This window comes from Enhydra lutris, unplaced genomic scaffold (genome assembly GCF_002288905.1).
Source record: "Enhydra lutris kenyoni isolate GAN:26980312 unplaced genomic scaffold, ASM228890v2 scaffoldscaffold28, whole genome shotgun sequence".
Lineage (NCBI taxonomy): Eukaryota > Metazoa > Chordata > Mammalia > Carnivora > Mustelidae > Enhydra > Enhydra lutris.
The window spans coordinates 17,520,144-17,592,232 of record NW_019154112.1 but is presented as its reverse complement, the minus strand read 5'-3'; the positions used below and the strand labels follow the sequence as shown (position 1 = coordinate 17,592,232).

Sequence of the window (72,089 nt, the reverse complement as noted above, 5' to 3'; positions counted from 1 at the left end):
GTATTTTTTTCTCCTTTACCAGTGAGGCATGGTTCAACTTTTGGTAAAAAACAAAAACAAAAACAAAACAAACAAACAAACAAAAGAAACAATGAGCATAATGGCCAACATCTAATTGCTCTCACTCTGGACTTGGCAGTAAACATACTAATGTACTGAATCCTAACAGACCTCGAGTGTGGGAACTAGATGAGGAAACTAGCCACATAGGGTAAATAACTGACCCAATTCACACATGACAGTTTAGGACCTAAGTTATCAGCCTCTTCCTTTTCTTTTTCTTTTTTTTGACTCATATTTATGTTTTATTAAAAATATATTTTAAAATGATAGGAAACTAGAATTACAATTAGTTCATTTTTTGAGGTATGAATATGAACCCAACCAACAGGGATATAAGTGCTATTGGGAAAGAGCCCTTTGAGGGATTCTGCTAATTATATTTCATATTATGGGACTCACAGTCATCATTACTAATCACTAGGACCCAAATGCCACAGATATAATATGGAATGCTACATTTAGCTCTTCTTTACCAATATTTTTTAAAGACAATAAAATACTTCTCCAAGTAATAATATTTGCATATTTATACTTTAATAATTTAGTCTCTACATATCTCTTTCTTTGGTAGAATTTTATTTATTCAGGGAAAAAAAAAAAAAGTTTTCCAACCACACACAGGAAGGGCTTGGGTAGGTGGGAGGTGTCTGTCTACCTAGGCCCAGCCCCTGGCGCATATGGTTTTGGCACTAATAAGTTGTGTGGGATAATGGCTCCCAAAATAAACATAGTGTGTGTGGAGGGGGAAGAGGAGAGGGGTCCAAAGCAGTGGGGAGTGTTGCGGGGAAGAGACAGATGAAGTCAATACTGGGAACATCACAGGTGGGAGGTTATTTCTATAATATTTCTTATTGATCAAGCCACCATGGTCACCTTCTTTGCCCATTAGCAGGACTAGGTCTTGACAGTCATGGTGCAATGATGTGGAAGGTAAAGTGTCCACCTGTGCTTTTGGTACAAAGACCCACGGTAAAGTTTCTGTTCTGCAACAGTGAGTCCCAGATCACAGAACATTTCAGTTCCCAAGTGTTAGTCCAGTCATGGGAAAACTTGACTGGTTTTTGCCACCTCCAGCTCGCACAATGTTGGTGAAAGTTTTGCCAAAAAGGGCCACCCAGCTGGGAGGGCAAGTCCTTGTGGCCCACAAAGGCTGCATCCGGACAACTCCCATAATACTGCCCTGTAGATTGTGATTTAAAAGTGCAACATCTTCTCCTAAGAAAACTGAATTTTCTGTTCAGATTCAACGTGGATCTTCCTTTCCTAGTCCTTACCAATTGTCACATTCTGTTTAGTGTGTAATAGCAATCATATTCTAATATTGTGCCCCTCTGGTCCAGGCATTTCTTGGAGTTCTGTACTTCAAACCTCTAAAACTCAATGCTCAGTGAAAGAACGACTTTCATTTAGTGGAGACCTGTTGAGGACGTACTACATGACTCATGTGTTCCACTCCGCACTCTCCTGTCAACCTGGAAAGACTGTAGGATTCCCTTTGCTAAGTCTGGGTCTTAAGTATTGCACCAGGCACCTCTAATACCAAAAGCTCATTTTGAAAGTCACCCAATACAGACAGAAGCTCAGGAGGCCAGTGGTACCACTTTCAAAACCATCTTTTTTTCACAGTGGTGACTTGGAGTATTTAGGCCATCCCTGGAATATTCCAGGAATGCAGAAACATTTAGGAGCACTTTAGGCTCTAGAAAGATGGCAATCTCAAATACTTGTTTCATTATTTGTGAGGTTAGGTATTTTATATGTTTTATGCACTTAATTCTCCTGATCTATGAGAATTTTTATTTATCTCTCTTTTAAACAATAGAACAGAACATTAGGAAGTTTAAATAAGTGGCCACATGCTCAGTGAACCCCATAGCATAGCAGTCAAACCCCTAGACTCACGCCCCATCACCTCTGGGAAATTGCTTTAGAGATACAAGTTACCGTTGCATTTACTTGCAGTTTGCTTTCAGAGGGCTTGGGGGCTCAGAACGAGCTGTGACTTTTTAAGAATTTATACTTGATGTCTGTAACATATTGTGAATCCATATTCAGACATTTTCTTTAAAAAATTAAAGAGGCCTTTCCTTCTCCAATTAAAACAGGTGTGGAATTTGAAAATAGACTATTTCCTCTATCTGTCACATCTTGTTTTAGTCACATCTGACATTTTATTGGCATTATAACAAAGTAGCATCATTTAATGAGAGGAGCACAACTTAAAGATAATACACCTGGAGGCGCCTGGGTGGCTCAGCGGGTTAAAGCCTCTGCCTTGGGCTCAGGTTGTGATCTCAGGGTCCTGGGATGGAGCCACATCAGACTCTCTGCTCTGCGGGGAACCTGCTTCCTCCTCTCTCTCTGCCTGCCTCTCTGCCTACTTGTGAACTCTGTCTGTCAAATAAATAAATAAACTCTTTAAAAAAAAAAATACACATGGATTGTGCTTATTTATCTAAACAACAGGTGTGTGCTCTAAGATCGTATCTTCACAGACAGACTCCTTTCATTAAGTTTTGTTTAAAAAAAAATAAAAAATCATTGAATTCTAATTACCACACATATATACATGCACACACACACACACATACACACACATATGCAGAACCTGACAGCTCTCTCTTCTCTAACACTATAAATGTGTTCTTAGGAAATCTCAACTTAATAAAAATCCTATTGAATAATCCTATAATATAAAAAGCTGAGTCACTGTAGAGGAAAGAAGGCAGAGGCTGGGAATGTCAGACACTCATAACAAAATTATTTTTTATAAGAATTTAATAATATTGGGGGTTTTCTAGCAGAAGAAATATATTAACATATTATCTTTAAAAGTCCAAACAATGTAGACAAAAACAAAGAGTAGATATGGTGAAAGTCCCCTTCTTTCCTTCTCCCATTCTTCCCTCTAACTCCTAACCATCTAGTGTGTATTCTTCTACTTATTTTTTTGTACATCTATATGCATATATACCTTTATCATACGATCCAACCAGTCCTCTCTTGAGTATTTATCCAAGAGAAATTAAAAGTGCATGTCCATACAAAGAACATACACAAATATTCATAGCTGCCTCGTAAGTAATAGTTAAAAGCTTTAAACAAACTTAATGTCCATTAACAAGTGAGTGGATAAACAAATTGTGGGATATCCATACTATGGAACACTACACAACAATAATAAGAAATGAACTAATAGTTTATGAAATAAGCTTTTGGATCTCAAAATGATTATGATGAGTAAAAGAAGCCAAACAAGAAGAACACATCACTATATAAATGATTCCATTTACATAAAATTCTAAAAAAAGGCAAACTAGAAAAACAAAGTCAATTAATGGTTGCCTGGGGAGGAGTATAAGAAGGAGAAAAAAGAAGAGAAAGAATATCTTGGTAATGGGGCTCCTGGGTGGCTCAGTTGTTAAGCGTCTGCCTTTAGCTCAGGTCATGAACCCAGGGTCCTGGGAGGTGGAGGCCCACATCCGGCTCCCTGCTCAGCCAGAAGCCTGCTTCTCCCTCTCCTACTCCCCCTGTTGGTGTTCCTGCTCTCGCTGTTTCTCATTCTCTCTCTCTCTCTCTCTGTCAAATAAATAAATAAAAATCTTAAAAAAAAAAAAATCTTGGTAAAAAACAAACCTTAGTTAAGATTAAATTATTCATTATTATGATTATGGTAATGGTATGGTTTAGTAGGCGTATGCATATATAGAAACAGTATTTTTTAAATGTACAGTTTATCGCATGTCATTGTTATCTACACACCACACACACACACACACACCACACTCACAGAAATTACAGGAAAGACAGGTCAAGAGGTCCCCTATCAGTTGGAATTCCAGCTATTTTGTGCTATCTTATCAACAAGACTACAAAAACAGTAAGATAATTATATCTAGGAATCGACACTGAGAAAGGGAAGACTTTATTTTCAGGGCAGTAGCTTCTGCTTTAGCTGATTTGGGGGGGCATATGGAGGTATTTGTCTCATTCCAAAAATCATTTCTGGAAATATTTTTAGATGCTTAGAAAATTTACGGAAAAAAGTCAACAAAAATACTTACAGTAAATATCACTGTATGAGGAATCATGGGTAACTTGTTTCATTTTTCTGTATTTTTAAATTTTCTCCCAAACTTTAATAATTTTTAAAATCATTTTTAAAAATACTGATTCTCAAGATGCTAAGATTAGTGGTGACCCTCTGTTCAAATAAAACTTTTCAAGATTCCTAGTCTATAAAACAGATAAAAGTTACCTTGTTCAAGCCCTTGTCACTTTTGTTCTTGTCTCAGGTCTCTGTTTCTTGCTTGTAATCCACCCTTGGTCCTGATGCCAGAGGATATTTCTCTAAACTTATCCTCCTACACACAGTCTTATCTACAGTAGTCCCCAATTTTATCAGACTCAACATCCTATTTTTTTTTAATACTTTTTTTTTTTTTAAAGATTTTATTTATTTGACAGAGAGAGATCACAAGTAGGCAGAGAGGCAGGCAGAGAAAGAGAGAAGCAGGCTCCCTGCTGAGCAGAGAGCCCGATGCGGGGCTCGATCCCAGGACCCTGGGATCATGACCTGAACCGAAGGCAGAGGCTTTAACCCACTGAGCCACCCAGGTGCCCCTCAACATCCTATTTTTATAAGTATCCTGAAACTCCCTTTTACCTTCTGAGATGAAATTAATATATTACCTATGTATGTGAATGTGTATATGTGTACATGTATGGTATGTGTGTACATTGGGATACAAACATATAAATATAGGATATATATGTTTGATATATATGTCTAAAATATACATATTTCTAAGTAAATTTCACAATGATCTCATCTAATTGTTTGGTGGGGCTACTAAAATACTGGCACCAAAAACAATGAGGAATTTAAAATGGGAAAAATATTTTGTCTTTATGTGCTCAGAGCAGGGGAATAGTCAGTCAACCATGGCTTCAGACACATAACTTCATTATGTCTCTTAATTTCTCAAGCTTTTTTTCTTTCATCCATTTACTGATCAAAGCACAATCTTTGGACTAAAAAATTGGAAGTCTTGACTGTAGTGCAATGAAGAGATTGCTATATCCTGGAGGCACCTTCCATTACCTAGACAGAATTTTAATAGGACCTCGAGGAAGGAAGAGGATTTGGATAGGATATCAACAGAGAAGGCATATGGTTAAGTCAACTTTTATTTCCCTTCTTGAATCACAAGTTTTAAAGATTTATTTATTTATTTGAGAGACAGAGAGAGCACGCTAGTGAGGAGAGAGGCAGAGGGAAAGGGAGAGAAGCAGACTCCCTGCTGAGCACCAAGCTCTATGTGGGCCTCTATACAGGGCTCCATCTCACATCCCTGAGATCATAACCTGAACCAAAACCAAGAGCTGGCCGCTTAACTGACTGAGCTACCCAGGTGCCCTTCTTCCATATGTTTTTGAATGAAAATTATAACATAGATTACATATTGGCTCAATATAAACATGGTTCTCATCTGCATTAAATAATGCAGAGTTTAAAACAACATAAAACCTGATTGCTTTTTCAACTTTGACCTTATACTGCAGGTAAGATTTCAGAAGGGGTGCATCAGAGTACATTGACACAACAGAAATACAGAACCATAGATAGAAATGACAAGGACAAGGGCTTTTTGATGTCCAGCAGCAATACACTGTTGGTCCAATCAGTGGTTATACAGATTCTAGTTAGTAAGAGTTTTATATCTTTATTCCATGCATCATGAACACTTTTCTGCATTAATATTATTTACTCACAATTATTTGTTCTCCTCCCAATTTAACGATGCAGAGTTTACTTTCCTTGCCTACGTATTTGGGGCTTGTCACATGATGGGTTTTGGGCACTGAGATATGAGTGAGATACAATATTTGTCATGTCTGAGAAGCTGCAAATATAATTGCGTTCTTTCACTTGGTCTTTCTTGCTCCTGTGCCCACAAATAGGAAAAAGATCCATCTCAGAAGCTGTTCCTTCCAGCAGCCTTTTTTTTTTGGTAATTCGGTAATATTTATTTTAAATAAAATAAATTTCAAAGAATACATTTAAATATCATCGAGCATTACAAAGAATGTAAAGGCACAATTGAAGTATTCAAATGAATTGTGAGGCGTGGGAGTGAGAGTCTAAGATGGGGGCCATCTTAGGTTCAAAATGAATAGGATTTTGGAGAATACCTGAACCTGACCTATAGCCTTGCACTTACTCTAGCTCAGTACAACCCTAGAGCCAAACCCTAAGCCTTCATGCAATGTGAACGAGAGAAAAAATTATTGGCCTTGTAAACCATGGAAATATTGGGATTCTAGTATTGCAGCAGAAGCTGACAGTTAAAATTACATTTCGTATTATTTTATATTATCTTTTACTGAAAAAAAAACTGAGAATGATCAGTTTCTAAACATAATAACAAAATAGATATGTCATCTTTTTTAATATTGAAAAGTATTTAACCATCGCTTGTTTACATTGAACATTAAAATGATCTGCTGAGATTTTCAGTTCCTTTCAGTTATTTTGATATCATAGCATCATAATTTCTGCCAGCTGTCAGTTATTATCTTTTGATGTATATATATGTCAAAATGATGTGCATATGTGTGTATAATGCATGTATATACACATACATACTAATGCAGAAAATTTTGACTTGCCATATTAATTTGTAGAATTCTAAATGTTTATTAGTTTTTTCTTCATCTGCAAATACCTCGTCCATGATGTCCTAAATGAATTTTTTATGCTTTGGTTCATTATCCAAAAATACATGAGGTTAGCTGCCCTGATTAAATATGACCTATTGCTTAACCAAGCAGTTTTAAGTGGGAATATGTCTCAAAATTATTGAACACATATTTTTATTAATAAATTCTTTATAAATGCAATCAACTGGATCTCAAAATACTAATTCAATCTAAAAACCTGGATAAAAGAAAATAGTTCTTAATTTTTTTTAATTGAACATTCACAGTATCAAAAAAAAAGAACATTCACACTGTTAAAGGCTTAAAACTGCAAACCATGTCATAGATATTTTAAAGTATGTTTAGAAAATATAATAAAATAGGGGCCCCTGGGTGGCTCAGTGGGTTAAAGCCTCTGCTTTCATCTCAGGTCATGATCCCAGGGTCCTGGGATCGAGCCCCGCATCGGGCTCTCTGCTCAGCAAGGAGCCTGCTTTCCTTCCTCTCTCTCTGCCTGCCTCTCTGCCTACCTGTGATCTCTGTCAAATAAATTTAAAAAAATATATATATATAATAAAATAATATAGACCTACTTAATGACCAAGTATTTCATCAGCCATTATTTAAAATTCGAGTATATTTATTAAGAATAATAAAGTATATAAATTATTCCCTATTTGCAAACCAACAAATAAGCTTGCCGCAGTTTCATGAATGCCATCCGTGTTAGAGAAAAAGGACTTTCTCACTCCCACCTCAGCAAGCCTTCTGAGCTGAAGCATACTTGCATTGGTTTTCCTTGCCCCCAGGTCCCACAGAGGGAACACAAGTGGGCCCAGACTGATGCTTGCATACACGGCGGTTTTCAATAGAAGAGAGAAACTCTGAATTTAGGGAACCTTAATATTTTATAATGTTCAGTAAGTATGCCTGCCCTTTGCTCTGGAGGGAGACACGAAGTCTTTCTTCTAAGCTGTTTGCTATACAAACATCCTTTAAAAGAGTGTGAAACAAAGAACATTTAGTGCCTTTCATGCAACATGTGCAGAATCATAAAAGATTCACAGAAGATTGTCTCCTAACACACTCCCAAATAAATTCTAAGTGGACTTCATGTAAAATAAATCAATAAAATCAATAATTTAAGATCTAAATTTTCAAGCTATAAGAAAATATAAATGAATATTTATCTAATATTTTGAGAGGGGTGATCTGTCTCTCTCTGTCAAATAAATAAATAAAATCTTTAAAAATGGTATGTAATATTTTGAGGAAATGGTATCTAATATTTTGAGGAAGGAACTCTCTGAGATTAAAAATAATAAAAGAAATTATAACAGAAAAGATGGATGCACTGAACTACATAAAATTTGAATTTCAACACAGGAAAACCGCACAAATAAATAGACATAAAAGACAAAGGAGAGATTGGGAAAATACGATAGCTCAGTGCTTAATAACCTTACTATATAAAGAGATCAAAAATAAAAAATAATAATCTCCCTTATTCCTAATAATGAACAGATAAATCACAAAAGAAGTTCAAATAAACCACTAAACTAATTAATTCTCACCAATAACCAAAGAAACAATGTTGTTAATCAACAATGGGCCACCATTCTTTGCCTTTCAAATTTAATGAATAGGCAACTAATTGCCTATTCAATTTCTACAATGGTACAATAAAATAAAAACATTTATAACTTGCTGATGAGAGATTCAAATGTTACAACTTTTCTACAAAGCAAATAAACATTATGTATCATTTTAAAATGTTAATAACCTATGATTTAGAAATCCCTCCTAAAGAAAAAATTACAAATATATGTTTTTAAGATTTTATTTGTTTATTTGATAGAGAGAGAGATAGCAAGAGAAGGAACACAAGCAGGGGGAGAGGTAGAGAGAGAAACAGGCTTCCTGCTGAGCAGTCAGCCCAATGTGGGGCTCTATCCCAGGACCCTGGGATCAGGACCTGAGCCAAAAGCAGATGCTTAATGACTAAGCCACCCAGGCACCCCGAAAAAACTACAAATATAAATGAAATTTCATTCATGAAGGAGCTACTGCAGCATTATCTGTAGGAGTGAAAAACAGGAATCAATTTAAATGTCTAAACTAGAGAAAGAGCAAAATAAATTATGGCAACTCTATTGAGAAAAATGGATATATACTATTTATAAGCACCCAAAGTCTTTAATTCAAAAAGACTCACTTCACTTCTGCTCTTACCACATTACTTTCTGTCACTTTGATCCTCTTGCTTCCCCCTTATAAGGATCCTTGTAATTGCATTTTCTCCACACAGATAATCCAGAATAATCTTACTATCTCCAGATCCATGACTTAATCACAAATTAAAGTGTATTCTTTTTACAGAAAGCATGAAAGAATGAAAAATTGCTGACATGAGGACTTTTGAGACTATAAAACAAAATATACATTAGTATTAGGAAAAGAAGAAAGAAAATATACACCTCACAAATACAACAAAATCTAAAATAAACTCTTTTTATTGTCTCTTTCCTCTAAATCTGTTTATTTAAAAAGTTCAAAGCATCATATTCTAATACTGAATATTTTTTATGTTTTCATCAACTCTTGGCATTTTCTGACACTAGGAATGCTCACAAAGATTCTACATGTTAAAATTTTTGTCAGAGAAAATGATGTTTGTTTGCTTAAAGTTGTAAACTTTAAAGTTGATTTTATTTACTGACTTAGTGATAATTAACATGATCACTTTAATCTAGTGACGCTTAGCCTAACCAGTACCGGAAGGATCTGCAGATCTTAGAAATAAGAATATAGCAAGATTTTCCTCTTTATAAAACAACAAATTAGGGGCGCCTGGGTGGCTCAGTGGGTTAAGCCGCTGCCTTCGGCTCAGGTCATGATCTCAGAGACCTGGGATCGAGCCCCGCATCGGGCTCTCTGCTCTCTAGGGGAGCCTGCTTCCTCCTCTCTCTCTGCCTGCCTCTCTGCCTGCTTGTGATCTCTCTGTCAAATAAATAAATAAAATCTTTAAAAAAGAAAAAAAAAATTAAATGTGACTCTGAGTTTTTAAAAAATGAAGAGTTTTACTTTTTTATAAACAGAGTACTTTTGAGTTCTCAATGACGTGCAGAAATATTCATGATACAATGTTAAGTGAAAAAAGCAAGATTAAAAATATAAAGTGCAGCATCAGATGTATTAAAATATATCTCTAAAATAATATCAGAAAGGAACACCACTGTTACTAACAATTGTTAACATGATTTCTTATTATAGGAATATTCCTTTTTACATAGTTCACTATATTTTAAATTTTTTGCTATATTGAGCAGACACTTACTGAGAGTTTTAAAAATTCAACACATATCACTTTCGGACTTGTACTCTATGCAAAGTGTGGTAACTGAGAACTTCTCCCCACACCCCAGTCCTATTCAATTTCTCTTCGAGAAAGATGTCATGGTGCTTAAAATTCTCCCATGGGTGTTTTCTTCCCTTGTGTTTCTTCAAAAGAGAGAAATATCTCTCCAGAAGGATAAACATCTCTGATTATATTCAACAAATTAAACTGCACAATATTGATGCAAAATGAACTTATCAGATGTTTTACATTTGGCAAGTGGAACATAAATCAGAAGGCAGAATTGGATAGAGAAAGCACTGAAAGGATAAAAGCCCCCAAAAGAGTGTACAGAAGGGACCTCAGCGATGAGTTTTCCTTCTTGTTAGTTGTAACTACAGGTGTTCTGACATCTCATCCAAGCATGTTAACCACCAGGATAACCTAATAGATTGCTCAACTGTTGGCTATCCCTGCAACTGTGAAGGGATACTCACAAGATTTTTAGAGTAGTCCTCTACTTCTGCGTCTATATTAATTACATGAAAACAATAGTGGATGGTATTTCTTACTCTGGTTTTTCTTGTGTGCTATCAAATATTGAACACCTAAAGTAGTGTGCTATCAGCTTTTTAAAATGTAGATCTGTTTTAGTTATATGGCAGTGCATTAATTGTTTCCAATTATTCTGTAATAAATTAACACACTTGGTAGCTTAAAACAATGCAAATGTATTATCCTACAAGTCTGGAGATCAGAAGTCCAAAATCAGTCTCACTGGACTATGAAGTCAAGGTGTCTTCAAGGATGCTTCCTTGCAGACATTCCTTGTCTCTTACAGCTTCTGGAGGCTGCTGGCCTTCTTCGGCTTGTGACTCACTTCACTTCTGCTCTTACCACATTACTTTCTGTCACTTTGATCCTCTTGCTTCCCCCTTATAAGGATCCTTGTAATTGCATTTTCTCCACACAGATAATCCAGAATAATCTTACTATCTCCAGATCCATGACTTAATCACAAATGCAAAGTCCCTTTTGCAATGTAAAGTAACATATTCTTGGGTTCCAGATAGGGGATGTGGGATCTTTGGAGGACCATTAGCCTATCTACCAGAGTGTAACATAAATATAACCAAGTAATGTACTAGTATATTATTTCTTTGAAACTAAATTCAGAGATCTAAACAAGATTATAATTCCATTGACAACTCAATAAATCTAATATTCTTTTCACCGAATCAAATACACCCCATTTTTAAATAGCATAAAATAAGTTTCAGAGACTGTTGTCATCTGAGGGACCTAAGATGTGTCAATAAAGTGCACCAAATGATTTTAAAGATAAAGGTATTCAAACCTGTCTTTTGTGAGCATTTGCGAAATTTGTAAAAGGCTTTTTCCTTTTGAGTTTTTAAAGACAGTTTAAAGACTAAATGTCTGTGGATGTCAGTAATTTATTCAGCAAAGAATGTCATTTAATTAAATTGTAACCAGTATAGTTGTTGCAACTATACCCTCAGGACCCTTTGAAAATAAGAAAAGAACGATTCAAAGGGTTTCTTCTGATTAGAAGTAAGCAAGTTGCTGGGAGACAGGAGTGGCGCTAGTAGAGAAGAAAATTAAAAGCTCTATGAAGGTTCTAACGCTGAATCTGATTTTTTTTCTGCAACAACGCCAACGGTATGAGCAACAGAGAAGCCTGGATTCATGGTTTGAGCTCAGGGAAAGAGCAACGCCCTGGAACCCCAACCAGTACAGCCAGCACAGGGAACGCACGCCAGCGACTAGAGAATGAAAGTCGGTCTTGTCATTGCTACCGGGTATAGATCAGAAAAATCCCTCCGCACAGAAAAACATTACTTTAACAAAAAAATAAAGTACTTTAAATTCTCTAAAAATTTCTCGTAAGTGTCCAGAGTAGTTAGGAAGAGGAGAGATTTTACGCTTTTGCAAAATTTGTTCACTTTTTAAGAAATAACTCTATGAAAAACACAAATCAAATATTTCATTAATAATATTTGGTCAAGGGGCGCCTGGGTGACTCAGCGGCGTAAGCGTCTGCCTGCGGCTCACGTCATGATCCCAGGGTCCTGGGATTCAGCCCCATGTCTTTCCGCTCCCAGCTCAGCTGGAAGCCTGCTTCTCCCTCGCTCTCTGCTGTTCCCCCTGTTTGTGTTCTCTCTTTCTCTCTCTCTCTGTCAAATAAATAAATAAAATCTTTAAAAATAATAATATTATTCAGTCAACCTAGAAGGTTGTCAATAAGCTGACAGAAATCTCTTTGTATTTGTTTTATTTTGTTTATGACTTTGGCATGCTACAGATGCAACCAAAATTTTATTCTGGTTAAAGAAAATCATAAATCATCATTTAAGAAATACAAATTTCAATTCACAAGCATCATCAGATGTGTTCTGGGGGTCCACTGTATTCAAAGCACTAAATGTGAGTAAAATGGAAGTCAGACCATGTCATCTTTGCTCAAAACCTCAGTCTGATCCAGAGGAAAGCTGAAATATTTTCAGGGACCTACAAGGTCCCAAACGTTCTGCTGCCAACATTCCCCCTTATTTCTCTGACTTTATCTGCTGCTCCTCTCCCTGCCTGCTCACATGACTACAGCCTCACCAGAGAACCCCCAGACTGCTCCTTTGAGGACATTGGTCAACTCAGAACCTTCCTCCAGGTACCTACTTAGCTAAAACCCTCACCTCTCTCCAGTCTTTGCTTCCATCTCACCCTCACCATGAGGCCTGCTCTGAACACCCTATCTGACACCACGATGTGGCTCCTGGGTCCAGAGAACCACCATGATTCCAATCCCCTCACCTCTGTTCTTTTTTTCCTCCTCATGGTATTCATGAGGAGGAAAAAAGTACTCAACATCCTGAGCAACCGATTGATTGGTTGATTGGTTTCGTGGTTGTTTCTCTCTCCTGCCCTAGAATCCAAGTTCTATAATGGAGTTGTTGTCACCTCTATTTATGGATGTATCCCAAGATCATAGAACTGTGTCTGAAACAGAGCAAGCATCATTAACTGTCTGTTGAATAACTGAGTACAAACTGAGGACAGGAATTTTTTTAATGAACTTTTATCCTTGCAATAAACTGTACATTAGGTATCATTTATAACTTACTTTCTACAGATGGCTAAACTAAGAACTTGCTAAGTTAAATGATTAACCTATATCATGCAGCTAGTAAATAACCAGGCTGAAACTCAGCTGAAAATCTTAAACATTTTCCAACATATTATACAGAATGCCAGTTTTCATTTTTTAGTTCAGCAATTATTTTCTGAGTGCATAGGCCATACAAAGTCTACAGGAATTATAAAGAATAAGATATGGCACCTGTCCTCAAAGAGGTTACCGTCTGGTAGATTTTCAAATAAGAACATGCAAAGAATGGGATGGACTTCGTCTGGTCATCCAGCTAAACATGCAGAATTCTTAAGCTTTTCCCTGACCCACCTATCACAGCAAATTTTGTTTTCCTGGTTGGAAGGTTTCAGCATAAATAACACCTTCTCTAATATCCTACCTTTTATCGTCTGAGAAAATGGAAGGCCCTCTGAATTCTATTTTGTCTGGAAATGTTTTACAGCCTATAATTAGAGTATAGTTATTCTTCCATTACCCTTATCCTATTTGTTCCTCGGAGTTTGGATAGAATGGTTTCTCATTTTCTAATGACATGGATTGCGGACATGGAGAGAATAAATAATAACTTAAGTACAGTCCTTTGGGCCAAAGTCTCAGGCAACCTCCAAAACACCTAGAACTTGTCCCGGAAACATAACAGGAAAAATATACTAAGACAACTATGGACTGAATGAATTTGTCCCTTCAAAATTCATATGTTAAAGCAATAATCTTTGGGGTCTTTGGGAAGTAATTGGATTTAGGATAGGTCATGAGAATGGAAACTTCATGATGAGATTAGTGCCTTTAAAAGGAAAAGAGGACAGTCCTCTCTCTACATGGGCATGCACTAAAAAGGACTATGTGTGTGCAAAATGAGATGGCAGCCATCTGCAAATCAGGAAGAGAGCACTCATCAAGAACCAAATTTTCTGGCACCTTGATTTTTGACTTCTCAGCCTGCAGAACTGTGCATAACTAATGAATGTCTGTTGTTTGAGCCACCCCATCTATGGTATTTGTTACAGCAGCCTGAACTGACTTAGACCATAAGACATAAAAAATCAGAGTAGCAGATGAAATAACTAAAAAGAAATATCAAAAAGCTTCCCCCTCTGACTGTTAATAATGGACACTGCCAAAACAAGGATTTTCCTGCTATGCACAGGGAAGTGAACAAATATGCCTTTTAGAAAAGACACTGGACCGTTAACATGGAGATTGTTCACACTAAATGTGAGAAAATGTTTACTCCTTTGAGTCTAGATGTTACACTATTACCCACAAGATTCTGACTGGGTTTGTGAGTCTATAAAATCTCCTATTGTGCAAGCTAGTCTAGGAGTTTTAAAAAAATGTATTTTTTAATTTAGTGTGTAGCTTAAAGAAAGTAAGAGATGGAATGGAAAAGAATACTATAGCTAGCTTGCGAAGGATACAAGACCTGGGCAAATAAAGATGTGGAAAACGGAATTTCAGATGAAAGGAGTACCAAAAGCAAAGGAGCCACAACAGTGCAAAAATACCAAGTGAAAATTAAAAATTGTGAATAGTTCAGTTTAGCTGGGCGATGGGGTCTTTGAAGGGGTGTGGGGATGATAGATACAGACTAAGGAATATAAACACTGTTCTATAGGCAGCTGTGAGTCCCTGATGTTTTTTGTTTGGGGGAGTGACAATATCTGAACTATATTTCAAAAAGACTCATCTGGGGGCACCTGGGTGGCTTAGTGGGTTAAGCCTCTGCCTTTGGCTCAGGTCATGATCTCGGGGTCCTGGGATCAAGCCCCGAATTGGGCTCTCTGCTCAGTGGGGGTTCTGCTTCCCCCTCTCTCTCAGCCTCTCTGCATACTTGTGATCTCTCTCTGTGTCAAATAAATAAATAAAATCTAAAAAAAAAAAAGACTCATCTTTGTGTTAGAAGGATTAAATATCCATATTATTAGTGGAAAAATAGAGTAAGGAAAAGATACTCTGTATATATGACATCAACACATAAACACATGAAACTTTTTATAAGATGACAGACATGGAATGCCTGGGTGGCTCAGTGGGTTAAACCTCTGCCTTCAGCTCAGGTCATGACCTCAGGATCCTGGGATCGAGCCCCGCATCAGGCTCTCTGCTCAGCAAGGAGCCTACTTCCCCCTCTCTCTCTGCCTGCTTCTCTGCCTCCTTGTGATCTCTCTCCCTCTGTCAAATAAATAAATAAAATCTTAAAAAAACAAAAAAGATGATAGACACTTATTTTGTCATCAAAGAAGCAAAATAGGGGACATAAGGATGGATTTCTGCTTAGGTTACCTAAATTACCCCCCTCATCAAGAATGACTAGGTGTATGCCACCCTGTGAGAACTCAAATATTAATAGGATTTTGGATTATTCATTATTCTCTCTGAAAAGTTCTCTGGAGAACCCACCCACTGAGAAGACCTGAATCCTCCAGGCTAGAGGAATCTGTCTTTTTGTTAATTATATGAATGCAATCCTCAGAGATCTTACTCTTTTGTGTGAGTAATGAAAAACACGTTAAGCTCCCATGAACAACTGCTATTCGGATGTCAGAAGAGTGTGTGGGCCTCTTACCATGCCTTAATGCATAACTGCTCTGATCCAGCCCATTCTGGGGATCTCTCAGAAATGGGGTGCACCACTGGAGAATAAACCACATACTTAAGCTAATTATTCTATAACTTTGATCAAATACAAATTATTTTTCATAAGCTACTCCCCATCAACATTACGATGTTATACAATGTTATAAAATGTCCTTCATCCGAGAAGTCTTTGAAATCTTCCTTTCTTTCCTTGTCTTTGAAACCGTTAATTTCTTAAGTTTGTTTTGCAGTATCTCTTGAAACTTGAAGCTCTCACTCCATACCCTTAAGCTATTGTGTGAAGTCCACATCTTCCACTCATTCTTCCCCTGGACTTACTGCCCTTGAGAACCGATGTCTATGGTTCTCACATCCCTATACCCCTGGGCCTTGAAAGTCTTCTTCTGTTCATTTGTTTGTGCATTTATGGGCCTATGATGGTTACCAATGATACTTTTTTAAGTAGGTCACCAGTACTATATTTTTTATAAAGGGATAATGATATTATGACTCACTCATAGGTCTTGGGGACATTGTGTGTGGGGTCCATACTAAGTAAAAAAAGGAACTTCTGCAATGGTAAAAACACGCCTTCCTTATTCTCTCATTCTCTGAAACTAGGCTATGAGGATAATACATGTGATGGTTTCCTATTGCCAGATCAGGAGATATTTTAAGTCTTCTTGCCATTTATAATCATCGGCTTTACCAATGAAGCCAAAGAAATGTAGCCAGCCTGCTGTTCGTATTCGCATAGTCTATAAGAGGCTTGAATATATTAAAACTGATACATCAGATCAAATGGGTAGCCTATTTAATAAATATCAGACTCAAATTCACTCATTATGTTTTCCTGTAATTTAAGAAACTTATAGGGTTTTGGAGAAGAAAAAAGAAAACTCAATATGATGAAGCCAAAAATTTATCTTTTAAGCTATTTTTGCTTATCTAGGATACAAAACTAATTCCGTGAATGATGATTGTAATACCAGTGATAATTGCACATGTTCTTGAATAGATATGTTCTTGGTTAAATCAAAGTCACTAATGATTTTAAAATAAAATGTTTCAAAACACAAAATTGCATTTTTGAAATGGCCTACATTTTTAAAAGCAGTGTAATAAGTAAGACTCAAATAAAAAACAACCTTGGAATTTTTTGTTTTTCTTAATCGATGGCAATTAAGTTTTACGACTGTTCCAGGCTTGATATGCTTCTGCTTAATTATCCTTCTCTCCTTGCCACCCTCTCTACATGTATTATTGCTCAGAAAAAAAAAAAAAATTATGTATGTGCCATAAAAGTAATGGCTGCCTCTTACTACTATCTCCCACACAAAGACTGTACTAGACACATTACATATGTTATTTCACAATAACCCCACAAAAGTTTTGTTCTTCTTATGTCTATTTCATTGCTGAAGTTTACACAAGGGTAAGTGGCAGCCCCAGGATGCAAACCCAGCTCCTTTGCATCGTTAGAGACTCACTTGACTGATTTATACTTACCTCAAGACTGGTTTATCAATAAACAGGATTAAAATGGCACAAAGATTTTCTCCTCCTTTTCTATAGTCCCTCCTATTCTTCTTCCCATTTGGAAGGTGTTTCCAGCGTAAATTTCACTTCTCTGTAAACTGGAAACCCTTCCTCCTCAGCTGTGAACAGTACTGTCAACGGAGGTCCCCACAGAACTTCAAGGACACAAGCCAATAGAAATCATTCTGCAGTTGTCAGGACAGATAAGCAATTCTCAAGTAGCTGGCTGTGTAAAATATCACTGAGGAGGTATTTCCTTAAAAGCAGATTTTTGGGGACTCGCCCTCAAGTAATTCTGTTAAGTTGAGCAAGATGAGGCCAGAAATCTGTGTCTTTAACAGCCTCCCAAGGCGATTCTCATTCACAGGCAGGTCTGAGAATTATTGGTTAAATCAAAAGCAGAATTGATAGTCAATAAGTCCTTAAGGCCAAGATTAAGAACAACTCAGCTGCACATTAGAATCACTTTGGGAGGTTGTTTTGGTTTTGCGTTTTTCTTTTTTTTTTTTTAAACCTGATGCTCAGGCCCCACCCCAGACCAATCTCAGCAGGAATGTTTGGGGTGGCACCTAAAGCATCAGGGTTTTTCAAATCTCCCCAGATAACTGCAAGGTGAAGCCAAAGAGAGAATCCATGCTCTAAGGAGTGGAAATAATCATTCAGAGCCGTTTGGTTTGGTTTTCCCCCAGTTCAGCGCTCTCTCCGTGCCTTCTTCCTTTCTCTGGGCTGCAGTCATAGAGTTGTCACCTGAATGACGACGTATGGATATCTGTCTGCAGCTTGGGTCTAGCCCCCACAGGGAGCAGAGAACTGGGTCAGCAGCTACTAGAGAGCCTGCCTTCCACCGGATCAGATGCTAAAGTATCCAAAGTGGAAGTGACAAAGAGAAATGTATCCTAATTTCACTCCTTTGCCCAACAGATATAAACTAAGTGTAAGCATTTCCTTTCACTCATTTAAAAAACTACGTGGATGATTTTCGATTTCTAACTTACTTACATGCATCCACGCACAAACGCTGAAACACACACTCACACGCTTGCTCATGGAATCTCCATTGCAAACTCTTGTTTAAAACTTTGCCCCCTTGTGTATTTCAGGACTTCAATGAGGGGAAGGAAGGTAAAAAAGTTAGGAGCTCCAGGCTGGACTGGATGCAAAGTAGATGGAATTAAAATCTCAAAGGTCATTGAAGGTTAGAGGTCACAGTGCCCAAAACAGAGCCAATGTGTTTACATAGTATTTCTCCGCTACTGCAATTCCCAAAGGATATCGTCAGTAAAAGCTTTAAGTTGAGTGGGCAGGAATGATTCAGATTCCTGAGAGAAAATAGGAAGCCAGAAGCCGATTCTGACATAGCCATAAGCACAAAGGGTCAGGCAGTCAAAAGCTAATGAGGTGATAAAGGACTGAGAACCACGCGTCATCGACACCTGCTGGCATTTTTTTCCTGGAACAAGTTTGAATATACTTTTTATCTAAAATCTACCATTACTTCTTTTTTTTTTTTTCTTAATGTGTTTGAATCCAGTCCAAGATTTTCTAAATCACCTCAAGGGTTGGGAAACTTTCTTCAGTTTCTGTCATAAGAACGTAAAACAGGATAGCGGAAGTCTGACTGGTGATTGGGAAGTAGAGAAAAATTGGAAATTACCTCCAGTTTATGTCTAAGTCAATTTAAATCAGGGGATGGGCCCAAACTCAAGCAGGACAAGCTCACAGTTTTATGAGCCAATTCGAAATGAGTTTTAAAACAAATTTAGAACCCAAAAGGCAATTTAATTCAAAATTCCTCTAGGCAGAAAACCAATGGGGCTTTAAAACATGGCAAAACGCAAATAAAAGGGCATATTCAAGGGCAAAAATATTTTACAAGTTCCAGTGACAGCACAAAAATTCTATTTAAATATGAGATAATAGGAAGATGACATCATACAGCATAAAAAGGGGGAAAATAAAGCACAAGACTGGAAATTAGCAGACCTTGATATAATTTTTGCTCTGCCAGTAACTAACAGCCTTGGGCAAGTCATATAAAATTTTCTGGGCCTGGTTCCTCATCCTTAAAAGAAAGGTGAGGAATAACTGGTATCTTTCACATTCCTAAAATGTTTGTTCTATATCTGCTTGGAAGACTCACACTTTGGATTTTCTGAAAGGTCTATCTCATTTGATCATCATGTAAGTGAAAATCTCTTTAAAATCAAATTTGATACTTATAATTCTTTCCCCCTACCATACACTAAAACTCAATCTGAACTCACCATATTTAAATTTAGTCTATAGCAAATTAATAGCATTGTGCCAAAAAGGCATGAAGTTTTCAAAATTGAGAAAATATTTCCAGATCGGTTAAATATTTTCTCTAGAAATGGTTTTTCCTCAACCCCTAAAATATTCTAAATAAAAAAGAGACTATGGAATCAAGTAACTATTTCTCTCTGGCAAGAAAGAATAAAATTTTTAGTAATTGCTGGATGGGATTTTCAAACAATGTTTGACAAGCATCCCATTATCTCCCATCTTACAACTTCTTCATTCTCTGTGAATCTTTTTTCCCATCATCATCTTACCCTTCACCAACAGAAAGATTTCTTAACCCTTGGTTTCTTCATGAGTTTGTGGTTCAGAAAATTGTCTTGCCCCTTCCAGTAAGTTTTGCTCCTTTTGTCCAAGTGGCCCCAATAACTGACATCCTAGAAACGCCTACCTTTATTCTTGAGAAACTCACTAACTTGCCTCATGATCTTGAAGCAAGTCTTGGAAATAAGACTTCATTCTTATCAGAAATGTTATGCCTATAGCTGTATTGCCTAATGTAATAGCAACACTCCAGTTTTAAAATAAGTAAAGATACTTGATTTACCATGCAATTCATAGAAGCTAAAAGATGAATCCCATTGTGAATCTCCATTGATTTAAAGCACAGGGAAGCTTACCATATAACTCTGTTGTAAAATGCTATTGATTTACTGTACGATATATAGAAGCTCATGGTGTGGGTTTATCAAGAGACTCTTATTCACTGTGCAGTAGCATGAAACCAACTGAGTCACTTGATAGTGAAACCCTCTGATTTAATATGGATCTCAGAGGATTTTATTGTGTCACTCTATGGTAACAAAACTTGAAATTTCATTAATTCATTGTGAATTTCTCAGTAGCAGCCCTTCGTAGCCTGAGATATGGCTCTAACCAACCATGAACAATAGCAAGCAGTGTTCTGTATGGAATTCATGAAAAACAACCTCAGGAGAACAGTTCCTGGCATAAGATGTGTGCTGCTAATCTTCCTCCTAGGAAGAAAGATGAAAGATTTTGTTCTCACAAAAAAACAGTGTTAATACCAAAGTTCATAATATAAATTTGAAAGGAGAAATAACAAGGTGATCATTCGTTTTAAGATGAACTATATTTTATAAATACTTTGAGATTACTTTGAATATCTTAATTTGCCCATTTTTTTCCTATATAGAAAAGACTGTTAATTACTATTTGAACCATGTAGAACTAAATGAGGTAGCACAAAATAGATTACTAGACTGCAGATGATTTTTTTTAAAGTCTTTAGGAAAGAAAGTCTTACAAGGTTTTCAGATTTGAAAATTATATAGGAAACATAAAATGTGTAATATTATGTTTCTTGATCTCAGTGCTGTTGTTAATTCATAATATTTAATTTCTAAATTTAATTATAGATATTCCTCACTGAGAACAATTTTTGTTTAAAAGGCTACTCTTTAGAATGAGCTTGATTTCCTTGAAATCTAATAAAATGAGCTCTTTTCAGAGAAACCCCAGTGTCAAACATTGTTTTTTTTGTGTTTTAGGTTTCTGTCCTTTATATAAATTATTCAAATCTGCCTTTCTCTTAACCCTGCATATTTCTTCTTTGACTTAACATGAAAATTGTACTTGGTAGTAAGCAAATGAATGAATAGTCTTGCATTTCAGTCCTTTGTATTGTTCAAGAAACACAGTGTGATTTAGTATGCTAGAAAGATTCCTTTCAACTTCACGGGCAGATGAAAATCCATACTACGTGGGATTTCTTCCAGAAAGTTCCACTTGCAAAAGTCGTCTTCTTCTTACATGTGTATAAAATATAACCATGAAGAGTAATGTTTGAAGGACCACTTGAATCTGATATACTATTATATTTTCTGTCAGTCAAAGACTACCTCTGATGGGGTGCCTGGGTAGCTCAGTAAGTTAAGCCTCTGCCTTCGGCTCAGGTCATGATCCCAAGGTCCTGGGATTGAGCCCCGCATTGGACTCTCTGCTCAGCAGGGAGCCTGCTTCCCCCTCTCTCTCTCTGCCTGCCTCTCTGCCTTGTCATCTCTGTCTGTCAGGTAAATAAATAAAATCTTTAAAAAAAAAAAAAAAGACTACCTCTGAAGTGTATTACAAGTAATAAAGTAAATTTTTAAAAACCATACACTAAGAAAACAAAGAAAGGAGAGGGGAAAAAAGAGAAAAGAGAGGAGAGGAGAAGAGAGGAGGGAAGAGGAGGGAAAAGAGGAGGAGGGAAGAGGAGGGCACTCCCATAATCCTGTCCAGGAATTATTTACAATGGGAAAGAGGAAAACAAACATAGAGGCCAGAAGACATCAGGGTTAAAGCCTAAAACTGGTCTCCATATGTGCTTCCTTTATACAAACCTACCATAAATGTCTCTAAGAAAACTCCTTTTTTTAAACCATAGCTGCCAGCTGGGAAGGTTCAAACCAAAGGGACAGGGTAAAAGGAAATCCGTGTTTTCTCTTGTCACAAAAATAATAATAATACTAATTTACAAATATTTACTTCATGTTTAACAAATATCAGGCACTATTTCAGGGGCTTTCCATGCATTAACTAATTTAATCCTCACATTGACTTTTGAGATTTTATTTTGAGCCTCCTTTTACAGATGCAGAAACTGAGCACAGAAAGTTTACAAAATCTTCACAAGGATACAGAGATAATGAGAGATAGGGCTGGGACTCAAGCCAAGAGTCTAATTCCAGACTGCATCATGGAAGATTCTGCACCAGACGGTCCCAGTAGGCATAATGACTGCACTTTGCAAATCGCACATTTGTGTATGTTTTTACGTAGAGGCTTAGATCTATTATGGATAAATACATGTCTCTCTCTCTCTCTCTCTCTCTCATTCCTGTGTGTGTGTGCGCGCGTGCGCGCGCGCGCGTGTGTGTGTGTGTGTGTGTGTGTGTGAATCTGATATGGACAATGCATTTCAGAAATTTCAGAATCTTTTACAGGAACGTGGACAAATGCGATGTATACAATGTGTTTCCTATTGTGAGTGTATATCCTGACCTAGCTGTTTCTGTCCTATGAGAAAAATGTGCTTATTATCAGAGAGAACTAAGGGGCATTGAGAGAATTAAGTTGCATAACCCCAACTAGTACCAAACAAATGCCATGTAACTTCTTGATCGTGCAAGAATTTTGCCTGCTGCGAGTATCAGATAGCTTAATAAGGTTAAATGTCCTGCCAAACTTGTATTCTTAATATCCTAAACCCAGTAAGTTGGGAGCCATTCAATCAGAGACTATACTTTTTTTTTTTTTTAAGATTTTATTTATTTATGACAAAGAGATAGGGAGAGAGGGAACACAAGCACGGGGCAGTTGGAGAGGGACAAGCAGGCTTCCCACTGAGCAGGGAGCCCGATGTAGGGCTCGATCCAGGACCCTGGGATCATGAAGGGAGCGGAAAGCGGATGCTTAACGACTGAGCCACCCAGGTGCCCTGAAACTATTCTTCATATAGAGTCTCTCTCCATCCTTAAAGGAGGAAGTGAGGAACTGAAGAGATCATTCACCTGTCAAGAAGCTTTTCACTGTCTTAGCTGCAAACGTGATTAATAGTCATCACATTGGACCTAATAGCACAGCAGATAACGTACTTTTTTGAAGCGTGTAAAAGCCTTTTTAGAGTATTAAGAAGATATCCTAGGTGTGAGAACAGCTGTTTGGCTCTGTAGCAGTTTAGAAGAGCAAATGTTAGCCCCAGGGGCACGAGGAACTAGAAGCAGGGGAGTAGCTTCTCAAAAGCCGCAAAGACTTTGTGTATTTTCCCCTTAGATTCGGGGCTTACAGAAATCTCCCGAATTCCTGGGCAGGTCTCGATCTTGCAGGTCAGTGCTTTTCAAACCTGAGCTTGCGGAGGGATCGCCTAAAGCGCTTATGAAAACACACATTCCTGGGCCTGAGAGCTCGCATTTCTGGAAAGCTCAGAGATTGACGCTTCTGCTGTTGCAAGGATCCCTTTGAGCCGCTCTGGGCGGCACTGTTTTAGGGCGTCCCTGTAACCAACGTGATTCTCAAAGCTGCCTCACTATTTTTTTTTTCCTCCTCTCTCATACCGGCGAGGCAGAGTAACAGCTCTGGGAACCGCAGGACTCGCAGAAACAATTACTGTGCCCTGACCAAAACACCAAAACAAAGTAGAAGGCCACCATGCAGCATGAGATCTCTTTGACTGGGTACATGAATATCAAAAATGAGTATCTCTGAAGTGAGAGTATCATTCTATCCCACTGTCTCTAGGAGCTCCAACTGTGGCAAGCGACCTTGCCAATCGAAGCCTTAGGTTGTTGTTTTGTACTAGAAAGAGAAGCCAAGATTTGAAGGAGGCTGCATATGGGGTCCAATTCAGATGCTCTCTGCAGATTTCAGTCAAGACATTTCTTTTTTCTCCACTCAGCTTTAGGTTTCTGTTCATCTAACTCACAGCAAAATTTTCCGTTAACTGTTGGAAGACCAAGTCATATGATCATTCATTTAGTGTTTTTCTTTAAAGGAATTTTTAAAGGATCATTTTTAAAAAGAATAAATTTTTATTTATAATAAATACATATTTATTTATACTAAATAAATATTATTTATATTTATTTAGTATAAATAAATATTTATAAATAAATAATAAATTATAATAAATAAATTTATAAAAATAAATATTTATAAATATTTATTTATTATAAATAAATATTATAACATATGTTATAATAAATAATAAATAAATAAAAAGAAACGTTTTTAAAGGAATATACAAAGAAGTCCTGAGATCAAGACCTGAGCTGAGCTCAAGAGTCAGATGCTTTTTTCTCTTTTAGAGAGAGCGTGACTGGGGGGTGGGGGCAGAGGGAGAGAGAGAATCTTAAGCAGGCTCTATGCCCAATGCAGAGCCCAACATGGGACCAGATACAGGGCTCCATCTCACAACCCTGAGATTCATGATGTGGGTTGAAATCAAGAGTCAGATGCTTCACCACCTGAGCCGCCTAGGTGCTCCTATAGTCTTTTTAAGTTAAAAAGGGGGGCAGGAGGAGGAATTATTATAACAGGCCTCCTGCTGTGGTGAAGGAGGATATCCTTATTTTATCAACCAAAGGAACGTGGCTCAAAGAAATTAGGTTACTTGCCCAGGATCACATGCCAAAAGCATAGAAAGAAATGGCAGACCAGCTGTGAACCAGTGTGTGGGATGGGGTGAAGCCATAACTGACTCTGCCTAATGGACTGTGTAGGCTCATCAGGGATGGAAGACATGACAGACTCAGAAGACCCTTCAGGCCAGAAAAAGGTGAAGCAATGCTAATGTGGACAGATGACAGGGATCAGCGGGGAGGGGGAGCCCTGACTATTTGAAGAGAAGAGACCACATGTCTCACCAGGTCTCCTGGGCTTAAACTATGGATGGCAGCAAATGACCAGTAACCTGGCGTGATAAGGAGCTCTTCTAGTAGGAGACCAGTGAAGACTGAAAGAATAATAGAGGACTGATATGGAGATTTTTAGGCCAAAGGTCATGAGTTAAATACTGGATTTTGAGTTTGAGTTGGGGGGGCAGTGGGGAGGCATTTGAGTGGAAGTGCCTTTTGAGGAATCAATTTGCCAGTCATCTGCTTGTAGATGACAACGGAAGTGATGTAACTTACCATGGACACTCACTGGGTTTTTCCCGTCATCCTGCAAGGATTCCCCCTTCTCTGTGCCCCCCCTCCATGTTGTAATTGAGAAAACAGTCATGATTGTACACTGTCACTTCTCCCTTGCAGGCCACAGTTAACTGCATGTGTGGGCACATTGGCCAAACTGAACCAGACAATTTGGAGTCAGAACTGGAAAGTTCAGCTTCAGGCAGGGGCTTATTGAACATAAGAGATAAGAATCTGGTCTGTGGTCCCAGAGCCATTCTCCGTGGCACAGAGAAAGAAATAGAGAAAGCCAGGCTATGGCAAGAGAGAAAGCACAATGCTGGCATGAAGAGAAACACAGATGAGAACAGCTGTCCTGGTTTATCTGCAGTGTTTTGGTCCCTGATTAGACACATAGCTGGGACCTCACTGCATCCAAGTTTTTATGGCCCATGAGGCATACTTCTACATGTACCAGAAAAAAACCCCAAAACTTCTCTTTTATTTAATCAAGTTCAATGTGGTTGCCATTACTTCAAACCAAGACTGTTAATCAATGAAAAGTAAAACTAATAATAGATAAGATGTTACAGGGACACATTTTAGAATGAGGAGAGGACTTTTGAGAGAGAGGAGAAGGATCCTGAATAATAGCCAACAATAAATATCAGACAGACGGAAGTTCATTGAGAAGTGAGGAGAGAGAAGAAAACCTGGAGCCTCTTACAAGAAAAAAACATTTCAACGAAAAGGCAGAGGTCAACTGTATCAAATTCTACCTGCCTCACAGGCTTGAAACATAAAGGAGACATGGCCATCAGGTTTAACAAGAGGGAGGGAGGTCACTGTTGACGTTGGTGAGAGCAGTCGGTTGGTACGGACCTGTCAGGAGTAAATGACAACAGGAGGTAGAAAGAGCAAGGGCAAGGCACCTGGGTGGCTCAGTCCTCAGCCTTTACCTTGGGTCATGACCCTGGAGTCCCAAAATCCAGCCCCTCATGGGGCTCCCTGCTCAGCGGGGAATCTGCTTCTCCCTCTGCCCTTCACCCCACCTGCATGCTCTCTCTCTCTGATAAATTAATAAAATCTAAAATAATTTTTTAAAAATTAAAAAAAAAAAAGAGCAAGGGTGTGTAACCTAATCAAAAAGTTGATTTAAAATTGGAGAGTAGGAATGGTATTTGGGATTGATTCAGTTTCTTCCCACTCCTGGGATATGTGTGCATGTATTACACCCTTTAGAAATGTGTCAACATGTTTAAATTCTGATGGGAAAGAAACATCAAGAACAGGCCATACAGGGTATACAGGAAAGAAGGGTAATTGGTAGCATTGGAGTCTGAGAAGGCCAGAAGGGAAGGACCTTGAGAATATCTAAGAGATGTGTCTTACATTAGGTGACAAAGCAGAGGTGAAAAGCCAGTTCCCTGTCAGGGAATGAAGGAAGGGGAAGAGCCCAAAGCAGCTGCTGTTTCTTCTCTCCTTCCCAGCCGCACTTCTTCATGTCCTGGAGACATGGATCCTGATAACCCAGTCCATCCTGGTGAGAGAAAGATTGGAGTCAAGGTCATACAAACAAGATACAGACAGACTTTAGTATTACTAGATCAACAGCATTCTCCTCTATGCTGTTTTGTCATTTTCTGCAACACTATCTGTCCTCAATTCATAGACATTGAAAAATATGTCTTACTCCTTCAGTGAAGTTGAAAATTCTTCATGAGAACGAAACATGTATTGTTCAGTTTTGCACCTTCCTCTTCAGTAATTCATGGACAAAGAGCTCTCCAAAACAATTATTTAGTGAGTTAAATAGAAAGGCTGTTTAGGATCTAAGTCAATAACAATCTAAAATTGAGCCACCTTTTTTTCACTTCTGACACTAAAGTTTAATCATAAAAGGTGAGTTGGCATGTGTTTTCTAGTAATCTCAGAAAGAAAACTTGCACTTTGGGGAATTTATTTAATTTATAGATGTTTTAGAGGCTTTTATAGTCTGATTCATTGAAATGAACCTCCAAATGAGTAACAAATTATAGCTAGGGTTTTTTTTTTTTATCATTCCTTTCATAGCTTATTAAATATTAAACATTTCTTCTTTAGTCCTTTTCAGAACTATTTATTCCAAATCCATTGCAGAGTCATCCAGAATTTTAAAAATCTGGATTAATTTCAGGCATCACATAATGAAGCTAATGTTTCCATGGTTTCATATTTCTAATGGCTCTTGAATCTACCCTTCAGTGTCAGGAATATTATATCCTTCCAGTGCTCTTTTCTTCTCTCCCCCCCGGCCCCGATATTGAGCCTGTACTTAATATCTGTTAACCTGAATATATTCAAATGCAAGTCATGTGATTGGAAATGCATTTCTACTGTTAGTATGTCTAATACATTTTTTTTTTCAATTTCCATTCATTTAAGATCTGGTTACTTTCATGTTTAATATTAGGTTTCGTGATGAATTCCGAGCCACCGATTCTGAATGTTTGACGGTACGCTGCTGCCCTCTAGCTTACTTTTGCGAAGTTCTCCACGTGTAACAATTTATTCAGCAAATCCCTTGTATATGTCCAATCCACAGACACTCATTCATTTTCAATGAATCGCATATTGGAAGTTCTTTGTACAGCTATTAATTAAAGTTATACATTTCTTTCCTTTCCAGATAAATGTTCAGTTAATCAACTGGATCAAATTATAAAAGAAAGAAAAGTCTTAAAGGAAAAAAAAGAAACCTTCTCATCATGTGCCAGATACTCAGCGGATTCTCTTTTCACCTTAATATACACCTTCTCCCTTCAGGTGAGCTGACTGTTTTAAAAATCAGTGTGCTTTCTTATCCTTTATTCCTTAAGCAGCCAGAGAGAAGTATCAAATCTTCTGTGCTCTCGGTGAATGCTGAACACTTGTCTGTCAAAGGATATTTCTGAAGATGGAACAAAATAATTTCAGCTCCAATTCTAAGGACTGTGCAAAACCTCAGTTTTTTATGTTCAAAAAATTATGAAACTATTTAAGGCTTTAATTACTATTCTTCTTTAAGAATGGTTCTGAAATAGATGCTGTTATGACCTGATACTCCTTTGTGATGAGATCTTCTGGCCTGGGTAGAGGTATCCGCTATCTATTACCTGAACAATTCCACATCTGGTTTGCTGGGATTTATTTGTTGTCAAACATATTGACTAAAACTTGGTGCAATGACATTAAATTGAACCACATATTAACAAAAAAGGAAGGCATGTTTATTTAAGGGTCTACCTGCACTTTGGTGCCCCAAAGCCTTAACATTAAAATATGATGGGCAGCTTCATTTTCAGGGTTGTTCTCGGCTGGAACTGTGTAGGGAATGACATTTGGGTAGAACACAGAGACCGTGATGCTCCAAGGATGGAAGGCTGGATTGGATCCTCAGTTCTGCCAACACTTAACTTCTGAGTCTTACCTCTCTTACACCTACACCAATGAGCATGCCATGCTCCTGAAATTGTAGAGACTGTCAAATGAGGCAGCAAGTACGAGAGCACCCCTGATGATGCTTGGTACACGAAACCTAATAAAACTTTGTTTAATCTAAATCTAATATAAACATTAACTTGTTCTACTCTTCATATTAAGACGTACTCTCTGCCTTTTATCCCTTTTCCCCTTATCAAAGTTTTCCCCTTATGTACTGTCTTTGGGTCTTTTTGCAAATTCTAGCTATTTTAAGCAGAAAAATGGATTTATTAAGAGATATTAGGTAAGTCACAGAATCTGGGAGGTTCAGAAAATCAGGTTTAGAAGCTACACTGACTGTTGCACAGAGACCCTAAGCCACTGTCACCAAAAACCGTCCCACCAACGCCACTCCAGGATGCTACCACAGGAATTTCTGTCACTGCTCCCTCCTCAGATCTACCCAAAGTGGAGTCCATGAGGGTTGAATGATTGCATCTGATTGGCAGAGTCTGCACCACAACTGCAAGAAAACCTGGAAAACTGAGGTTCTAACTTCTACCTTGGGTGACAGGAGACAAAAGGTGAGGGATTCTACAAATATAACAAAGTTACTGAAGGATTCAGTGTGGCCAAAAAGCATGATGTTACTCTGTTCTGTTTTTATGATCCCCAGCAAGATGATCTAATTGTTTAGTCAAGAGTTCCTAGAAATGGAGAAGCTGAAGAAATTCATCTAATGGCAGAAATTTCAGGGCTAATAACAAACCACAAATCAGGGGGCACTAGGTGGCTCAGTTGTTAACCGTCTGCCTTTGGCTCAGGTCGTGATCCCAGGGTCCTGGGATCGAGCCCCACATCGGGCTACCTGCTCTGCAGGAAGCCTGCTTCTCCCTCTCCCATTCCCCCTGCTTGTGTTCTCTCTTTTGCTGTCTCTCTCTCCCTCTCTCTGTTAAGTAAATAAATAAATAAAATCTTTAAACACACACACACACATCATCGACTCTCAGCTGTCCCCATTTCTACTTGCTACTCTCTCAGGGCATGAGAATATGTGTGACAGTATTATACTGTACATAGAAATGTATTCTGCTTATCCCATATACATTGATTGAATGATTGGTTGGTTGATTAAACATGTATTGAATTCCAGAACATTTGCAAGGAATAAAAAATATAAACACAAATAATAATAAGATCTGTGCCCTTCATTCTTGGAACTCACATCCTACTTGGGAAATCCATCCTTTCCACTACAGGCAATCTGAGAAACACTTTAACAGAAGATGTAGGCCATTGTGTACGTATGTAATGTTTGGAGACACTTTGAATAGGAAATCCAAGATTAAAGATATTGTCCAATAATACCTATATTGCAAACATATTGGGAAGTCTATTTTGTGAAACAGGAGACCGGAGGTGAGTCAGTAAACTGTTGTACATTGCTGATAAGTTCAGACCTTACAGTGCACTTTCAATTTTTATTCATATTAAAGTTTTCAGATCTTTCATTGCCTTCAAATCATCATTTCAAGCTTCGTTATTATTCAGACACTGTAAAATGAAATTTTAGATTATAAAGTGTCCTTGAAAATAGAAACTTCTCACTATGATACTAATGTTTTAGTTTCTAGTCTTAAAACATTATAGTTTTTCATTTGCATTTCTTATGTATACTCATTTAATAACCAACTTTAAATTCAGTAATCACATTTTCCCCTAAGCTTTGATTAGAACAATTATAGTAAATGAAAATAAGAAAGTAATTTCTGTAAAGAGATTCATAGAGCATCCTTTTCAAGCCATAAAGCAGCCTTCCAAATAGTTTTTTTCAGCATTAGGTCTACCAAGAAAAAAAAGAAAATGATTCTATTCTGCTGAAGATAAACAGATCCAAAACACTTTCATTGTCTGCTCATCTTTTTCTGAGTCAAGCCTGGTACAAAGGCTTAGTACACAAAATGTACCCAATAAATGCTGTTGAATGAGTATCTGGCTCTCTTGCTGAGGCTAAAAAGATAAAAGCATCAGTAGAAAGTCCCCCTTAGAGGGGCACCTGGGTGGCTCAGTTGACTAAGTGTCTGCCTTTGGCTCAAGACATGATCGGGGTCCTGGGATCAAGCCCTATGTCAGGCTTCCTGCTCAGCAGGGAGTTTGCTTCTTCCTCGCCCCTCCCTCCCCCTCCCCCCTTGCCCACCGCTTGCACACCCTCCCCTCCACCGCTGGTGTTCTCTCATTCTCTCTCAATTGAATAAATAAAAAAATTTTTAAAAACTCCCCTCTGAAATAGAAAGCTTGTGAACAGATAAATGAAATAGAAAAGACAGGTGATTGAATGTTTTAAATCTTCCCAGTATTTCTTTAGCCCCCTAACTTTGGCCCATGTTTACTTTGGGTTTACCTTACAAAACAACATATATCAGCACACACCTAAGGGAAATCTCTGCTAAGATGGCCACACCAACTTATTGATAACACATGGCTGAATATTTTCTGTCAACTCACTGTGGTACAATTAACACTGAAGGTATTATTCCTAGTTACATAATTCCCACACACCGCCATCTTGAGTATTGTGTTGTTTTAAGTTATGCCAATAGGATGTAAGGGGGGGGGGCTACAAAGAACTTGATTAGCAGAATTTTTATAACATCTTTTATTTGTTGTGGAAAAGCCAAACCAAAGCACTAGCCGTGTTTCATGAAGGCCCATGGACGACCAAGTTGTCTATACAGCTCTGTTAGGCTGGGAGACAGTACAGGGTTTTTTTTGTTTGTTTGTTTGTTTTATGTGTGTGGATCGCTCTAATTCAGATTCTCTCTCAAAAAGCAGAAAGACTAAGGGGCACCTGGGTGGCTCAATCAGTTAAGTGACTGCCTCTCTTGATTTCGGCTCAGGTCATGATCTCAAGATCCCGAGATCAAGCCCCGCATCATCAGGCTCCATGCCCAGCAAGAGCCTGCTGAAGACTATGTCTCTCCCTCTCCTTCTGCCCACTCTCCTGCATACGAGGGCATGTTTGCTCTCTGTCTCTCTCAAAAAGAAAAAAATGTGGAAAGATTGAGGAAATGGTCTTTCACTGTTTATTCTATCTTTATTCTTTCATCTCCAAATGCCTCAAATGTTTCCCCACACACATACATACACACCCAGACACGTGCACTCACGCAGACACACACATGCATATACACACAGTCACAGAAGCAGGAAGGAAGGTAAGTTTTGTCACAATAACAAAGACACAAAATCACTGTGCCTTAAAGCAGATAGTTTATTTCTCTCCCAGGCAAAAATTTGAATGTAGGCAAATCGAGCTCTGCTTCACAAGGCAGAGCTTTTTCCTTGTTACTCCACTGTAGATGGGCTCCATTCCCAAGGGCATTACTCTAGCCACAACACCTGCAGGTTAGCCAACTGGAAGGGCAAAGGCGGAAGGATAGAGAAAGGGCAGGAAACAGAGTATCTGTCCTTCAAAGAAGTTTCCTAGAGCTTCCATACAACACTTCTACTTACAGCTCTTTGGCCTGACTCTAATAACACAGCCACGCTCAGCTACAGTGGGAACTCAGAAATGTGATTTTATTTTCCATAGTGTGTTCCCAACTGGCCCATTTAGATGGTATTCCTGAGAACAGAGGGAGAATGGGTATTGGCAAATAACTAGCAAGCAGTCATGGGGTTGGTTCCTCCCAATTATCCTTCCCATGACAGAATGAGTGGAATTTCATACTCAGACCATTCAGGGCAAATTCCTTTCCTTCTCCACCCACCCTGCTCTACCTTTTCCTCTACCTTTTAATCCACCAAGAATATTATTCTTATGTATCCACACACACTTCTTCTGCTCAGAGGAGCAAAGAGGGGAGCAATTAGTGAAGGACAGATTACTTTTCCTATTTAAGCTACTGGGTACTACAAATTCAAATAGGAGGATCTGAGCCAAGTCTAATCGTCTGCTTTTGTGTTTGCTATCTAAATTGAGACCACTGTCAGTTTTAATTGAACATAAAATCTCCTGTTTGATCCTAAGCAAGAGAATAGGGTTTTCATTTGCTAGTCAGTGAATTTTGGATTTCTTCCCCAAAGAGGCTAAACTTTAGTGATAATTACAATATTATCTCATTCAAATGAAGGTCTGGAACATTTAATATTCTCGGGGACATAGCGACCTCTGTGGGCAGCAGAACCAGTCATTTAAATATATATTTAAGCTGCAAACATAGCCCTGGTTGTGTAGACTGTTGTTCTCACACTTCACAAAGCACTACAGGTGCCTTTGAAATCATAGCTTTGAAGAACAGAACAAAGCATGAAGAGCCCACGTATCCCCCAGCACACACCCATTCCACCTGTGTTTTATATCTGGGGTTCTATATGAGCTATTGTTTAAAGAAAAATTTTCATGACTTTCAAATATTTGACCTCATTGTTCTCCATCAAATTTTATTTCTTATGGATTTGTTTCTTGTGGACATCGTAGGCTTGAACTTCCCAGGACTTTCAGGAGCTAGTAAAGAAGGGTACAAAGAAGGGATGTACTGGGAAACCTTCCACTCACTTGTCATTGTGACATATTTTTGAAAACTTACGTATTTAGAAATTCTGGCAAGTTTTGCTCCATAAAGCAGAGCTTCTTCCTTGTTATTCCATCTTGCATGAGCTCCATTCCCAAGAGTGTTCCCCTAGCCACATTCCTGGCAGGTGAGCCAATGGGAGGGGTAATGGCAGAAGGATGGGGAAAGGGCAGATAACAGAGCTCTATTTATCTAGATTACTGAAACTGTATGAGTAAGCATTTTTGTCTCCCTGGCAGTCACAATGTATGTGTATAATTGAACTTCTTCTTTTTTTCAGTCATTTACATTTTGCTTTGTAATTCTTAAGACTTTTTTATTGTATGAATGTATCTGTTGCCTGAAATAACTGAATATTTCTCTCTAGGTCAACATACACAGCGGAAACGATGACTGACCAACAAGACCTGGGAAATCTGCATATTACAACTGCACCACAACTTTATTGTTTGCTTCTACTATCAGAATCCTCTCAGCAGTCCCACTTCATCGGTCAAATATTCCATTGGGACAAAAAAGAGCGAAAGCCTATGTAGTCCTTTTGTCGTTGATTATAAAAATCCAATCTTTTCTTCCTGGAAGATCAGCTACTTAAAAAACACATCTCCAAAAGAATAGTTAAGGGTTCTAGTCTAAATAAAATATTCTAAGAATTTATTTCTCTCAGCATCTGTTTCTTCATTTTCCAGCTCATATTTTTTCATGGCAACAAAATAGCGAATGAAAGTTTCCCCCAGGGCCTGTCTCAGACACTGATCTTCCTCCAGTGCTACAAGAGCATCTTCCAGTTTCAAAGGGATCTTGGCAGATTTGGCCTGACAGAAGTCCGTGCTGTCATTGGGACCGGCCAGGACACCATCACTGCTTTGAAGTCCATCCAAGCCCGCAGCAACCGTCGCCGCCAGCACCAGGTATGGATTTGCAGTCGCGGAGCCCAGTTTATTTTCTATCCGGCTGCCTTTCTCACCGTGACACTTGATATTAAAAGCACAGCTGTTGTCATTGTATCCCCATGTCGTAGGCACACTCTCCTTGAGGTGTTTACTCTCCTTGGAATAACGCTTCCGGCAGCTAACAGCAGGAGCCATCAGGCAGCTGAGAGCAGCAGAGTGCTTCAAGAGCCCTGCCAACCATTTTTTCCCAGTGATCGTGAGCTCCTCGACTCCAGAATTGCTGCAAAACGTATTTTTCTTCCCCCCGACATCCCAGAGACTGTGAGACAAAATTCCTGAATTGCAGAATCCGGTCTCGATGAAAAAGCTGGTGATGTAATTATATTTCCTCGCAACTTCTTTGACACCTGTTCTGAGGGTGAATGCATTATCAGCTGCACTGATGCCAAATTCGGGCAAAAAACAGATTTCCATCTGACCGGGCCTGGTAGAGGAGGAAAAACTCTCGACATTGGCTCCAGTGTGATACAAACCATCAACAAGCTCCTGGATGAAAGGCTGGTCATGATTATTTAGCAGTGTTGAAGCAGGGAAAGAGATGGTCTTTGAATTGATAATTTCGGGCACAGCAAAAATGCAAAAATCATAGATGAAGGCGGAGAGCAGGGAAAAGCCAGCGTCCTGCAGCTGGGTCAGCTGCCTTTTGGCGATGTACCGTGGAGAAGTCAAAAGAGGCTCCCCAGTCACAGTGAACGTGTCACATATCACTCTGGCAGTTCTCTCAGCCCATGGCAGAACCCGGAAGGTTGAGAGCTCCGGCATCAGGACGATGTCACTATTAAAACACGTTGCTCTTATGTGATCCACTTCATCGTCCTTAGGATTCGGTATCAGTTCCAGATAACCTCGGGGCATGCAGACGCCATGGATCACTTTTTCCTGAGGAAATTAAAGGTCAGAGCAATCAGGTTTGGACCCTTGAAAGCAAAGGAAAGGGTGGGAGTGGGGAGACACATTGCTCATGAGGAAAAAAAATGTCTTTCACATCCATTGGTTAACATTAGCTTAATATCAAATAAATTCTAAATATTTTATTTTTTTCAGATGTATTTATTTAGGTGAGCCTGGGTGGCTCAGTGGGTTAAACCTCCGCCTTCCGCTCAGGTCATGATCTCAGGGTCCTCGGATCAAGCTGCCTCAGGCTCTCTGCTCAGCAAGGGGCCTGCTTCCCACCCCCCCGCCCCTGTAACCCCCACCCCCTGCCTGCCTCTTTGCCTACTTCTGATCTCTGTCTGTTAAATAAATAAATAGAATCTTAAAAAAAAAAAAAAAAAGATTGTATTTATTTATTTGCGAGAAACAGAGAGACGGTGAGGGCCAGGGCAGACGAATGGGAGAGAGAATTTCCTCAAGCAGACTCCCTGCTGATGGGGAGCCCCCACTCAGACTTGATCCCAGGACTCTGACATCATGACCTGAGCTGAAACCAAGAGTTGCCTGCTTAACCAACTGAGCCACCCAGGGGCCCCCAAATTTAAAATATTTTAAAATAAATCCCGAGTTACTTTTATAAACAACTCTTAATATTTTTAGCCTGGAAGGCTTTATATGTTTTGGGATCTGAAAATAGCAGTCATTAAATAAAAGGTACAATAATAAAAGAAATGTCTTTATAGCAAATGACAAAGGTAAAGCCTTGTGAAATTGTTTGAAATGATCATAACCTAGTTCTTTTTTTTTTTTTTTTTTAAAGATTTTATTTATTTATTTGACAGAGAGAGAGAGAGATCACAAGTAGGCAGAGAGGCAGGCAGAGAGAGAGGGGGAAGCAGGCTCCCTTCCGAGCAGAGAGCCCGATGCAGGTCTCGATCCCAGGACCCTGGGATCATGACCTGAGCTGAAGGCAGAGGCTTTAACCCACTGAGCCACCCAGGCACCCATAACCTAGTTCTTTTTAAAGCACTTTTTATTTTATGGCATAGTTGCTAATATCTCAGCTAAGGTTTTATTTTTGGCTTATTTTGTTGTAATCCCTATAGTTAACTGAAAATCTTCAGTCCTTCCAGGAACTTAACAGTGGTCAGTCCTAGGACACACACAACAGTCATCCTAAGGACTCTGGTCTGTCATCCAGAGGTCCCAGGTCTGCTGACAGCTGCACTCCTCTCTTCATCCACTTACACAACCCACTAAGAATGAATACATAACAGCCTCACAGTCCCTGAAACTTGGCCTGTGAGCGTGGACTTAGATCTCCAAAGCTATAGTTCCAAAACGTGTTATCGCCTTCAAGTCAGCCACAAACTGAGTGTCAACAAGTCTGACTTCTAGGCCTAACTCTTTCATTCATCACTTGAGTGAAGTTACGCAAACCAATGGACCGAGTGAGTCGGCTTCCATGTCTGTGTAACAAACGTGTTAGGCTCGATGGTTGCTAAGGCACTTTCTAGCCATAGACCTCTTGGGGTCAGTGTATTTGGTCATTCATTTAACTTTTGCTATGTGCCAGACAATAGGGACATGATGAGGTTATAAAGTTGAGCAGACACGTTAAAACGGTTTCTAGAAATTATGTCATAGCAACATAACAAAGCTTCATGCGTTGAAGTTTACAGTAATGGTAGGGGAGAAGCTAACTGTAAGGTTTGGGTCCCATTATGTCAGTGCGTATCATGAGGTTAATAACACATGCTAACATTCTATAAGCCAAATTGTTTCTTCTATTACCTCCAGTACCAAAGAGCCTGGCTACCAAAGACAGATGCTAACAGGGACCACGCTACTGGTCCCTCTTCTGCCTTTGACCGTGAGCCCCCGCACTTCCTCACATCTGTACATAGACTTTCAAATGCCATTTGACTTGACTGATCCAAATCTGCTTTTGCCAGTAATAAAGTTGAGAAAGTCAAGCACTATTCAGTGCCTGCTTAATTTTTTCAGTTCCCTCAATGACCTGCACACACACACACACACACACACAGAGACATTGTGGCATTTCAGAATACTTTAGTATGAAATCCTTTCATTTGAATTTTTACTATAAGAAATAATGATATTTCCTTACTTTTCAATTTCTTAGTTTGAAAGTCCATATGTTAGTTCTGTGTATCCCTAAAACAAAGGGTAATGTATTTTATTCAGGAGATTTCCAAGAGTTCCTGCAATTGAAATCTGTGTTTGTATTCACCTGGTTGTGAACAATAGGGAAGAATTTGTTACATTTCATTCCGCTAGGCCTTCACAGATTTAAAGAATAGGAAAAAGTCGCACATTGTTCTTCAAACTATTTAATCTGTATTTTTCTGAGCACTCTTTTTTAACACTGTCATTTTCTTTGTTCTTTTTTGAACATTCTGAATTCAAACGACTCTTTATTAGTAGTGGGCGATATATAAATATACATAAACATGTCTTGCTCATGACAACTAATGAAGTTATCTTCACAAGTATTTATAAATACAAAGTATTGGGACAACTTCACACTCTAATATAGATCACCAGGGATTCAATAAAAACTCTAGCATAATAGCTCAAATCTCTACAATAACTGAAATTTGGATCACAGTAAAGGCCACCAAAGAATTGGTTATAAATTCTGCTGCAATACATCATATTTTGATTAGATCAAAGATAGAAAGAATCTACATTATCTGCATATAATTTAAATAAAACTAGTCTTTTGCTAGAACAGAGACAGTTGGTTGTAAGGTTTAATCAGCTAATGTTTGTAAGGCATTTAGCACAGTGCCAGGCATATGATAAGTTTTCTTTAAAAAGTAGATACCATCTGGGGTGCCTGGGTGGCTCACTGGGTTAAGCCTCTGCCTTCAGCTCAGGTCATGATCTCAGGGTCCTGGGATAGAGCCCCGCATCAGGCTCTCTGCTCAGCAGGAAGCCTGCTTCCTCCCTCTCTCTCTGCCTGCCTTTCTGCCCACTTGTGATCTCTCTCTCTGTTAAATAAATAAATTTTTTAAAAAAAGGAAAAGGAAAAGAAGGAGGAGGAGGAGAAGGGAAAGGAGGAGTATTGTAACTGGAAGTGAAGAATCAGAGGTGGACATCCCAACTCTGCCTGTAATTGCCTGTGTAGTTTGAGAACACTTTCCTTAACTTTTCTGGGCCTCCCTTCATTCATGTATAAATGAAGAAGATGGGTTATATTACCTCCTGTATTTCCCTGCATGGTCTAACAATAATTTTTAAATTGACATTTTATTTTCCACAAATAGAAAAAGGTTCAAAAATTACTTTAGAAAGATTGAAATTACTTTCACTATGTTATAGGCTAATTCAAATCATGGATCCACTCTTCGTTTAATGAGTTCCCCATACAGAATTGTATTTATATCAGACTCATGTTGTTCATATTGTTTTGCACAGTTGAACTTATTTTTTATGTCCATTTGCAATGAATTTCACAAAATGAATAATTTAATTTTTAATTACAATTACTCATGATGTAAATATTCACTATTACCTATACCTTCACAAGTTCCAAAATGAATTCAAAGTGCTTTGTTAAAAAATAAATAGACACTCTATAATCATTAAATAAGAATAAAATAATGACTAGGTAATAAAAGGAGAAAATGAGTTTGTATTTGCAAATTAAGACAAAAAATAAATACAGCGAATGAGAAGAAGTATGATAAGTTATATTAAAATTCTTATGATAGACAAACTTTTTCCCTGCACAAACTCCAGAAGAAAAAAATTGATTCTAATACATTGGACATTGAATGAGATAATGGAAAGTATTTTCAATAGTATTTTTAAAAAGAATTGCAGACATTTTCTTTTTATGCCAATTTTATCAATCCCCAGCAAGTGGAGGGAGCATATTAAATTATATTTTCATAAAAGAGTTTCTTTGAGGAACTAGAATAATACTCTAAATATGTAGCTTTGAGATGCCATTAGTGGAATAAATGATTAGGATTTGACAAAAACTGAATAGCAAGCAGTTTTATATTGAGGTCTCTGGCAAGTGCCTGAGCTGTCAGTTGTGTTTTCTTATTGATTGAAAGAAATTCATATAAATTAGATTTTCGGCCTGTTCACAGGAAATTTCACATTTTCTTGTCAAAATTAACCAACATGTATTCTTGCATGGATGAAGAGAAAATAATGTCTGCAAGCAGGTCTAAAGGATTTCTTAAGAGACACATTTGGGGGTCCATTTCCTTTTTTTTTTTTTTCATTATTATTATTAAGTAGAGTTGACATAAATATTTTATCAGTTTCAGTTGTACACCACAGTGATTCGACCATTGTACACGTTATACTGTGCTCACCAAGATAAGTGTAGCCAACGTCTATCACCATACAATGTTACTACAATATTATTGGTTCTATTCCCTTTGCTGTACTCTTCATCCTTGTGACTTAATTCTAACTGGAAGTTTTGTACCTTTTAATTGCCTTCACCCATTCTGGAAACAATCAGTTTGTTCCCTGCATTCATGAGTCTGTTTCAGTTTGTTTGTTCATTTGTTTTGTTTTGTTTTTTTAGGTTCCACATGTAAGTGAAATCATATAGTATATGTCTTTCTTTGCCTGACTTACTTCACTTAACCTAACACCCTCTAGCTCCATCCATGTTGTCACAAATGGCAAGATCTCATCCTTTTTATGGCTGAGAAATTTTCCATTGCATATATACACCACGTCTTCTTTATCTACTCACTTATCAATGGGCATTTGGGCTGCTTCCATATCTTAGCTATTATAAATAATGCTGCAATAAATATAGGGGTACATATATCTTTCTAAATTGGTGTTTTCATTTTTGCAGAGTAAATACTCAGTAATAGAATTAATGGATGGTATAGTATTTCTACTTATAATTTTTTGAGGAACCCTCATCCTGTGATTTTCCATAGTGTTTCCACCAATTTACATTCCCATCAATAGTACACAAGGGTTTCCTTTTCTCCACATCCTTGCTAACACTTGCTATTTCTTGTCTTTTTGATACCAGCCATTCTGACTAGTGTGAGGTAATATCTCATTGTCATTTTAATTTGCATTTCTCTGATGATAAGTGAAGTTGAGCATTTTAAAAAAACAAATTTGAACCTGTTAGAATTCTTTTAAAAAGTATTTTTGAAGGTGCCCACTTTTTCTCAACATAAAACAAATGAGAAAATTACAATTTTATATTAAAGTGATAAAAATAATCTATACCTTAGAAATAAAGTTAGAGGTGGCTCAACTTTTGTACTTTCATATATAATACTGACTGATGTCCCTTCCTTCTAAGAAATGTTTCAGTGACACAATAAATCGGTCATTAAAACAAATACATGACATAAACTGAAAAAAAATTTCAGAAAGTCTCAAAACATATCCAAAAATACAATATTTTCAAGAATTTAATGGTATTTATTAAGTCATCCAACAATAGGGTATTTTCTTATCAGAATTAGAAGCTGAAAGGGATATGTTTTTTATCTAGCAAATTCTTTCTATTTAATCTTTTTTTTTTTTTTTTTTTCATTTTATATCTGCTCTTGGGTCTTCTGTTGCAATTTTCTCATGTCAACCCAAATATAATCTCCATAATTACAATAAGAGAGAAAAGATAATTCTATGGAGGGAAATTATTCAAGGCAGAAAGACTAAAATTACCAGTCTTAATTAGTTTTATATTTCTATTGGGTAAAGGAATTGCTATTTGGGCCTTGAAAGTGTATGTTCAGCCCCTTAGGGAGCAGTAATGTGTTTGGGGAGGGACAAGGGAAAAAAACAAAATAAATTACTGGTTTTCAGCTTTAATTACTGTATGGATTACAGGAAAATAAAGAAGAGTAGGAAGGACCATTTGCTTGCTCATGGTCATGAAATTACATTCACTCATAACTCTACCTGTAAAACTCACTTGGAAAAATTGTGCAGGGATACTCTTAGATCTGGACACACCATGGAGGTCTGTTGCTTCAAATCGCACAAACTGAAGGTGATTTTTGACCATCTCTTGTTTAATGTGCTTCATTCTAGAGGAGAGATGAGGTGTGGTCGGAATTTGAGTGCCGTCCCTGGTGTTATCTGTAGGATAGAAGATGGCCCTAAGTCATTAGATCATGATGAATGGAAAAGCAAGAGGAGACTACAGAGAGTGACTTTGTCATCATGATTGTTAACAAAATCATCATATACTCTTGTCATTGATTTACAGGTAGAGATCTTACCTTTCTTACCCTGCCTTTACCATAGTCCCAAGAACAAAGTCTCTAAACAGCCTAAGCGATTATTTATAAAGCACTTGGGGTTAAGCAAAAATTAACATTATTTGAATAAGCATAGAGCAATATCATATGCAAATACTTACTGAAAATGCCTTTGCTTATGGAAAGTAGGATACATTTGCATAACGTGACAGCTTAGGCACCATACAAGTCTGTGTACAGATAACTATCCCTGAAAAGACTGAGCTTCTCGCACTAACTGGTACTACTTAAAGGTTCCTGTATGATTAAAGGCAAAATTGTTGGGTTTTGTTTACCTTGTGCAGATTTGCATTTTTTTTGTTTTTGTTTTGTTTGCCAAAAGGGATTTATGACATCTGAATCTAAGACATCTACATGTCTCTGTCAAATTTAAACTTAAAAATCAGTATAAATGAGCAAACGAAATTGTTTTTCAAGGATGAGACTGTAAGAGATGAAAAATCTAGACTGAAAACCAGAAACCTAAATATATATGTATTTAAGATAGACTGTAAATTCTAAAACTTCAGAGCTGGAAGAGAGTTTGGCAATAAATCACCTAAGCTAACAAATTTGCTAGCTTGCAAGCAAATTGCACCCAGAGAGGTGCAGTGAGGTAGTCCAAATCATTCTCAGTTCATTGTCAAAAATTGAAGCTACAAACCAAACCTCTTAACTCCCAGTGGGTGGCTCATTACCAGGAAATGAATGAATACATCCAAAGCATTTAAAAGGTCAGGCATGCAGTACACACCACAAATGTTAGCTACCATCCAAATGTTCAGAAGAGGTAGCAGCAGACTGTAGAGATTCAGCATAAACACCAAAGCCATCTGCCTCCCTCAGAATCCTGCCTGTGCCCTAGACACTTCCTTACTTCTCTGAGCCTGGGTTTTCTCATTGATACAATATTATCCACTTTATAGGCTTGTTGTGATGATTAAACAAGTTATTTAACAGTTCCTGGCAGACATTAAGCACCATATAAGTGCTTCTTAAATACGTAAAGTGAACACAATTACTCTAGCCTTGGTAATGGTACCATGATCATGCCTAAATCTGAATATGCATCAATCTGTCACATTACTGATGCTGAGCACCTATAATTTTAAAGTGATACCTGAATATCCTTTTCTGAGATATAATTGGCTTTAAAAATAAACATAAAGATTGACAGTTTAAAAACAGAGATTAAGTAGATTTTAAGTACATGAAGCATGAGGAAAACGAATTACTGGTTCCACCTATACAAATATATTAGAGATAATGTCCTGTCACTGATACATTTGGCTACTCTGAGACTCCTGAGGCTTTATAACTACCTTCCATTTAACACAAACAATTAAGCTGTAGCAATTTCAATGTTTCATGCTAAATTAGCAGTTGCTGTCTTCCCAACCTATCCTGAAGTATTGGGTGTTCTGCCGAAGTTGAACAATTCTCTTTAAAGAAAATACAATTTATAAGCATTTTAAAATATGAAAAATTTCAGACAAGCAGTATTCTAAAAATAATAAGGAATTATATACAAGCTATAACTATTTTAACAACATAAAAAAAATCAGTAAGCGTCTCCTACTAAAGGAACAAAGACATTTTATTGGCTCACTAGTAATAGGATCACAGACAATCTCATTAGTTCTTTGTTTTATCTGTATCTTCTAATGTTTCTACAATAAATATGCATTCTTTTAAAATAAGGAAAATATGCGTCCATTCAAGATGGGTTGTTTAGTTACCATGTACTATTTATATCGGACATGTATCTAGGAAGAAGCCAGAAAAAGCCCTGCCCTCATAGAGCTTTATATTATTGAATGGGAGAGCTATAGACAATACATACACCATCAAATGCAAAGGCGGTATATTTTGTCATTGTTAAAAGTGCTGAAAATAAATAAATACAATCATCTGGAGTATTGATTCTATGAGACTTAATCACAATATAAACAGGTCTAACCTCTGATTCACTTGAAGATTGTCAAATTGCACTATAGCTGGACAGTAAGTACGTGAATTAGTTTGCTAGGGCTGCCATAATTAAATACCACAGACAGGGTGACTTAAACAGAAATTTATCTTCTTACAGTTCCAGAGGGTAGAAGTCAAAGGTCCAAGTGTCAACTATTGGTTTCTTCTGAGAGTTTCTCTCATTGGCTAGTAAATTGCTTTCTTCTTCACGTGATCTTCCCTCTGTGCGTGTTCTAATCTTCTCTTCATATAAGAATACCAGTCATGCTGGATTTGGGCCCATGCTATAGACCTCATTTAACATTAATTACTTCTTTTAAAACTCTAACTCCATATACAAACACCATGTGAGGCATGAGGGGATAAGACTCCAAACACCTATGAATTTAGGGGAGACACAATTCAACCCATAATAATATATCATCCCATTTCCATTTTCTTCAGAGTTCTCATCACCACCCACCATATTGTAAAATCATGTGCTTATTTTCTGTCCTTCCCCACTCGCATATCAATTCAAGGATGTCAGGAGAAAAGGGGCTCAAGTTTACTCGCTGCTATATCCCTAGTACCTGCAGCCATACAGACATATCATAGATGCTCAATGACTATTCCTTTAATAAGGGGGTGTGTGGGTAAATTAATTAATTAATATACCCTGGGTGATTTGACCTTGTCTAATTAACAAGTGGAATTGGTATCACATATTTCAGTGAGTATATTAAGTACCATCTCATTCATTTGAAAGTTTAATTCTTTCACCAAATATGAGAACTCTATCCAATCTAATTTCATTTTCAAGGAATCAACTAATCTTACTGAATCGTTGTCTGAATTTCTTTTCTTCAAATAAATCATACTTGTTAGTTACAATTAAACCTTTTGGCCAGACCTTCCCAGATGCACATGATGAATAGCGAGCGGGCAGATAATTGCTAGTTCAGGGACTCATTTGTTTTTCTTACAGTATGGTTCCTGGGAGGTGTTCTCCTTTCCCATCCCCTCAGAGAACCAATAAATTAAATCAATCTGTTTTTACAGAGAAAATTTTCCTACGGTGAGTGTTTACAGGGAAAAAAATAAGAAAACACTAACAAAAAAAAGTTAAAAGTTAAAATAAAACCTCAAAGCTCTATAGCAATTAGAAGGCCTTGGAGAAATGTTGTTTGTGTTCAAGCGACAATAGGACCTATTTCAGTCATAGAGAACAAGCCATGGTCACTTATAAAAGGCAGATTAAATAAGCATTTGAGCTTTCAGAAATACCAACTCAAAAAGAGAAAAGTGCATTCAAGAATGTACTCTGCAATACACTGAGTTTATGGAATGCCTGGGATGATCCGCCAAACTCCTTTCCCAGAGCCTGCCTTCCTTCATCCACGTGGCTAGTCTGAGAGACACCCTCTCAGAGTAAGTGTGACCCCAGTCTCCAGCCATATCATGTTAGCCCAGGTGGCAGAATAACCAAGTAAAAGCAGTAACAAAAACAAAAACAATAAAAAAGTGGGGAGGGGGAGCTTTTCTTTGAAAAAAAAATTTTTTTTAAAGCAAAGTGGTATCACAGAGAAGAAAACACAATGTCAAAATTTTAACACTGATTGAGGAGTATATTTTCATATTTATCTTTAAATTCTGTATTGGTGATTTTTTTGAAGCTATCAACTTGTTGGTGCTTTGGGCCTGTAAAAAGCTTAAGCTAGCCTGGGGCCAAAGGAGGGAACTTCTGAACGAACCAAATCAGGTTAATAATGATACCCATTATCTTAGTCACAGTCTGTTGGTGCAAAGAGAGCTCACCACATGAGTTCGTTCTTCAGATTCTTTTGATATAAGACTAAGAAATGGTCAATTTCATCTATTTTATGGCTGAGTCTATATAAAACAAGGCAGAACCCATAATAATATATCATCCCATTTCCATTTTCTTCAGAGTTCTCATCACCACCCACCATATTGTAAAATCGTGTGCTTATTTTCTGTCCTTTCTGTCTATATAAAACAAATGGCAGAAGAACCAAGCGGTCTGGAGATACTTTCTTACTAGTTGTCCCAGTGTTTGAAACCATTTTTAATAGTCAATGCCTATATATCTGAAAATTTTGTACAAAAATCTTGAGTTCAAGCTTCTCTTAAAGAAACTAAATTTGGTAACACTGGGTGGTTATTTCTCCATAGTGACCACTGGCTAGAGGTCTGAGGTGGCCTGAAATGGGGCATGTCTCCTTTAATCCACAGATTGGCAAACATTTTCTCTAAAGGGCCAGATAATAAATATTTGCACTTTTGTAAGCCATTTCGTATCTGTTGCAACTTCTCAACTGTGCCATTGTAACACGAAAGCAGTCATAGACAATACATAAACTTTATTTACCAAAAACAGCCAGCAGACTGAATCTGGCCTGTGGGCCAGTTGTCAACCTCTGCAATAGTTTCTCACAAGCCAGCCCCATTGACTGGTTCCTTCCACTAGCCATCTCAGTCATTTGCATTATTTACCTGGCCCCTGTGGTATTTGGATTGGTAGCGTCTGATGCTAGGCTATCAGTGCTCATCTTCATTTCATGGAGAATTTCACAAAGCCAACGTACACAGAAGCGCACAGATGAGAGACGCTGTGGTAGGCAGAACAGCCCACAAAGATGTTCACATCCTAAACCCTGAAACCTGTAGAATATGTCAAACTGCAGGCCCTAAGGGACTTTGCAAATGCAAATAAGGCTATAACCCTTAAAATAGGGGTATTGTCTTGGATTATCCAGAGTTCTTAAAAGCAGCAAACTTTCTCCAGCTATAGGCAGAAGAGAGGTATGAAAGGAGGAGAATTTCAAGAGGTTCCAAACATTAAGTATTTGAGGGATTGTCTTGGTCCTGAGACACCAGACCAGAGCAAGGTTTCCAGGAGCTAAGGGCCACCCCAGTGGACAGTCAGCAATCCTACAACCCCAACGAACTGGATTCTCCCAACAATCTGAGCACTCCCTAGAGTCTCTGGATAAGAACCCAGATGGCCAATACCTTGACTTCAACCTTGCAAAATCTGAATCACAGAAATCAGCTGAGACATCCCAGTTGACATATGGAATCCTGACAGCATTCACCTCCCAGGCTCTAGTTCCTCCTTAAGCCCTATGTGTCATAAAGAAGTTAACCTTGCCAAAGGAGACCTCTTTACCCTTGGCTCCTGGAAGATAATCTGGAATGTCCTGCCTGACTTGAGAGTCTTAGTTTACCTGGGGCTTCTGGGTCACACTAGAAAATCTAATAATGTTATTTATTCTGGGAGCTTTGAGTCATGTGATATCAGCTTGACTCCCAGGGAAGCCAGAGACTGAGGTCAGCCACATTAAACCCCACTATGGAGTCCTCCCCCCAAAAAAACACTCTGGACACCAAGACTCAGGCAAGCATCCCATGCTTGTCAATACTCCACATATATTGTCACATATCATTGCCAAAAGAGTGGTGCTGTCCATGACACCACTGGGAGAAGACAAATGGAAGCTCTATGCTTAGAACTTTCCTATACTCTCCCTGCTGGGTCTCTTCCCTTGGCTGATTTTCATCTGTATTCTTTCACTGTAATAAACCATAACCTTGAGTATAAGACCTTACACTGACTTCTGTGAGTCCTTATAGCAAATTATCAAAACTAGGGATAGTGTTGGGGAGTTCCCTAACTTGCAATTGGTGTCACTAGTGAGGGTAGCCTGGCGGACACTGTCCTTCTAAGTTCACATGCTGCTATATTTCTGTCTTTCCAAACCTTGTTTATTCAACCCTTTCATGATGGATTCCCTTATGGAATAAGTACCTCATTTTAACTAGTTTCACTCAACTTGGATCCCAGAGATTTTTGGCCAATACACTGATAGGCCAAAATCGTATTACTGTTAATAAGCCAGAAACTTAGAATAACAAAATTTCACTTTTAGAAAAGACTAGAAAGATCATCCATTGCAACCCTTCCATTTTCTAGATGAGCAGCCTAGTAGTTAAAGAAAACTATAGAGCCCTTTATTAACAATAGGTGTATAAATTCTTCTGACTCCCAGATGACCATTGCTCAATCCATGCCACATTAACATTAATTTAAATACAAATTTGGGATTAGTGGCTAGAATCTCATGTCAGTTTGTTTCTGCGCCCTTACCGGTATGGTTGGAGTTTGTGTTAAATTCACGACAAGGAGCACTGGCTGAAGTTTTGAGGGGTGATGGTTTTATCCCTGTTGTCTGATTCTCGGAGTCCTTGTCATCTTGTGGCAGATAGGAGTCTGCGGAGCCAGCTCCCACAACTGGTTTGCTCACATCCTCCAACTTGTGGCACACCATTTGGTTTCTGATCCTTTCTTTAATAAAGAATGGAAAAATGTTAAAACACACTGCCTTTGTTTTCAACTGTCTTTTAACATGAGAAAATAATTTATTCCTGGGCAGTGACATACCAAACGAAGGGCAGTGGGAATGACCTGCACTGGTCGTGGGCCATAAAGTGGTGTGTTGTCTGTAGAAAATTTAAACTCTGGTTGCTTTTTACCATTACCATGCACTGACCATTCCTATTACCCTTGCCTTGGAACACCACTGTTCCTGGATTAAGTCTCTTGTTGTTTGATTATCTCCTAGTTTCAGCACTGTTTCAGAATCTATTGAGTTTAGTTGGAAATCCAACATGTGATATGAAAACTTGTTCCACATCTTTACTATGGTCTCCCAAATCCTTAGTAATGATCTTTACACTCAGTCTTGGAGCAGAAATATGCTTCTCTTCTTCAATATATGTTCCTTCTGTTGTGTTCTTTCTTTTTTTTTTCCCCCTCACCGCCATCCTACTTCTGCTCCCTTTCAATTCTGAATATTTTGATTGGTTAATTTTATATATTTATGTTATACCTTGACATTTGCTATCTTTTATGCTGTCTATGTAAAAATAAATTTTAGATCTTTGTTTTTGCTTCTCCTTTTGATGAAAAGAAAATGTTTTATGAAAAGGAGAACAAAATAGAGATTGTTATTGGCATCATATTCCTGAGAGATCATAATAGCTAAGATACCTTTTGAGTTGGATATATCCATTTCTCCTATTTCAGTTGAGAAAACATGTTTTGTGACTTTCTTTCTTGTTCTTCTTAATTTACTCATCCTGCTGGCTTCAGTCTCATTACTTTCATCTCTCGTATCCTGTAATAATTCATAGACAAAAAGGCAAATAACAGATCTTGCATGCAACTAAATTTGCATGTCAAGAAAGTATGACAATTGGAGAACTAAGTTTTCAAGTGCATATAAAAGACTTTGATAATGAGGTAAATTTTGTCACCTCCATGTGCTCTTGAATAATTCAAAATTAAGAAGCCCAATATTCTGCTTATAGTCAGGATATTCTGCATTCCTTTTATATATGGCATAGTAGTGTCATTAAATAAATTAAGATCTTGTCCAATAAGTGAAGATTTCTATTCTTTTTTTTTTTTTTTACTCTGGGATATTTTATATTTTCAATTCCTAAAAATATTTTACCAAATCCATTTCAGCTGCAAAGTCCTTTTTTTATGAGTTCCATCTTTTTTAGAATCTCTAACCTTTTGATCAAAAGCACAAGTACCTGAAGAATCCAATTTTATTCTTTTTTCTTACCCCATCCTTATTACATCAATATTTACTTTACTTCAAAAAGCAGTTGCATTCATAAAATACTATTTTGCATACATAAAACAAGTGTTATACTCAGACAGCTTTATAGCCTAGGAAAATCTAAAAGATATTTTAAAACAAAACAATCTAACTTTTACAATCTAGTTCTAATCCTTGACAGAATTCCTTGGTAGACGGACCTGTCAAGGACTATTCCCAGCAAGGAGCATGGGCAGTGAAGCGGGAGCGGAGAGTGAAGAGCAGAGACATCTCTGCACCAACAGTGGGCAGAATCACCCCTGACGTCCCAGAACACAAAAGCTAACACTGAAAAACAAATAAGAATAAGAAAAGCTGACATTGGTATTTTTATGTTTTTTTACAAACTCTCATTGTAGTTTGAAGACAGCGGAAGAAAGGGGCAGGGGCAGGGTCAAAACTATAGTCTAAAATGTTCTGAGCTATTATCTTTTTGAAGAGCAGATTCTGAAAGACTCCATATCTTGGAGCAACTTCTAAATACGTGTCCAGAGTGGTTTCTGGGGAACAGCTGTACTCATTTGTCAATACCAATTCAGCCTCCGAAAGCTAAAAGGAGAAAAAAAATAATTTAACTGGTATTTATGTGTAATTAGGACACTTTGTTATTATTGTTACTGTGCTTAAAAAGATATATTTCATAGGACAAAATCTTTTTTGTCACTTTAAAATCTCACATCTTAGAAAATTGAGGTCCTTTTTACTCCAAATAATTTTATATTTGGATGATGTGATACTTATTGTGAGATATAGTAGTTTATTTTTATCAAGCAGTTTATTATTCTATTTAAATTTTTTCCAGGGGCGCCTGGGTGGCTCAGTGAGTTAAGCCTCTGCCTTCAGCTCAGGTCATGGTCTCAGGGTCCTGGGATCAAGCCCTACCTCAGGCTCTCTGCTCAGTAGGGAGCCTGCTTCCCTCTCTCTCTCTCTGCCTGCCTCTCTGCCTATTTGTGATCTCTCTCACCCTGTGTGTCAAATAAATAAATAAAATCTTTTTAAAAAAACAAATATTTTTCCAATACACTTCTGATAGAGTTCTGAAAGTGATTTGCTTGCCTATTGTACATAGTCACCATTTCTAAAATGACATTGCCAGAAATACACATTAAGTAATTGCATTTTTTGTGTCTTTACCAATACTCTAACTTTATTAAGAAGTCTTGCTTAAGGGTGCCTGGGTGGCGCAGTTAGTTAAGATTCTGACTCTTGGTTTTGGCTTGGGTCTCATGGGTCCTGAGACCGAGCTCAGCATTGGGCTCAGCAGGGAGTCTGCTTGAAGATTCTCTCCCTCTAGTCTCCCCACCTCTTGCACACACACTTGTGCTCCCTCATTCTTTCTCAAAACAAAAACAAAAACAAAAACAAATAAGTCTTTAAAAAGAAGAAGAAAAAGAAGAAGAAGAAGAAGAAGTCATCTTATTTGGAAATGAAATACTTGGTCAGGTATATAAAAATGAAAGGAAATTGAACAGACTAACATTTGTGTTTGTTTTACCTGTTGGGGATCCTCTCACATACAAATTAAAGGAATCAAATGAAACAGACTTTAAGATTTCTCTCAGCTTTAAACTCTAACCTGTAATTCAATAACAATGTGCTAAAACTGAGCACTTTGTCAGGCACATTTTTCAGCATAACCCTAAATAGAATCTCTGTTTTACAAATGAGAAAAGTGAGACCCAGAATGACTTGTCCAAGGCCACAAGAATGAACGAGAGATGCAGTTTACAAACAGGTCTTCCAGTTTCGAAATGCCATTCCACTTCCTAAATGCCATAGATTCGAGTTTACAGGAAGTTCATTTTAATAACATTCACCTGCTTTCATATAAACCAGATCAAAAGGGAAAGTTTAAGAAAAAAACAAAGACAATTCAAATTCACCTAGTTACTAACCTGAGATTTTCATCAATAAAAGCCCAAGAACTAAGTCATAATATATGCTTCTGACTCTGTAATAGATGTTCCAAAGAATTTTTTTTTTCAAATGAAGAATACATTTAGCTCAGTCCTTTGAATTTTTTTTATATACAAGGATGATCAAAGTATAGACACAGTTCTAACAGCTGAACCTAATTTATTGTATCCCTGGGTTACCCTGCCCCCAGTAGAATGTTTTCATTCTCCTAAATCTCTCAGTTATATTTGGTTACAATATGATAATGTTTCAGTAAAAAAACCTACTAGCCAAGATTCACGAAGTTTGGGTTCTGACTTTTCCACTAAGTAGCAAGTACTTCTGGAGCCTTGTTCTTTTTATCTGTAGACACTGCTATAAATATAAATATACCCAGCAAATATATTCACATTTTATAAGTATTTTCATTACCAGGCAATACTTTATATTTCATTTAATATAACAACATCAATAGAACATTTATAATTACCTACATTTTGCCAAAGCAGATGTTGGTCCACAGAGGTTAAGTGATTTATTCAAGGTCATATGACCACCAAGGAAGAATGGGAATTCTCTAAGGAGGTTCCCACATCATTATTACCAGAAGTGGAAGAAATTTCACTTCTGTTAGTTGATGGATCCTGGAAAGGCCCAAATGCCCAAGAGGATTAGTAGGATAGTCACAGAAGTTAAGAGAGTTGGGAGGAACCTTAAGGGACTCTTATCAGCACCTGCTTACTGACTAGTTTAGAAAGTTTTCACCATTTCTCATGCATTCAGTAATGTAGTTCCAATTTACGAATCTCCCGCTTGCACTATTATGTTGGACAGGCAGTGCCTTATGTATAGTAAGTACTAAACAAATGTTAATCCTGATTATTATTACCTAAGCACCATGCATTACTGGGGATCTCTGTTGGGGACATACCTCATTCTAGGTTACCACATGGACCCCTAACTCATGGGCGATGGCTCTTACTGAGTCAGGACCTAATCCTTTATCTGAACAGCTCTAGATTCTGAACAATAAACTAGGAGAACCTCTCAGAGAGGTTAGGGTATATCAAGCAGTCTGAGGGTTCTCAGAGAGGGTACTGTGACTGATATGCTCATGCTCGGACTCTAGTATTATTATTAAACAGGCATAGTATTTTATAAATAGTCTTTACACAGCCAGGGAAACTAAGGCAAGCTTAAAAAGAAGCGACACTTAAGCTGAAGACAGAGGTGAAGTAAACCAGGTTGGAAGAACCGGAAGCATAAGCACAGTTATGCAATTTCATTTTGATCTCATGGCATAAACATGCAAATCTAATTCATGCTTAATTTAGACAATCTCAAAATTCTACTACAACAGGTTGATCCCGACTTGATTTGACATTTCCAACAGAGAAGCTTTTCCTGCTTCAGAAATGTTTCTGCTCTCATTCCATTAGGTGACTTCTTTGTCTCATACATGTGCCTGGCCTTAAAGAATGTTTCATATCACAAGAATTTTCATTATTCGAGTTTTTCTCATCACATTGTTTCTTTTGAAAGTTGTTTTATGGTTTAACACAAGTTTGTCATTTTGCATTTCAACGCAGTGGTTTGATCAAATTAACTAAAAGAGGCTTCATCTAAAGGGATCCTGCCAACCTTTAAATTTAGACCCTAATTTGACCTAGTAAGTTTCCTTTCAATGTATTAACTGGTGTTATTCAGAATCTAAATATCACTGATTTTATTCATTTGCTTTAAATTTTCTCTAACAGCTACCTTTTTACTATCAATACTTTAAAAACCTTTGTTTTGACCTCTGTATGTTGGCTACAGTCTGAAATATAATCATTAAAGCATTTACCAAACACTCTGATTTCATTAATGATAGGGGTGCGTGACAGAAAAAGCAACCCAAAAAAAAATCTCATTAAGTTTTAACCTCTGTTAGAAATAATGGTAAAAAATGATCAGTGATTACCAGGTATAAAAGAATATGAATGTGCCTTCAGTTTCCCTAATGTGTGCTCTTCAAAGAAAAATGGAGGAAAATGTATTCAAAATATTTACAGAAGAGATCCTTGAAAGAGCACATTGCAAACTCCCATAGACTAATCTAAAAATATCCATACCTGTTAACTACTAATTCTACTTCTGGCAATTTGTTCTAAGACTGTAATACTAAATATATAAAGTTGTATGCATGTCCAATACCGCCTCTGTTATAGTAAAAACTTGAAAGCAGCACACATTGAAGTGGGAAGGGCTAAATGCGTTGTGGTAATTCTGTCCAATGAATTCACCCATTTAAAAATGAGTGATTCCATTTCCTATCCATGTCACCTGGATTACCAGAATGGTTACACCAAACTGTCCTCCCTCTGTTCTCCACTTCTCCCCATCCTCCAGACTACTGCCCATAGTGCTTCTCTAAATCACAGTTTTGGTCTTATAATTTCTCTGCTTGGGATACTTCCACAATTTTGTATCACCTTCAGGAAAAATTCAAATTAGTATTCTCTGAGGCCCTGCAAAGGCCAGTCTCACCAATCCCTGCACACTTTCATGCACAAACTTCATCTCCATCCATGCAAAACTAGTGTGCAAGAAGACCCACACTCTTCTTCTTTCCTAGGCTCTTATCAATTTTCTAGTCTGTCCCAGGGAAACAGTTTTCTACTCCTCTTGTCACAGCTCAAAATTAACCCCTTGGACAATTTGCTATAGCCACTCCATTCAAAGATGTTCAATATTCTCAAATTCCTGGTGAAAGTAGATCCCTTATTGAATTTTGTAATCTATTCAAAATAACTCATAATTATTGTCCTCTTCATCACAAGTGATGAATGTTTAGCCTCCTCTAAGAGATCTTACTTAGTGCTTTGTAAAATAATTCTCAGAATCCTTATCATTAACTCTTCATTTGTATACTTTTTTCTCTACACCAAAAGGCAGTGATTACTTTAACCTAAGAACTGTGGTTCCTTAAGTGCCAAGAATGTATTTAGGTGTCCTTCTAGAATTAGGAATCATTGGATTCAAGGAACTACTTACAGCCCCAATATCCACTTGGGCAATGTAGAATAGAGATGAGGTTGATCTGACTATGGTTACGGCTCTGGGGATGGAGAAATGAGCTTACTACAGATAGATCTGAGAGGTGGATTTGGCAATTCGGTGATTGACTTGATATAGGAAGTGCAAGAGACAGCGGGTCAAAGGTGACAGTCAGGTGTCTGACTAGGGAAGCCAGAAAGAGGAGGAGACCTGAGGGAGGAGTTGCTGGCTTCTGTTCTAAGTACAAGGAATCTACAATAACTATATCATCTGAAGTTATCCAGCAAGCAGTGGCCATATGGGTCAGAATCTAAAAGATGATACGGAAAGAAAAAAGCACAACCCTGAAAGTGGTTGGAATCATTAAGAGAAAAAGCAGAGCTTGAGAAAATAAGAGGACTGAGACAGAACTGAGAAACAATAATGTGTGCTAAGTAAACATAGGAATGGAATCCTAAAAAGCAGTCAGAGAAAAAAATGACCAGAAGGTGAAAGAAAAAGTTGGACAGAGTGGTTTCATTGATAGCAAAAGATAAAAGCTGCATTAAAAGAAGGGAACAACAATAGGCCTGCTACTGAAATTATAAACAAGGTCGCTATTAAGACTAGTCCATTGTGTTTTGCAACCCAGGTCCCTAAAGGCATTGGAAAAGGCAGGTTCAGTGAAAGAATGTGAGCAGCAGCCAGATGGCTGTGAGTTGAGGAGGAACGAGAGGTGCTTAGTCCAGGGTCCACATATGATAAGCATGCTAGAAATGTTCTCTACAGTCAAATGGAGACAGTCAGGATACACAGCTGAAAAGTAAGAAGAGATGGAGACAAACACAATGACCTCTGGAAAAGTGCATAGGGGTCTGCCCAAGAAAAATTTATGTTGCTTTTAGGAAGATCAGACTTACACATGTTTAAATGCTCAGTGAAAGTAGTTAATAGAGGTGTTGAAGAGAAAAGAAAAAGGTTTTAAAAAAGGTCCTTGAAAGGGTAGAAAAGACGAAAACTAGAATTGAAATGAAGGGATTCACTTTAATGTATCCTCCTCCACAAGAGGAAAAAAAAAAGAGGGAATATTAGAAAGAGAGAAGAGAAAAATTAAGGAGGAAGGAAAATTAGGTGGAGGAGAGGACGGAAGGAATTTCAGATGACAGAACAAAGCCTCAGGACAATTAAGTTTACCTAGTAAGTGGCAGAATCTGAAAATGAAACTAATTTTAAACCCTTGATCTTTCTTATCTATTCTTAACCAGTTGCAGAACTTCCAATTTTCTCTGCTAGGAGATGCTCAGACAGTTTACATATGGAAGAGACTAAATATTTAAAGAGAATGCAAATGGTTTGCCATCGTCATAGCAGAGAATGTTAAAAAAAAAAAAAAAAAAAACCCTCAAAGAACAAAACTGTTCAGTGCCCCACAGAAACCGGAGATTTTTAAGTTATAGTGGCATCAAATCTGCACAGGTAAACTATTTTTCTTCCAGCAAAGCTCTTTCAGAGAAGTGAAAAACACAGGATAGAGGTTTTGTAAGGATACAAACTTAGGAAGACAATGACAAAAATAAGTTGAGGATATTTGCAAGAAAGACTAAAATAATGAGATATGGAATCCAAGATAGATGGAATAGAAAACGAGATCAAGAAAGACCGACAAGGGATTGGAGATCCCTAGAAGTTAGCATTTTAGATGTATCATTGAGCTAAATATATTGGCTAGAATAAACTAGGAATCAAGAAATACTTTCTAATAAATGAAAGGCAACCAATGCCTACCATGTTGAAGTATAAGACCAGAAGGAAATTTTGACTCACATCTCTCCTTCATAAATGATTCAGAATGAAATATCTTTGAATGTCCAATAGAACCTGATGATAATTCAGTAGGCTGATGTAATCAAAACATGTTCCCTAGACAAAGTATTACATGGACTCCCTCAGTTTTCTGAAGAGCTGAGAGAAGAGAAGCTCTGCTGGTGACAAGCTGCTCCACAATGACTCTGTCCCTTTCCCCCATTAATTCCACCCTTCTTTGAAGATTTTTTCACTGTATTTATTCTCAAAGCCACACCTATCTTCAAGGTTATGATTACTCCCTTTAAGACATAAACAAAATCTTATTTCCTATGCTTCTTCATAGCATAACTAAAACATGTGATATTTCAAAAGAAGTTTGTTGTTTTTTTTTTTTTTTTCAGATTTTTTTTAAAGATTTTATTTATTTATTTGACAGAGAGAGATCACAAGTAGGCAGAGAGGCAGGCAGAGAGAGAGGGAGAAGCAGGCTCCCTGCCAAGCAGAGAGCCCGATGCGGGGCTCGATCCCAGGACCCTGAGACTCGATCCCAGGACCCTGAGACCATGACCTGGGCCGAAGGCAGAGGCCCAACCCACTGAGCCACCCAGGTGCTTTAAACACTAAGGAAAATATAAACTAAAATTTAAAAGAACCAAAATGACAAAATATTTGCTTTCTATTATCTTGATAGTTAAATATGTTTTCTTTGATTCTGTCCTGTTTCTTGTCTTACTCAAGACCAGACCAAAGTATTCTCCTTTTCAGTTCGCTGGTTCACCAACAAGATAAATAAACATCATTTGGAAACTTATTTGAAAACTTGGAGCATTTCTTTATGGCCTAGTAAGTGATTCACTCCTTCAACCAAGCTGTTTTTGCAAAGTCACCTGAGTCTTACACTAAATTAGAGTCCCTGAGATCACTAAGGACAAGGACCCAAATGACCACCCTTTCCCAACTTAAAAAAAATGAAACACTCTTAGGGAGACATTAATCACAGATCTACTTAGCCCTAACACTGGACCTTCATCTGTATATTTGTAAAGAATTTTAATCCTTAAACTCTATTGCATTTTAGGAGATTTCATCTGAATACATAGAATCTCTAGGGATTTTGTTGTAATTTGTCCTTTATTACAAATGTAATATTCTTCATTATAAAAATTCAAAGGTCAGAAGCTCATAAAGTAAAATGGAAAACTTAAAAAACAATATGAGTCCTCTGTTTCCCTCTAACCTTTATATTTTTGACAAGCAAATATTTTCAGAAAGAGTTGTTTCTACTATTCCAAATAATTCTTATAATGGTTCATTTTCTAATATAAGTTCTTTAATAATTGTTCCCAGTAATGATTTAATGTGTCAATATTGATTGGGACTAGCCACATATTGAAATACACCAAAAAGAGAAATTGAAGAGAGTAGGAATAGTACATTCATACCCATTATTGACAGGTGACCTACTGGGGCCACCCTTTGTATGAAATTCATTCATTTACTCAGCAAGTACTAGTGAATATCTAAAAGAGGCCAGGTATAGGTCTGGATGCTCTGTAAGAAATAAAGATGAGCTACTTGTTGTTTCATTGAACATAAAAACAATACATAATAAAAAGTGGTATAGGTATACTATATGAATGAGGATAGTACTAGTGGAACCATCTTCCTGAGGAAGCAGCTAAGTCTCTCAAAGTTGCAGTAACTCCTCTGACTTCACACCTAGAAAGTAGCAGGAGCCAAATGTGTACTTGGAAACACTTTTTTTGTTTTTTCATCCTATGTACAAAATTTAGAGGCAACAAAATATTGAAAACTAAAAATATTGCCTAAAAAGTAAATATTGAGCAGTTTCATATAAAAGACAGAGGGAAATTCAAGTGGGTTTTTTTGTGTTTTTTTAATTTCACAATTCAACATAGAGTTCAGTAGCATCCCTGTCTTTAGAAGTAAAATTAAGCACAGAAGGTAAACACAGATAAATTTCTTGGAAGCTACATAGAATCAGAATTTTACTTAATATCATGGCTAAAAATGGAATGGGCTATTTGGATATGTGTCAAGTTTCTCATCCTCGAACATATTTGTGGAAGGAATAAAAGGATTAGATAATCAAATGTCAGGAATGACCCAGAGAATTTCCATTTCTTCCACCACATATGCTCACCACTTTTGCAATAAAATAACCTAGATCCAAGTTAGTAGATTAGATGGAACATTGTTCCACCTATATATCCACCTCCACCCAAGAATTATAGAGAAACCATCATTGTAAAAAGCTTCTATGTGAACAAAATGTCACATTGTAAATGATGTAAAAAGCTCTGAATCTCAATTCCGTTCCCAGCAAGACGGCAAAATATGCAACAGCAGCAGCAACCTCGAGCAAATCTCGCCTCTGGGAGTAAGGCAATGCAAAATCTGCAACAGAACATTCCATATGAGACAAGTGTACCTAGCCAATAGTTTCAGAGAAGGAAAAATGACTTTATAAACATCTAACACCATGTCATTTTCACAATATGAAGCTAAACAATAAACGGAGCTAAAATAATAAAGGATCAAGAATTTGGCTATTACCTGAACTTGGTGCTAGCACTAGCTTTCTTTTTTACTGAAAAAGAAATCTCTGTATTTTCCAGAGAAATGAAGATTTTGTCTCAAAAATATCTGTGTAAATAAGATCAAAGTATTTTTTGAAGGCTTTGTGATGGGCAGAAAACCAACAAATATGCTTCAATGGGGAGAGATTTGTAGAAAAATTTAAATATACATGTAGTATATAATATATATTTATGGCCATGATTTCTATAATATGGTATGAAACAAGATCCAAGAACATTATAGAACTGTCAGCGAAGATACCAGCTAATAGGCTGCTGCAGATAAAAATATTAGGCCTCGGGGCGCCTGGGTGACTCAGTGGGTTAGGCCTCTGCCTTCAGATCAGGTCATGATTTCAGGGTCCTGGGATCAAGCCCTGCATCGGGTTCTGCTCAGCGGGGAGCCTACTTCCCCCGCTCTCTCTCCCTCTGCTTGCCTCTCTGCCTATTTGTGATCTCTCTCTCGTCAAATAAATAAATAAAAATCTTTAAAAAAAATTGGGCCTCATCAAAAAGAATATTTTAAATGTGACAGCAGAAAGTGTTCCATCTTTTAAAAAAATATGATGTGCTTAGGGCTAGAATACTAAATATAGTTCTAGTTACTGTCCCCAGGAAAACATTAATGGTCTAGAAGTGGATCAATATGTGTTTATTTATATAAATGTACACCGCATAGAATAGTTATTATCATACAGAAAGGCAAATAAAATTCTACTGTGTAAAAGAAGGTGCAAAACTCTATGAGGCTATAAAAATGAAAACTTAGGGGAGAGATTACTGGTATCCACAACATAATGAAGTATATATGACGAGGAACTCCTGTTATTCACTATGTTCTAAGCACTGAACACAATTAACTCATTTAATCTCTCCACAAAATCTCTTGCGGTCGGTACTATTAATGTCCAAATGAAGCACAGAGAAATCCAATGATTTGTCCCATCTCACCCAGCCAATAGGTAGTAGAGCCAAGACTAAAATACAGGCATTCCAGTTTCAAGGAATATACTCTTAACCACTGCACGTGAATGAAGCACAGACCTAATTTTTAACATCAAGAGAGGCACTTAAAGGGAGATAGATTTGAGGTAAATAAAAACAAATATAAAATGAACTAAAAACCTTGGAATCTAAAAACAAAACTGAATTTTAAGAGACCAAACACATTTAAAATATAAAAATAGAATCAAGAGATCTTTATAGAGTTCCACAGACAAGCATAAAGCAGGGGACATTTGGGTAAGCTGCCTTAGGAAAAACCCTAGCCTTGAGTCCTACTTCTAGAAAGTCAGTCCTAGCCTCCCACAGAGCTGCACTTAACAACACAATGCGCATGCGTGCGCACATGCGCGCGCGCGCGCGCGCGCGCGCGCGCACACACACACACACACACACACACACACACACACGATACAGGCTACAGAGCAGAATGAACCTCTGGTCTCACCCAGATGGAATCCATTCTTCCTGCAATATGGAAACATCACCTCTATGCGTCTACCTGTGCAGATGTTTTCCTTTGTGTCTACCTCACAGATACTGAGGCATGAGCATCAGCCACAGGGCAGAGAACAGATCTTCCCCAAATTGCTTGGTGTATCACCCCGCTCAGTAGCACACACAAGGCTTTATTGATAAATAGATTTTAATTATCATGATGTGCTGCCATTTCCTTCAATTTGCAACTTCATACACCCATAGGGTCTACTTTGGGGAATAAGAATGTGGTTTTGATCTATTTTCTGTTTACTACGGCTAAGAATTTGGCTGAATACATGACTTTATAACATTGTTTTGAATAGAGAATCTCAGTAAAATATTCTTTAGGGAAATGCCAAATTTGAGTCTAGTAACTATTCATTTTCACTGAAGCTTCTACCGAGGAATTTGTTCAGATTGGGGAAGTAATCATCCTGGGATATTTTTTCACACATACAACCTGCCCTTTTGATTCATCAAGCCCTTGCTCAGCTGCTGTGTTTTTTGCAGTTAACCTCATGCTGCTGCTGCTCACGTTACCAGAGCATCTGGTATGGAACAAAACCATCATCCTTTCCAGATATTAGTTAACTGGAAATGGAATGTCACACACAACCTCCCTCCTACTTCCCATAGTCTTTCCCTTCCTGAAAATACAACCCTACACAGGGCAGCACAGGGGCTATTCAATGGAGAATTGGGTCAATCAAGGTTCACTTTTATTATATCTCTTAAATATAATGTTCCATCCCAGTTATCAAGGAACTTCTTCCCAAGAGACAGGGTTTGTCCCTTGCTGTGAAAATTGTGTCCTTTCAAATCATACTGCTAGTTTTTCTACTCTCCCATCAACATTGGTCCAGACTAGTCTTGGGAGATTGTGACTCTCAAAGATTTTCACGAAATCTGGGTCACCTGGAATCCTTGGCTAAAACTATAGGAGGTGGAGATAGGAAACACAGTTTTGACATAGGCTCACCAGTAGTAAAACCTAGACCAAGAAGACGTTGAATAGCTAGACACCAGTATCTCAAAACGGTACTAATGTACAGGGGGCGCCTGGGTGGCTCAGTGGGTTAAGGCTCTGCCTTCGGCTCAGGTCATGATCCCAGGGTCCTGGGATCGAGCCCCGCATCGGGCTCTCTGCTCAGCGGGGAGCCTGCTTCCCTTCCTCTCTCTCTGCCTGCCTCTCGGCCTACGTGTGATCTCTGTCTGTCAAATAAATAAATACAATCTTTAAAAAAAAAAAGTACTAATGTACATACTAGTTACTTTCTCTAAGCCACCATTTGAAGCTGCAAATTTACTTTCCGATAAATTCGTTCTATGACACAGACGCGTCTGTCATTTGATGCCCCTGACAATGACAGGACACTGCTTGCCGAGCCACAGCTACTCCCCAGCGAGTCCCTTCTTTACCGACTGTTACCCAGTTTCCTTATGGAAAGTACATCTGTTGTCTCCATCTCAAAGCATGCTGCCCATACTCATTACACACAGCAGTGACCCCATTCTTCCTTAATCTTCTAGATGTCTTCTCCACGAGATGGAGGGGTAGGGATCAGAATCCTCCATCTGAAGGAGGATGAAACCCTCTACCCTCCCCCACCAACTCGAAGTGACAATTCAAAAGTGAATTCTCTTTCTGCCGCTATTTCAAACACAGGGCGTTGGTCTACCACTGTGCTTTGCACATAATAGTTTTGCTTCTTGTATTTTATTTTCTTAATTTCATCTAAAGAAAACCCACATCCTCGCAGACTTGACCACAGCGTGCCTCGCAGTCTGCATTTCAGCCTTGCAGAATGGTCTGCCAGAAATATGAGTAGATGTTGGGTACATACACATTAAAAACTAGGAAGAAATGCTACATGTTGACAACTGAGTGTTTTAATATATTCAAGAGCAGATGAGAGGCTATCACTATTTAAAATGCCCTGAGTTTCGATTATAATTTGAAAATGGGTTCTCACCTTTAGCCACTTAACCTCAAACCATTTTTAATACAATGAGACAAAAGCTTTGAGAAAAACAAAGATCGTGCTCTCGGTAACAACCAAAATAGGCATAAAAGAATTTTATAGCATCCTTATGCTTCTGAAACCTAGTGCCTAATGAAGTTATTTTCAATGATCTTTCAAACTAAGTGAGCTGTTCTAACGCAAACTCTGAATTTCACTTTTATTGTATTTACAAACTCAATGCTTAGTAGAGTTTCTTCGCAAACTTCTCCAAAGCAGACAAAAAAACAAGTATAATCATGCTGCCCTTATTCATACTGGCACTCAAATAGTTGACATAGAATAATAAAAAGCTTTGCTGTCAGTATTTTGGTAAATAACATTTTAACTATTAACTTCATACCTCCTGCAGAAGGTCCCCTTCATCATTCATCTCACGCTTTTTTATTTAAGTCGACTTTGGAAACCACAATATCCCCAACAAATGCATTCAACATGTATTTATATGTATACCTGAACCAAACACTGCAGATGATGAATTCCATGGAGGCTCTTTCCAGAGGGGTCTGGCGCGTAATCAAAGATAAACACTGGACTCTGATGTGTCACGCCCAAGGCACAGTATGCTGGAAACACACTAGAAGAGTCAAATGACAAATGCTCATTTATGCCTGAATCCCTACAAACAAAGGACATTACAATGCTTAAAACTGTTGATTTTGACTTTTTGTCCAACATACTGAATTTTGTTATATAACAATTGTATTCTAGAATGAATCTATTGTTAGACTTAGATGATGACACATTTATTAGACAACTATGCAATCACAGTCCACAGACAAAGCACAAATGGAAAAATACAGCTGTCAGTGACCCAGATTTGTACCAATGGCAAAGACCCACTCATTTGTAATTCCCATTTTTCTTTTCCTTTTTTTTCTAGGGTTCCTTCTCGCCTCTAAATTAATTCTGGTCCTTCGTTATATAATCACAGCCATCTCTCTTTAGCCTTTCTAATTCTACAAATGTTAGTCTCTGACAAAACCCAGGCCTTTCCAGCTGGCCACAAGGAACATAGAACCATCTACAGGTTGCCCCACGTGGTCCCAGGAACAACCCCAACTCAGTTGGAAGGAACAGGGAGTGCTTTCTCAAAGAGAATTTGAAATTATGCTTCTGCTGCCTTCAATTGTCACTTCGAGTTGTGGGGGAGGGTAGAGGGTTTTTCTAAATCAAATCAAATCCTCTCTAAGTATTTTCCATGTATGAGTGTACACTCTCCAGAGCTGATCACTTCCACCCTGGACTTTGCCCAGCTTAGCACTCCCGCCCATCAGCCAGGCCTGATTCTCTTGTTCTATTTCCACAGTTGCATAGTTATTATTTTTGTTTGTTGTAATCAACTCCACTCTTCCCTTTGTATCTTTGCTCATCTTTCCCCTGTCTCCATCTCTGGGTCTCTTTTTTACCTTACAAATTTCAGAATCTTCTCAGTTCACCCTCTGTGTCTACTTCTAATCAAACCATAATACAGAATTAAACACACTGTTTACAGTAGTTGCTATACCGCTGACAAATTTTGTTCTTTGTTCTTAATTACAAAATTTAGTATCTAAAAAGCTTTTTGTTTCTCTCTTAAAACTTAAAAAATCAAATTGGACCTGTTTAATTACTTTCAGTTGATTTTTTTTAATCTCATCCAAATCCAAATGCTGATTTTCTTTAAAAACTTCAATAAATCAGGACAAAGTAAAAAAAGTATATAGCTGAAGTTTTCAGGTAATCAATATTATTTATATAAAATATAACATCCTACATACCGTTTATATCCATAACCATACCCTCTTTCTTTAACCTCCTTAATTCATAAATCCCATTCTAATAAGCAAGATAAAATTAAAATTTTGTCATATCATAAAACAGGGAGTTGGTACATTTCTGAAAAATAGGGCAGATCAATAGTTAAGTCTAACTAAGTTGTTAGAACTCCTTTATTATTCATTTGTAAGAGTTTTCATGTCACATGCAGAGCAGTTTTATCTGCACAATAATGGCATGAGCTGCACACCAAAAGTCAGTGAAATCTCAATTCAGAGATTCTAATTTCCGGTGACAACTTATTCATTGAGCATCTATCCAATTCTGTTGTACTCACTAGACTTGTACCACGTCATCTCCAATCTCCCAGTCAAATAGTTTTTAGACATTCCTCACTCAAAACCTCAAGATAAGCTACTTGAACAAGTCCCCTCCACGACTTCTTCCACCAGTCTAATTCTATATTTACTAAAATTAATTATAGTTATTTTCAAAATTCCTTACCCAAATTGCACTACTTATTGCAAATGCGCAGTTTAATTAAAACTAACTCAAAGGAAGATGTTTAACATTGCTTCAAAACTAAGACGAATGCTTTAGAAGGACTTGAAAATGATATGTCTTAGTTTTCTATGTTTTAACAAAAATACCATTGACTACGTAGTTTATAAATGATAAAAATATATTTCTTACAGTTCTAGAGGCTAGGAAGTCCAAGATAAGACACCAGCAGATTCAGTGTCTGGTGAGGGCCCACTTCCTGGTTCAAAAATAGCAGTCTTTTCACTGTGCCCTCACATAGAGCTTTCTGGAGTCTCCTTCACAAGGGTACAAATCCCATTCATGAAAGATTCAGTAAATAGCAGTACATGTCTAATAAAAATGGTTGCTAAATTCTGTTTAAGTAATATGCCTATAAAAAGTTAAGATAATTTATTAAAGTATAGAATTTTCTTTTGGTTTGTCTTAAGATCTTACATCACTAAATAAACAAATAATCTTATATTATTCTTACATGATGCACTATGAGAGACGATATGAGATTCAAATCAATGAATGTATTGATCCAAAACAAAGTATTGATCCAGAAGCAATAGATTGGTTGATAAGTGTATAATCACATGACTTAGGTTAAAAGAATGTCTTTAAATAAGTACTCCTTTTTAGGATACTTTACTTCAGCTGACTTTCCTGGTTAACCAACCAATTTTTTACTTGATTGTTTAAGATAAAAGATCTCCTTTATCTTTATAAACTTTTCTTTAAAAAGTGGATGAGACCGTTTGGAGAGACATATCAGATATAATACATGCATTTACTTTTGTTTGTTCAAAAAGAAAAAGAAAATCTAACCAAAGGTCACAAGCGAAAAAGAAAATAGAAATGGGGACAACAGAAAAAAGATATGAGTGGTAGAAAGCACATGGACAAATTGTAACAAACTTTTAACAAACCTCCAAAAGCTAATCCTAAATTATCAATGAAAAAAGTCAAGAAACAATGCAATGTGCATTGTAGAACTTTCCAGAAAGAAAAAAAAAAAGCAAGGAAATGAAAGAATAAGAACAAAAGGACTAAAAAAAGAAGAAAAAATGACCACTCTAGGAGGTTCGACATATGAATAATAAGAGTTTCAGAAAAAGGAAATAGAGAAAAATATACGGGAAGGTATCTTCAAAAATAGTCATTTCCCAGAATTGAAGGGCGTGAGTTTCCAGAATGAAAGGGTACACTGGGAAATTAGCTAAATGGATTAAAATTCATACAGATCAAGGCTCGTTTTAAAATTTCAAAACTCTAACACATACAATGTATTTCTTCATAGAAGAGACCCCAGACTTCTTAATAGCAGCACTGGAAACTGGAAAACAATAAAGACAAGATTTCAAAATTCTGTGGAAAAATACCTAACCCATAGTCCTATACTGAGTCAAAACTATTGATCAAATGAATAAAATAGAGATATGTTTCACATACCACTCATATACCCTTTCTCGGAAAACTAATGTTGCATATGATTTTCCAAAATAGGAAACCAATACAGAAGAAAACCAGAACTCCAAGTAACAGCAGATCCAGCATGGGGGAGAATAAAGGGATCCCTGGGAAACTGATAAGGTAAAATCTCAGAATGATACCTGAATACCAAGAGTAAAGTACTGTCAGATATCTTCACAACAAAGGCTCAAGAAATAATTTTCAAAAAGGACAAATTCATAAAAAAAACCTCTTGTGTCTGAATGGGGAATAATTGAAACTGAATTTTTAATGTATACATAGAATCCTTACACATAAGCAACTGGGGCAGGGGGAAGACAATTAATAACCTCACAGAAAAGAAAAAATGATATGGGCTAGGAAAAATAATCTTGTAATAATACCACATGGCTCAACTGTGGACAGCTTTACATATTCATGGTAATGTAAATACTAAATATTGATCCTAATAACATTTCAGTGTTTTATTAGAACAACTGTGGAATTGGAAGTGTGCATGTGTATTTAGGGAGGATCAAGGAAAGAGAGCTAAATGCTCGTTTATCCAATGTGAGAAGTCCATAGTTAATGCCAAAAAATTAAAGATGAGTAAATAGTAAGATAAGTGCAATTTTTAGAGATACTGAGTTAAAACAAAAAGATCCATCTAAAGAAATTGGGACTAGACATCTTGGGAAGGGAAACAGAAGTGGGATGAGGAAATGTTTGACTCTTTAAACCATGGCATATGTGTCTTTAATAAACTGAAAATTAGTGTGTTGGGGGAGATGAATTGCTAATATTCTCTCTTCAAAAAGCAATTCTTGCAATTGTGTTTACCTGATTTTTTTTTTCTTTCTTTCTTTTTTGGGGGGAGGGAGGTTAAGAGGTCTTATGTAATATCTTTATGTCCAGTTAGTCACTTTATCTTTTTGCATAATTTTATAGAGTGTTTATCATATCATGGAGTATTTTACCTGCCTTTATATCTCCCACCTAAGCTGTGAATTCTAGAGGGTTTCGATTCTATTTTGTAACTCGAGCACCTGGAACACTGCCTATTTCATAATAGGAGATCAATATACTTCTGTTGAATGAATGAATGGGTTATGAGAAACACTGCATTTACTACCTACGAAAAAAAACACCACACTTCTGTTATGAGGATTAAGTATATATTGCCAAAAAACCGTCTCTTGTGCTTTTCTAAATCAAAATTTTATGATGACTTAGTCTCAAGTGAGAACCTCCATTCTCCAGTCTTTCACTGTAACTACTGAAGTTATCATGAGTGCTTCATTTCCATTAGATAAAGGACTAAAAACATCCATTTTCAGACATCTTCACCCAGAAGCGACAATTTGTAGTCATGATTACGATTATGTTTTAGGTAAAGTCAAAGCCCTTCATACAATTTACATGCCAAACACTTGAGTGTTCTCTGACCAGGTTGCTACTTTAGAAAATAACGTATATTATTTCAGGTTTATTGAGAATCATTATAGCGGTGTTCAGTTAAGGACGATTCACAAACTGAATGCAACATTCCCACCACATTGCCTCCTAGATAGTAGACAGAGTTAAGGATAAGCTGTACCTTCTACTTAAATCTAGATGACTTATGAATAATTTTTTTCTACAAATTAGAATTGTAATCTATGTACAAAATATTTTTAAAAATAAAGATATTAGGCTCTAATAGGACACAATCTTATTTGAAAAATTTGACTTCCATTGTGTACTGGCTGTTACGAAAGATGATAGGTGATAATCTAAATGGTATATATCTCAAGTCCATGAGTATATTTCATGCTATTATCACAAACAAATTTCCGATAGCATCCTACATTTTAAAGTAGTATGTCTTTAATGAGGCAAATATACTTCAGAAAAAGAAGAAAATTTAAAAAAAAAACTTCCAAGGATACCTTTTTCATTGGCCCACTAATTGAGCTTCTTCAATGAAAGCCTTTTTGCCTAGATAGTGGGTTTCAATCTCTTTACTTTGGAACTGTGATCTAGATGAAGCTGGAATATCAACATGCTTCCTCTACTCTAGGAAGAGCTTGTAATTATGACAAAACCTTTAGGAATTTTACAAATGTTTAACACTGTTGCAATATTATAATAGATAAAATAAGTACACTTACATAGTTCTCTGTGTGTATAGGTGAACGTCTAAGTGCTTCACAGATACTAACTCATTTGATCTCCCCAAAATTAGTGAGGTACTATTATTACCCCCATTTTACAGATGAAGTAACTGAGGCACAGAAATCTCATGTATCTTGCTGAAGCCCCGCAGCTTAGGTGGGGGGGGGGGGAGCAGGATCTGAACTCTAATAGCCTGACCCCAAAATCCACACTCTTAACCACAAAGGCAAGATGGGAAGAGACTCAAGCTTAAAAGAACACAGAACCCAAGAAAGCATAAATATATGCATATATATAAAGTGAGGAAACTTTAATTACCCTTGTCCCTTTGCAATTATGCAAGCCTATCAGGAGCCATAGAGGTTAAAGGAAACTCTGCTGGTATCCCCTATTTCACTCACACATGTTCATGTGTATATATTTTAAGTCACGTTAGGAAATTCTCAGGGTTTTGCAAGTCTATTTATTCACCCCCTTATTTGATACAGTCCAGCACCTGCGTGGTGAAGAGTTGCCATCACAGACAACTTAGTAGGCGGCTACCATTATCACTTGTTGTGCTTGGAAAAATGGTATACAGACAAATCTGTGATATTAGCATGAGATACATTAAAGGTCTTACTGTTGTAAAAATCAGTGTCCAAGAAACCAAATGTTAAGAAAGGGTTGAAGAGATAGATGGGAAGAAACCGTGAATTGTCCTAAGTCCATATTCAACATTTCTCATTCACAAGCACTTGTTCAATACCTACTATATTCAGGGACTGCTTCAGGCAAATGACTACAGCCACTGAGCCATGAATCTATGATTCAAGTCTTTCCGCTGCCCCTCTTCTGAGACTACATATGGGAAGACTATTCAACGCGAGCACTTCTCTTGCCAAAAAGAGGTAATCTAATTGAGTGGATCTAGAGGACAGTGGCTAAAATGATTAAAGGAATGATGGGATTCATTTTATGAGAACAGATTGCAGCAGCTCAAGTTTACTAAGTACCACCAAGGGGAAACAGTGGGTTGTTTACCACTAAGTTACTGCCTTCTGATGAATTATTTAACAGGACTAGAGGAGAAAAGGATGCAAATTGAGTACAAGATTAAACCCATTCTTTCATTGTAGAAGAAAAGTGGGAGAAAATGAAACCACAATAATTCTGGTTTTATTTCATGTTTACATGTATTATATGTTACAAAACAATGCATGAGAACCCAAAGTTCCCAGCACTGACTGCTAAAGAAATAGGATAAAACATGCCCAAAGTGACTAAGGGCCTAACTGATTTGTGAGAATAATAAATGAGTACGAAGGAGAGAATTGTCTTTCTAAACATCTCCCCTCAGACAAAATCATAGTTTTGGGTCAGCAGGAGGCCTTGACAACAGGGACAGAAAGATACTCCCACTTTTTCTTTCTCCAGATTTGTGGTCGTTCTAGAAGTTGGTTGGGTTTGCTCCTCGTTCACATGTATCCAGTTGTGACAGACAAGCAGAGAACCTGCCATTGACACCCTCAGTCATGGAGAGTGTGGCCAAACATTGTGAAGAGTAATATTTCGGTTCTCTCAGTAGTTCTGGAACTCCTGATCACAACAGCTTCCGGTAATTCCCTCCACCTACCAAACGTCTCCTCTCCCCAATTCTGCCCAGAAGCAGCTCATTTTCTAAGGAAACAGGAGATCTGTTTACAGGATTGAGATTTTAAATCTATCATTAAAAAAATACTTCGGGTAGGGCTGAGTAGAGGATCAGTGATTTCATGATAAGCAGAAACACACATGAGGTGGGGGGCTCCTGGGTGGTTCAGTCAGTTAGGCAGCTAACTCTTGATTTTGGCTCAGTTCATGATCTTAGAGTCCTGGGATTGAGCCCCACACTGTGTCCACATCTACACTCAGCACGAGTCTGCTGGAAGATTCTCTCCCTCCCTCTCCCTCTGCCCCTTCCCTGGCTTATACTCTCTCTCTATCTTCCTCTCCCTCTCTCTCTCTCTCTTACTCAAATAAATAAATAAATCTTAAAACACACACACACAGGAAGGGAATGGGGATTTTTGTGGTTGCTTTTTCATGTGTTCTGGAAAGGGAATTTCTCCTGTTATCTGACCCTTCTACAAATTTCATTAAGTAATAAGTACAAAACAATGCTACTCCCTGAAAAAAGGACCTGACAACTACGTAGAGTTGATAAAGTAAAAAACTAGTTCAAAATCGTTTTAATGCAGCATTCTCAATTATTATTCATATATTTAGCCAAACTCTACAAAGTTAAATCAAGTGAATCATGAATGTAGGAGCATGAAATCTGAGTTCCAAGGTGCATAAGGAGCTTGCAGTCACATGAAATGAGTTAAAAATTACTCCAAAACAGCCAGAGCTCTATTTAAAAAAACAAGGGGAGTGTCACAGAATACACTGTTATGACACCATTAATTTAATAACTTTGCTAGTTGGTGTTATCCATGTTTTCTTCTCTTACTAATGGGACAGTGCTCAAATACTGGGACAGTGCTCAAAAATGACTGGAAATTCCATGACCTTTCATTTATGTAAATATGTCAATCAGCATTCACCATATTTAAAAGTAGAATAGTAATGAACCTAGTATATGTTAAGATAAATAATATATTTTATTCTCCAAAGCATAAAAATGTAATAGAAGCTTGACACCATTTTACATTTTTGCAAATCTTTTTAATATCTAGAAGTCAAAAATCACTAGAATCTCATCTCGGCTTTTGCATTAATTCCGTTGCTGTACCGTATGCCATGCAGCCTCTGGGCAACTCCACTGTACTTTGTGAGGGAATGAGCGTGAAAAGAACAAATAACATCTGAGGATGGAAATAACTTTGACTTCATGGTCTCCTCAAACGGTCTGGGGGCTCCTGGGAGCCCCTGGACCACACTGAGAACTCCTGTTGTAGTGGAACAGCCAGCAGATTAAAGACCCGAGTTCCGGATGAAGCCTTGTTCCTTAAAGGCACATCACCTAATTTTCTTGATCTCGGTTCCTTTGCAAAATGAGGATGGGGTAAGATGATTTCTCAGATCCTTCCCAATTCTAATATTCCGTGATTGTGTAATATAATAAAGAAAAAGAGACCCACCCAGGGTCCCCTACATTTATTTTTTGGGGGGGTGCCCTACACTTATTTATGCTCCCTGTGGTATATTCCAAGTTTTATGTAACCCCTTCACTTCCGGGCTGTAATTGTTGTGCTAGAAAACTGACCTTACACATTAATTCCAACTAAGCATCTAGCATGACAGGCCCAGGTAAGAATTGTAAAGTTCCTGTGTGTAGAGTATCAGGAATAATAAAATAGAATAAAAATTTAAATGATGGCATTCCTAAACACAAGGTGGGATCTAAAACAAATATAGAACATTGGAAAAACTGGTGAAATACAAGTAAATTCTCTAATTAATAATATTGTACCAAGATTAATTTTTTAGTTTTGTAAATGTTCTGTGGTTACATAAGATACAAACTTAAGAAGAATGTAGAAGAACAGTGGAATATTACTCAGCCATCAGAAAGGATGAATACCTACCATTTACATTGATATGGATGGAATTGGAGTGTACTATGCTAAGTGAGATAAGCTAAGCAGAGAAAGACAGTTATCATATGGTTTCACTCATATGTGGAAAATAAGGAATAGCACAAAGGATCATTGTGGAAGAGAGAATACTGAACGGGAAGAAATCAGAGAAGGAGACAAACCATGACAGACTCTTGACTCGGGGAAAGAAACTGAGGATTACTGAGGGGGAGGTGAGTGGGACTGTGGGGTAAACAAGAGAGGGATATTAAAGAGGGCACGTGATATGATGAGCACTGGGTGTTATACGCAACTGATGAATCAGCGAACGCTACATCTGAAACTAATGATGTACTATATGTTGGCTAATTGAATTTAAATAAATAATTTTAAAAAAAGAAGAAGAATGTAGAAGAGCCTACTGGAACTCTGTACTATTTTTGAAACTTTTTTGTAAGTTTAAAATTATCTCAAAAAAATAAGCAAGATGGCATTGAGGGCACTGTGATATTACTGTGACTGAGCTGAGGGGGAGGGGTAGAGAGGACCTTCCCAACCCTCCAGAGCAGCTGTCAGCTCTCCAGGCCCTCACTGTTTCCTAATCATTTTTTCAGTCCAAAAGAGAAAGGAAGTAGCCCAGATATCTCAGAACATGATGTGAGACCCCATATAGGAATTAAACTGTAAGAAAAAAAATGATTAAAACTGGGGCAACTTAAATGTTGTCATCAGGGAATATTAAAAGTACAAATAAAATATTAAAAGTA

General features: G+C 37.5%; 1 protein-coding gene across 1 annotated transcript; it reads right to left on the bottom strand.

Moving 5' to 3' along the window:
- Positions 1-33,737: 33,737 nt before the first annotated feature.
- On the bottom strand, positions 33,738-62,278 carry LOC111152296 (lengsin, lens protein with glutamine synthetase domain). Its single transcript, XM_022510775.1, has 5 exons — positions 62,235-62,278; positions 48,450-48,576; positions 47,547-47,744; positions 41,098-41,264; positions 33,738-35,159 (listed from the first exon to the last, which is right to left on the bottom strand). Exons 1-5 carry the CDS (start codon positions 62,262-62,264, stop codon positions 33,960-33,962), a joined length of 1,722 nt encoding a protein of 573 aa, XP_022366483.1. The 5' UTR covers positions 62,265-62,278; the 3' UTR covers positions 33,738-33,959.
- Between the last annotated feature and the right edge of the window lie 9,811 nt (positions 62,279-72,089).

Excerpts from the sequence above, each read along its gene's own strand:
- LOC111152296 (XM_022510775.1), bottom strand. The coding sequence starts at position 62,264 with ATGAATGATGAAGGGGACCTTCTGCAGGAG. Across the intron at positions 48,577-62,234 it reads AAGGGGACCTTCTGCAGGAG|GATACGAGAGATGAAAGTAA; the intron begins GTATGAAGTTAA and ends GAATTATTACAG. Across the intron at positions 41,265-47,546 it reads CACAAACTCCAACCATACCG|ATAACACCAGGGACGGCACT; the intron begins GTAAGGGCGCAG and ends TCTATCCTACAG.